The 60,483-nt window shown below is 34.7% G+C and overlaps 5 protein-coding genes across 7 annotated transcripts; 3 read left to right on the top strand and 2 right to left on the bottom strand.

The window, feature by feature from the left end:
• The first annotated feature begins 4,102 nt into the window (after window positions 1–4,102).
• Window positions 4,103–6,072, top strand: LOC127901850 (uncharacterized). Its single transcript, XM_052439868.1, has 3 exons — window positions 4,103–4,182; window positions 5,424–5,700; window positions 5,836–6,072. The coding sequence occupies exons 1-3, from the start codon at window positions 4,103–4,105 to the stop codon at window positions 6,070–6,072; spliced, it is 594 nt and encodes a 197-aa protein (XP_052295828.1).
• A 1,165-nt stretch (window positions 6,073–7,237) lies between these two features.
• On the top strand, window positions 7,238–9,014 carry LOC102630784 (uncharacterized). Its single transcript, XM_006485412.4, has one exon. It carries the CDS (start codon window positions 7,299–7,301, stop codon window positions 8,748–8,750), a length of 1,452 nt encoding a protein of 483 aa, XP_006485475.1. The 5' UTR covers window positions 7,238–7,298; the 3' UTR covers window positions 8,751–9,014.
• Window positions 9,015–9,405: 391 nt separating this feature from the next.
• LOC102630267 (nudix hydrolase 26, chloroplastic-like) lies at window positions 9,406–12,027 on the bottom strand. 2 transcript variants are annotated; one of them, XM_006485410.4, is made up of 6 exons: window positions 11,720–12,022; window positions 11,571–11,621; window positions 11,040–11,132; window positions 10,423–10,517; window positions 9,755–9,869; window positions 9,406–9,650 (listed from the first exon to the last, which is right to left on the bottom strand). In XM_006485410.4, the coding sequence occupies exons 1-6, from the start codon at window positions 11,957–11,959 to the stop codon at window positions 9,585–9,587; spliced, it is 660 nt and encodes a 219-aa protein (XP_006485473.1). In that variant the 5' UTR covers window positions 11,960–12,022; the 3' UTR covers window positions 9,406–9,584. The 2 variants fall into 2 exon arrangements, with proteins under 2 accessions (XP_006485473.1, XP_006485474.1); XM_006485411.4 differs by lacking the exon at window positions 11,040–11,132 and having other exon boundaries at window positions 11,720–12,027.
• A 5,659-nt stretch (window positions 12,028–17,686) lies between these two features.
• LOC102629970 (flavonol synthase/flavanone 3-hydroxylase) lies at window positions 17,687–20,254 on the bottom strand. The gene is made up of 2 exons (XM_006485409.4): window positions 19,399–20,254; window positions 17,687–18,126 (listed from the first exon to the last, which is right to left on the bottom strand). Exons 1-2 carry the CDS (start codon window positions 20,182–20,184, stop codon window positions 17,899–17,901), a joined length of 1,014 nt encoding a protein of 337 aa, XP_006485472.1. The 5' UTR covers window positions 20,185–20,254; the 3' UTR covers window positions 17,687–17,898.
• A 33,303-nt stretch (window positions 20,255–53,557) lies between these two features.
• LOC102628267 (uncharacterized) lies at window positions 53,558–55,336 on the top strand. Of its 2 annotated transcripts, none has more exons than XM_025101442.2 (4): window positions 53,558–53,739; window positions 53,837–53,962; window positions 54,073–54,289; window positions 55,118–55,336. In XM_025101442.2, exons 1-4 carry the CDS (start codon window positions 53,581–53,583, stop codon window positions 55,252–55,254), a joined length of 639 nt encoding a protein of 212 aa, XP_024957210.1. In that variant the 5' UTR covers window positions 53,558–53,580; the 3' UTR covers window positions 55,255–55,336. The 2 variants fall into 2 exon arrangements, with proteins under 2 accessions (XP_024957210.1, XP_006485552.2); XM_006485489.4 differs by having other exon boundaries at window positions 53,564–53,739; window positions 54,076–54,289.
• The last annotated feature ends 5,147 nt before the right edge of the window (window positions 55,337–60,483 follow it).

Below are 60,483 nucleotides of genomic sequence, written 5' to 3'. Positions count from 1 at the left end.
ACCACCTGGCCGTCGTAAAGAGCTCAAAATACCCTCAGCTGGCGAGGACGTTAACCGGCGGACTATAAGATGCGGGCGGTGTCATGAACTGGGCCATAATCGTAAGCGATGTAAGAATCTCATTACGTCGACTCGAAGTTAGTTGTATTTTGTGTGTTATTCATCTGTTAAAACTGTTATTGTTTTTGTATTTCATTGGTTAAAACTGTTATTGTTTTCTGTATTTCGTTAGTTAAAACTGTTATTGTTTTCTGTATTTCGTTAGTTAAAACTGTTATTGTTTTCTGTATTTCGTTGGTTAAAACTGTTATTGTTTTTTGTATTTTGTTGGTTAAAACTGTTATTGTTTTTTGTATTTTGTTGGTTAAAACTGTTATTGTTTTTTGTATTTTGTTGATTAAAACTGTTATTGTTTTTTGTATTTCGTTGGTTAAAATTGTTATTGTTTTTTGTATTTCGTTGGTTAAAACTATTATTGTTTTTTGTGTATTGTACACTTATATGTCATAAAACTTTAGTTTATTTTAAATATTAAAATGTGAGCATTAAAATTATATAAATTTAAGTGCGCAAATTAAAATAAAAAATCAAATTTCAACATTGAAATTACTAAATAGGTTTACAATACAATATCATCATTAAATATGTCAACCGCAATCTTCTTTCTAAAGTACTCGACATCATTAAACTCCAATCTAAGCCCGAACATTAAATACATCGTAACTATCAATACAAAAACACCGCAATCGCCAGTTCCGAGCTCTTGTTGTGACGCACTCTTAACTGCCATAACTTTCCAGGGGTCTGCACTCCGCAACTCAGGTCGGATGTTGTAGAAGCCAACATATTCCAACCGTCGAGGGAATATAACTTCAAGTGGCTTTAATTTCAACTTGTACCTTTTGTCGTCGCAAAATGTGAGTAATGAGTTATAAATCCAGACTTTGTTTTTCCGAAAGTCAACTCGTGCTAGTAGCCAATGCGCGCCGTCCAAGTTAACAGGGATGAGTAACTATTTATAAATATTGAAAAACATGTTCGTTATACATGAAATTGAAATACAACAAAGAAAAAGCGACAACTCGAATATTTTCATTATGGAGTATGTGAAATGCAATAAAATACATATCATATCGACATCCGTCATTGGTTTGGACATTGTGTGCGGTCGCCCACAAAGATAACTATTCAAGCGGTCGTCTAATACTAATGAATCGACCACACAATCCCCGTTATTTCATAACTGATTCAAGAACACCTAGTACATAGATAACCAAGAAATGCATAAATAAACAAAACTTAAAGGCAATAATTAAAAATAAATAAATAGTATTTATAAGTTTTGTCGGCACGTTACCCAAAAAAATGTGTCAGTATGTGTGACACGTTGGAGTAAAGCATTTGGATACTGCTGTTGTTTCTCGCTAATCAAGCGGAGATACTCGTGAATATGCTGTAGAGAAACAGAAATATAACGATTTAAAAGAAAAATTTTATACACAAATCCACAACACTAAAAAAACTTCAAAAATATAAATACCTCATCGTCTAGCCATCCTATCGAGTCTGTACCCAAAATTATTTGAAAGAATGATCGCGGGTGCTGGACTCTCCGGCGGACTCTAATATCACTAGTGAACCATCGATCAAACTCAGCAAACAGACTAAAGTCCTCCAATCCTCTAAGTGGATTTACATCCACACTTGTACTCATGTCAATCGCATGCTCCATGATTTGGGGTCGAGGTAAAGGCCGGACGTTCTGTCCTCGCCTGACTGGAGGAATCATGTAAGGACTGTTATAAACATACGACGGTATGTACGCGCGGCCGAACTTACTAACGCCCGGAGGCACCTCAGTGAACACCTGCACGCTCTCCCCACTAACATTCCCGTAGAAACTATACAATGACGTGGGCGTAGATAAATTTTGATTGCCCACGTCAGTATATACTCCATAGTCATCTGGGGCCTGTCCATTCGCCAAGAAGAACATATTAAACAACTATCAAATTAAAAGTTAAACGAACATACTTATTAAATTTAAATTTGCTCACCGCATACGAGCGTGCAGTGAGAGAATCCTTATTTGGACGTTTAGAAAATGTGTCGATGAAGCCAACAACGGTTTCTTTAAAATCTTTTAATTCTGACTTTATTTCATACACGTTACGATCAATCTTATCCAGTCGTCGTCGCATGTAATCATTAAACTGCTTTGTCCTCGACTATTACAAAAGAAAACAATAAAACTTAAGAATAACAGTAAAAAAATAATGATTTATAACAAAAAAATATCGTATATTATTTATAACCTCAGATTCTCGTGCGTCATCAGAGTTGTCTGTTTGCTGTTGGTGGTCATCACCAGTCACCTCATCCTCAGAAGTGTCATGATGCTGCTCTGGTATTGGGTTTGGTATGTCGTCATGATCGTCATGCTCGTCTGATTGCCTTGTAACCGACGGCATTGCGTTGATTGAGGGTTGGTGCTGTATAAAGTATTATTTAAAATTAGTAAATGAAAAGTCAAAAATTTCGATTATAAAATTTTTAGTACTTAGAGTATACCGACCTTATGAACCCAGTCTGGAATGGTTGGCAAGTAATCCTTCACAGAGAGCCAATATTTTCTGCTACTCTCATTTGAATTTGGCTCAAGACTTTGTAAAACGTCCCCCTGCCATAAATTCAATTGAAAATTTTAAGTAAGTATACATAACTTAAATTTAGTAAAGTTAAAAAAATAAGTAATACATATTACTTATAAGACGAGATTCGTCGTTGAAGAACGAATAAACCTCCGCAAAGTTGATTCTCAAAGACGCCATGGACTTCCATTGCAGAATGCGGGGAATCTTCTTCTTCATTTTGACGACCCATGTTGATGGCAACCCTCCGATTGCTTCGTAAATCCAAGCCTACAACAACCAAAGTGAAAAATCAAATAAAACAACTATAAAATATTTAATACTATAAAACTTATTAATAAACAAAAAAAATGCACCTGAACCCCGGACGTAAAGCCGTAAAGATTGTATTTTTCAATGTTATGATCTAGATTTTTCAACCGAGTCTTCTTAAATTTCTCGTCTTTCTCGAACAGTGCATTGTCAAGACTCTCGTAAATCATGTCCTACGACAATAGACCCCATGGACGCTTTCGGAAGTTATGTATATCATCAACTTGGTCAAGCTAATCGAAATTGATTTGACAGTGATTTTTTCTTCCATTTAGTACTCTGTCCGCAAAATAAAATAGTGCAATCTTTAATGCATCCATTTCCTCGAATTTCAACTTCTTAAATACTGCATCGAATTCGTTCACATTAATCTTACGATGCACACCACCAAAATACGTATTCCGTAGCCTCTGCTCCATTTCATCATTTTTTTGGTTGGTATCAACACCAAATGAAAGTCCAGTAACCAAGCACCATTCGACAATTGACAAGCGAATCAAATGCTCACCAATTTGAAACCATAACTGATCCTCATGGCTATCTTCTTCATGGGCCACTTGTCTTAGTAAAAGATTGTGCAAAATTACCCCACTAAATGGAAAACTTCGACACTCCAAGAAATGTCCAAATATATCATTTTTTAACATACTCAACTACCGCTTTGTTAATTTTTCCTCGATGGCTTTTACGACCGAAGATAACTTACACATGCTCGAAATTCGACTAGGAAAGTGATCGGCATAACGAAAATACATCTTGCCTACTTCGATATCCGGTGATTCTGATTTCGTCATGTATCTGTAATATTTATAAAATTATTACATTACATTTACAGAAAAAAAATGACTCGTTAAAAAAAAAGGCCACTCTAATTTTTGGTGCGACAGCGGGGCGTGCATGGGTGCGCGCGCCCTACCCCCCTCCCTCCCCACCCCCAAAATTAATCCACAACACTCCAAAATCGAAAAACAATACTCCCAAACACCACCAACCACCACAAACACCACCACCATCAACATTATTCTCAAACTATAACTATTATTATTCTTAAATTTCATTTTAAATTAATGAAAATAAGAAAAATGACTAACCTAGGTTTTGTTGAAGGTTGTAGATCGTAGATCGGATGCCGGTGAGAGATGGAGCCGCCGCCGACGAGGGTTGATGTTGCCGCCGATGATGGGAGTTGGATCGGTTTGGGAGAGATGAGTGAAAGGGAGTGTTAGGGGAGAGATGAGGGAGAAGGGTATTTTGGTCTCAAAGGTTGTTTTATGGCTAATGTTGATAGAAATATTTTTGGGGGGTTAAGATGAAAAAAATCAAAACTTTAATGGTTATTACTGTAAATTTCCCTAGATTTTTTAGTTAGTAACATTAACCCCCTTTGATTAACATTAGTCTGAATTTTCAATCAAAACCAACTTTATTTTAATTGAAAAATAGTCAATCCTTATGTATGGCATGGTGAAATTACCATCCCAAAAAATGAAAAAGAATATAAAATTTAACAATAGTGTTAAATTAAATTAGTCATAATCAACATATAAACTCGATGAGATGACGATAACAATTGTATTTGTTTTCACTTAATTTCATGACTTGTAAATTATTTATTGTTTTAATCTATTTCTCCATTAATATTACTACAAAAGTGCCGTGTAAAAGGTCATGGTACCTCAATGTCAAGCTATTATTGCATTTGCTAAAAAAAATATTTGGGAATGGAAAAAACGAAATTTAATTTTTATTTCAGTATTTGGATGATTTTAAACATAGAACTTATTAGACTCAAAAATTACGAAAGAAAAAGAGTTTAATTTTTAATCGATTGAATAAGGAGAGAGACTTGTGTGGGCCGTAGGAGTATGTTTACCAACTTAATATAAGGTGCACTTGGGGCAGCCGAATTGCCCTAATAAGGTAATGTGCTTGGCTAGGACTCGTTATTTTCAAGTCTAATGGGGTGGATTACATATTAAATGTTACGAGACCCATAATATTTAGAATAAAAATTTTTTAATCCGAATACGAAATTGGGTAATTTTCAAGGACCTCCCCTGAGGTTTGGCGTATTGACAATCTCATAGAAAGTATTCATGTAATTACAAGGACCTCCCCTAGCGTTAGTGTACCTTTTCGTATATTGTTCGTATATGAGGGTAAATTAGTGATTTTATAAATAAAAATCAAAGAAAAATCAAAACAAAATTCAAAGTTGCATCGATGACCCATATTTAGGTACTGATAATCAATTTATTATCTCCACTGCAAATTATCTTCAATATATTTGAGATGAATCAAAACTCCATTTTCTCTCTCATTAAACAAAACCCACAGCCATTTTCAAGCTTGAAAAGATCTGAAAAAGCTTTTATAACTATAGAATCTTTGCTACCTTCAAGTAATTTTAAGCTGAGTATGGACATGATAATATTAAAATGCAAGTCCATTTTCAAGCAGAAGCATAGGCAGGTCACGTTCAAGTCCAATGTTTGTGCAAAGAAAGAAGAGTGCCGCCATTGAAACGCAGGAACCCACTTCACCGAAAGTCACATGCATGGGCCAAGTACGGGTCAAGCAATCGTCGAAACAACAACAACCCAGAAAAAGAACCAGAGGCTCGACTAAACGGTGGTGTAAGTGGATGGGTAAAAATGATAAAAGCGGCTGCTTTTGCCGTCGTTTTAAGGGGAAAAGACTCAAGCCTAGGTCTTTAAAACCCGTTTGGTGCAAAAGGGTATTGTTCTTTCATGGTAGCTTTCGAAGAAAAAGAAAAATTATAGAAGATTCTTTGGAGAAAAATTCAAAATTTGGCAACAAAAGTGAATCTTTTGTTCGAGAAACTGAACATGACGAAGAAGAAGAATGAGAGGAAGCTGCCAAAGTTTTTGCTTCTCCTGCATCAACACCACTGAAAAATGTTTTTTTATTAACAAGATGTAGATCTGCACCGTACAGATCATCTTCATTAGCGAGTAGGGTTTGGGGTGAAGAAGAAGAAGAAGAAGAAGAAAAAGAGCAAGCAGAGGCAAAGACAGAGCAAGAAAGCGGAGGAGAAAAGAATCCCACATCGGGAAGAGAGTCCATTTGCAGAGATTCAGATCAATAACCAAATTGTTACACTCATTTAATCATTTTTGTAGCCAAGGGTATTTTAGACTTTTTGTTAGTCCACTAACAGTCAAGTTAACTGTGTACTAACGCCGGGGGAAGTCCTTGTAATTATATGAATACTTTTTATGAGACTGTCAATATGCCAAAATTAGGAGAGGTCCCTAAAAATTACCCATACAAAATTTATTGAACTTTTCAAATGACAAATTCTGTCTAAGCAGGTGTACCATGTTGAGACGGTGCACCCGTCTCATCCAACTATTTCTCTTAAACAAAAAGGATAATATGTTGATTGCATTCAGTTTTTGAAAGGTAATAAAAAATAAGAAAATTATCTACCGACCACATTTATTTTTATTTTTTAAAAAATACACATATCTTTTTGGTTGATTTCTACTAAAAGTTACATTTTCTTTTATTTTTCCATTCTGTTTGCATTCTGTTATAATTTTGCTGATGTTATAGGGTTAAATTGTCATTTCGCTTGTATAGCAAAAATCAACGTCATTTAAACGCGGTAGAAAGAGGAAAAAAAGTAAAAATATTCTAGATTATTTTGTTTAACTTATTATCAAATGTTTAAATTGGGAAGAAAAATTGAAGTAATTTAATTTTTTTTTCATTTAACTAGGGTGAAATAGTAATTTTTCATTGGGGGTAAAATAATCATTTTGTTAATATTCTGTTAACTTCTCTCACGGAGTTTAAACAGCAGTGGAAAAATGATACATTTTGTAACTTTAGGTGGAAATCAGTAAAAAAAGATATGTGTATTTTTAAAAAGAATAATGATACAGCCACAAACTCTTGTACAAACTTATTTTTTACAAATTGACGTGATATTAATTTATTGGTCGAATGAAAATATAAAATAATAAAAATAAATCATGTGGGCAAAGTGATATTTAATTCAACTAATATTATCATGCCACATCAATTTGTATAAAATAAATTTGTATAAGAGTTTGTAACTATATCATTACTCTTTTAAAAAAAAAAAAAATAGATAGTCGGTGGATAATTATCTTAAAAAATAATTAGTTTTGAAATAATATAAAATAATTAATTTTCTCCAAAAATTACTGCCTAATTTTTATATATCTCAATTTACCGTTCAAACAATAACAATGATAACTTAATGAGAACAAAAGTAAAATGATAAACATCCTCGTACAGAACGGCTACGGCAGTTTGTGGTACTCTCTATCTTGATTCATTGTCATGATTCTCCCCAAAGCCGAACAAAAACCCGATGAAAATCAATCTCCCTCCTCCTTTTCCTTTACCTCTAAGTTGAAACCATTAATATTATGTACATTATCAACTCTAATTCTCCTTATAGCAATCTCTTTCAGTTTCATCACCAAAACAACAAAACCCGCATTTTTTCAATCAAATTTAGGGTTTTTTCACCAAACCCAGAAACCAAATCCCATTTCCAAGCCACCCCCATATTGTGTTTTATGGATGGCTCCATTTCTTTCGGGTGGTGGGTATAGCTCAGAATCTTGGTCTTACATTTTAGCACTTAATGAACATGTGAAAAACCCTAGATTTAAATTGGCTATTGAGCACCATGGTGATCTACAATCTTTACAATTTTGGGAGGGTTTGCCTCACCATATGAGGAACTTGGCAGTAGAGCTTTATAACACTGAATGTAGAACAAATGAAACTGTTGTTATTTGCCATAGTGAGCCTGGTGCTTGGTACCCTCCTTTGTTTGATACCCTTCCTTGTCCACCAACACCTGGTTATGGAGATTTCATGGCTGTAATTGGTAGAACCATGTTTGAGACTGATAGGGTGAGTCCTGAACACGTAAAGAGGTGTAATCGTATGGATTTTGTTTGGGTCCCTACTGATTTTCATGTGTCTACATTTATACGAAGTGGGGTTGATCCGGCTAAAGTTGTGAAGATTGTTCAACCGGTTCATGTTGGTTTCTTTGATCCCGTCAATTGTGATCCAATAGATCTTGCTTCCATTGGAAAACCGGTTTTAGGGTTGAGTAACATGAACACGAGTTCAAAGGAGTTTGTGTTCTTGAGTGTGTTTAAATGGGAGTATAGGAAAGGCTGGGATGTGTTGTTGAAAGCATATTTGGAAGAATTTTCTAAGGCTGATGGGGTTGTTTTGTATTTGCTAACAAATCCTTATCATTCGGGTAGAGATTTTGGTAACAAGATTGTGAACTTCGTGGAGGACTCTGATTTAGAAAAACCGGATGATGGCTGGGCTCCGGTAAATGTGATTGATACTCACATCCCTCAAATTGATCTGCCACGATTGTATAAGGCGGCTGATGTTTTTGTTCTTCCGTCAAGAGGGGAAGGGTGGGGGAGGCCGCTTGTTGAAGCCATGTCAATGGGATTGCCGGTCATTGCAACGAATTGGTCTGGGCCAACGGAGTATTTGACAGAGGAGAATGGGTACCCATTGCCTGTAGGGAGAATGAGTGAAGTAACAGAAGGGCCATTTAAAGGGCATTTTTGGGCTGAACCATCTGTTGATAAGCTGCGCGCTCTGATGAGGCTAGTGATGAGCAATGTTGATGAAGCAAAGGCCAAGGGCAAGCAGGCGAGGGAAGATATGATACAAAGGTTTTCTCCTGAGACTGTTGCAGGGATTGTTACCGATCATATAAAAGATATCCTTAGCAGCAAAATTTAAAAAAATAATATACTGAAATATTATCATTTTTGGCTCTTTGCTACTGAAACTTGGATTCTTTAGCTACTAGCTTAGAAGCTCGAGTTTGTACACGACTTGTATATGGGTTGGTAGAGCTTCTTAAACCACAGTCAGCTGCCAGTCTTGAGCTGCTTACAAATGCAAACTGTTTGATATATTGACTGTAGTGTGATGATGTTACAGAACATGAATTATAGATGTATTTTACGGGAATTAATTGAAGAGATTATATCTTAATTTTAATTTTAGAGGTTGTAGAGTATGCTTATGGCATACTTCTGAATAATTGTTTTGCTGTGATATCCCGTATTCCTTCAGCATGTCTTGAACATCAAGAAACACTTCTTGCTTGTCTCTTGTAATGTACTAACAAACAGCTCACATGCCCTAAACTTCATGAGAACTCATTCAATTGATTCAAATATCAGATAAACTGTTAAGGATTTGGATTTTTCAAAAGACTGCTTCTGAATATTTTGTGCTGTAATATCTTGTGTTAATTTTTTCAAGCCTGTAAAGTTGATGACTTATGGTGAAGAACTGAAGATTGTGCAACTTGAAGCTTTGCCAAAACATTTATAGTGGCAATTCAAAAAACTGACATTCCCATCAAAATGAAAAGATGCACCAGAAGTGGCTATAATACGTTGCTAATAAGTTTATTTCTTTCATCGATCACAAGAATATCATATCATATCATTACAAGGCAGTTGATATGTATGTGATATCCAATAAAGACTTTGAAAAGTTAGTGACTCAACAAATCAATTTATCACCCAGTTTTGCAGAATCTCGGACAATTCCAACATAATATTATTGAAGATGAGGTGTGAAAACCGTAAAAACTTCTTTGTAAACAGGTTTCTTGAAATCCACAGCCTGCAAACAATTTAGGTACTCAAAAGAATTAGAAATAAGAACATCAAAATACTGAACTTATTTTATTTATGTCTGAACTAACAGAGAATAGTAGAGCTACTGACACGCTCAAGTATTTGTTCTGGTGACATCCACTTCCACTCGCCAAACTCAGGTTTCTCAGATTTATCACCAAGAAGATTGATTTCTTCCTCCTTGCCAGTGAACTTGAGGAGAAACCTGTGATTTGCATGATTGCATACAACAAATAAGTAAATAAAAACAAATGCAGCTTGGATGGTACATTGAAACTAAATAAATAGCACAATTCAACAGGGAACGGTTCCAAAATTATGTGTGGATATAGATTAGCATGCAGTAAAAGAAAATCAGAAGTATTTGTACGATATACATGTTTATACTGTCTACTACCATCCAATCCAGACTTGGGTGAAGCCGGTGCACAGGTTGAACCATGTCAAAAATTAAAAATTGTTAAAAGAGTAGACAGAGTATCAACAACCAATTTACATGAGTCAGCAGGTTCAAAGCTAGGTTAGATTTGTGAAACATTGAAGCAGTATCGAGTAACTATTTCCAATGTCTTTCCTCTCCTCTTTCTTCTTTATGCATAACAAAATAAAGTAAAAGGTGGCTGAAGGAACCATGTTCCTAGTACAAAGGTATATTACATTTGCAATTTCCTATATCTTAAATCAATCCATCCGATCCTTGCTGAGTTTCTGGCCCGCTCTGCATAAAATGCATCTAAGTGCCAAATCAAGTTACTCACCACTTCTGTGCTTGACCTTTCCAGTCACCTCCCCATTGATGTTTAAGTTTTTCCCTGACTTCTGGAGGGAAGTCATATGTCAACCAATAAGGCACCTGCATGCATATTTGAAATATTTAAATTAGCATTACACTTTCATTAGAAACTGCCATCTAACTTGAACACGAAAAACAATAAGAGCAGATGTAGATACATATTGAAATGAATCCTAAACTGATATAGATGCCACTGACATTTATCAGCCTGAAGGCATGTATAGCTTTATTCAATGAACATTTTTCTTTTTTAAAAAAATTTTATTTAAGCATTAGCATTACCGGTAGATAAATTCCCTTCATACCCATGTGAGTGAGGTTCAAATCCTAGATCTCTTGTTTCAACTGAAGAGATTTTACCAACTAAACCAGCTGGCACCCACAGATTCAATGACCCAATTTCATTCACCTCCACAAAACCTACCAAGATCTAAAACCTTTACCATCAAATTTAAGCATCAAAGAAACAATAACTGAGTTTCTCCAAAAGCCAGCACATTAAAGCCTATCAAAACATTTCTGTTTTCTTTTCTCCAAAAGGCCAGTCTGGCAGTCAAATTTATAATAAGTAAAAAGCCAAACCTCTGCAAGAACTTCCGCCGAGCTGACTCCTGTTTCTTCTTTCAATTCCCTTAAGGCAGCAACTTTGGGATCCTCATTCTCGTCAATACCGCCCTGAATAACAACTTACAAGAATCGCCATTCAATTCGTGGAAAGAAAAGTTCATATTTCAAAAGGAACACTAATACAACCGCCACCAGCTTCACTTTCAACTTCAATTACCAAAAATTCTAGCACTGTTGCTCCAAATTCTTCAAAGAATATAAAAATTGACTTTACCACTCCATAAAAAATGTGATAATTATTATCAGCGGTCATTGATTGACACATAAATGCCACGTCATTTAGGATACAAATATTGTACTACAAAATTTTTGTAACCGCAGCATCAGCAAATTACGAGAATTTAACCAAAAAAAAAATAGTTAAAAGAGATTATGAAGAGTGATCAATGACGCTTCAGCATTACTCAATACTCGTGACAATATGAGTTTTTAAATAAATTCAAAATATATAAATTGAAAAATAATAGTTACAATAATAGAAGCTACCTGTGGCATTTGCCAACTATCAGGTATATCAAGTCTCGAAGCGGCAAAAATCTGCAAAATTTTGTACGAAATTATGATTATAAATTTTTTGTCAAAATATAAAATTAAAAAAATCTTTGAAATTTGAAAGGCGATGGATAATTAAAAACCTTTTTGGAAGAATTGATGAGACAGATGCCGACATTTCTTCGGTAACCTTCTGGAGGAGCGTCCATGGAGTATGATGATGAGCAAATCCGATTCTGATGATGAACGAGTGGCAGGTTAGTAGATTTGGAGAGTTTATGAGGGTAATTTGGGGATGTGAAATTAGGCTTGCAGCGACTGAGGAGAGAAGAAAGGTGAAGCTGGGAATTAGAGGAGAAAGATCGGCTTAAACATAAAGCCATTGCCTGAAGAGGATGCCCAACATTTTTCTTTAGTTATGAATCCGCGTATCCGACCGTGCTGGCTGGCTTCTATTTAATTACCGAAATAGCCCTGCGTTTTAAGATCTAAATTTATTTTTGTAGCCATCAGTTGGGCCTACCTTTCATGAGGTTAAGCCCAATTGCGAGAAAAAACAAAATCAAGCTTTTACTTCAAGGCCGGCTTGATTCGTTATTTTAAAATAATTTTTAAAAAATTAGGATCTAATTCAATATAGTATTTTTAATTTTTAAAAATTATTTTAGTAGTTCTTTGATATAATAGTTGAATATAGTAACGATTTTAAAATTTGAAAATATTTAAGATAAAAGAAAAAAAGTATTAAATTTGATATGGATAATAGTAAATAAAAATACACTTTTAATTTCTTTTATCAAATTTTAAACTAAAAGTTAGAATAATATCCAAAAATAATTGTTGGATAAGATTTAGCCAAACACACTTTTTTTACAATTTTCTATATTCCTTGTTTTTAAAAACAAATAGCTGTATCCAAAACTTGAAAAAACGAGCCCTTAACTTCTCATTGTAAATAAATGGATTTTTCATCTATATAGATAAATTTAAATATTCGAAAGCAAATTTTGTAAAGCATTTACTGTTTGATTGTAGACCCTTGAGACATGATAAATCTGAAAATCTTGATATGGTATAAGTTCGACTTGAATATCTATATGAGTAGAAGCATGATAAAAAATTAACTTCCCAATGAGAAATGGATTCCCAATAGCAGAGATAAACCAATCCTAAGGTGCGTTTGGGGCAGCTGCGCTACCACAGTGTAGCTGCTCCACCCCTTATATTCTATGAGAAAGTATAGTTATACCAAATTCATGCTCACCAGTGAGTCGTACCAATATCAATATTTAATTTACTAATAAACACTCATGAGTATGACAATTTTAAAATTTTTAACTTTTAAGAACTTAAAATAGAGATGGTTATTAATAATAGAAATAGTTTGATACATAACCTTTTTTAAAAAAAAAATTGTATGTTTACCTTTCCAAATAAACTTTATGATAGCAGAGATAAGATATTCTTCGAGCTATAACTAATAAAATCTATTTTAGACACGTTATAAAGGTGCATCAAACGAACACCAATGGCAAGTGTAACATTAAATTTCGTACAAATTCTAAGACTCTATTATCTTTTTGAACTAACCATGTATGAAGTATCTAGAGAGAATGTTGCACTTCATACATTATAATTTAGATTGTAGACCAACCTATTCAATCCAAGATTGCTAAATGTGGCTCTGATTTGGTTCGATGGGGTGATCATCTCTCCCGTGAGTTTTGTAATCGAATTATGGGCTGTAAGAGGAGGATGGGTCTGTTACGGGGTAAGCAGGATGATGGTAGTTTGACTCAATTTACAGAAGCTCGATCCCTGTATAATGAATTGCTGCAAAGCCATGAAGTTTACTGGAAACAGAGATCGAAGATACTTTGGCTTAAGGAGGGTGATATGAACTCCAAGTATTTTCATGCTACAGCTTCGACAAGGAAGAGAGTGAATACGATTGGAAAGCTCCGAAATGGTCAAGACCTATGGTGCACTCGTCCAGAGGAAGTGAATGAGATAATTGCTGGGTATTTCAACAATATTTTCATCTTTGATAGAGGTTCCTGTCCTGAAGTTATTCAATGTGTCAACCCCAAGATATCAGCGGCTCAGAATCACTCACTTCTGGAACCTTTTACTGCTGCGGATGTCCGAGATGCCATTTTCAGTATGCATCCTGATAAATCGTCAGGACCGGATGGTATGAACCCTGCTTTTTTCCAAAAATCCTGGTCTATTGTAGGAATGATGTCTCATCTGCTTGTTTAGACTTTATTCAGAATTGTGCATTCCCCACTGGCTTAAATGACACTAGTGTTGTTTTGATTCCTAAAAAGTCCAATCATGAGTATGTCACTGATCTGAGACCAATAGCATTATGTAATGTTATATATAAAATCATAGCTAAAATGCTTGCTAATCGTCTCAAAGGGGTTTTGGGGTCTGTTATTTCGAAGTCTCAGAGTGCCTTTGTCCCAGGTCGAGCCATTACTAATAATATTCTGATCTCTACTGAGATTATGCATTACTTAAAACGAAAAAAGCAAGGTAGGGATGGGGTCGCAGCTCTAAAAATAGATATGTCTAAGGCTTATGATAGAATTGAATGGCCTTTTCTTAAATCGATCATGCTCAAGTTGGGGTTTGCTGCTGATTTTGTTAACTTGATTATATTGTGTGTCACTACTGTTACTTATAAAATTGTGAGAGAGGGAATGGAAATAGGCCCTATTGTACCTAACCGTGGTCTAAGACAAGGCGACCCTTTATCACTGTACCTATTTATTATTTGTGCAGAGGGGCTGAGTTTGCTAATACATTATTATGAGAGGGCAGGTTTTTTGCATGGGGCTCGAGTAGCTAGGGGTGCTCCTAATATCTCGCATCTCTTTTTTGCCGATGATTGCCTCTTATTTTTTAAAACTAGTGTCCAGGAAGCTCACTTAATGAAGAATATCTTGGCTATGTATGGGGCTGAGTCGGGTCAGAGAGTTAATTTTCATAAATCTGCTATCTCCTTTAGCCGCAATATGAAAGAAGAAGTTGTGCAACAAGTATGCGAGTTACTTGGGGTCCAACCAACTGCTGACTATGGTACTTATTTGGGCTTGCCTTCCTCTATCGGTCGAAGTAAATCTGCTGTTTTCCGCTACATTAAGAATAGAGTTTGGAAGCGCCTACAAGGCTGGAGTCAGAAGTTATTATCTAGAGCTGGTAAGGAGATTTTGCTCAAGACAGTGGTACAAGCCATGCCCAATTATGCCATGAGCATGTACTTGCTTCCCCTTGAGCTTTGTCGGGATATTGAGAAGATGATGAACTCCTTTTGGTGGGGTAGTAAAGGTACGAGCACTAAGGGTATCATTTGGATGAGATGGGAAAGGTTATGCAAGCCTAAGACTCATGGGGGACTCGGTTTTAAGAAATTGCATCAGTTCGACATTTCCATGCTTGGCAAACAAGGTTGGCGGTTTTTAACTAATCCGAATTCCCTTGTGGCTCGCTTATTTAAAGCTCGATATTTTCCTAACACCTCTTTTCTTGAGGCTTCTTTGGGCAGTAACCCCAGCTATGTTTGGAGGTCTATTTTGGCGGCTCAGAACGCTATCTCACTAGGTAGTCGTATTCGGATTGGAGGGGGCCATGAAACAGTGATTGGCCATGCCCCCTGGTTGTCGGACCAAGATAACGGCTTTATCACCTCTTCACTGCCCACATACCTTTCTAATGCCACAGTAGACAGCCTCATGGCGCTTAATCTTCGGCGCTGGGACTTTGATGTGGTGGCTAACATTTTCAATCAAAGAGATCGCGATCTAATCTTACAAATCCCTCTTGGCTCTCGGATTGTCGAAGATGGTTGGTATTGGTTACCAGATTCAAAGGGGCAGTACACGGTTCGAAGTTGCTACAAGATGTTGGAGAATCTGCCAAGTCCTCCTAACAGCAGTGTATGGCGAAAGCTGTGGCAACTTCCAGTTCTTGCAAAAGGTAAAAATTTTCTTTGGTGTGCTATGGTCAATGTTATCCCCACTGCTGATAACCTTGTGCAACGCCGAGTTGAGGTACACCCCTTATGCCCTATATGTAATGTAGCCACTGAAACTATATCCCACGTGTTGCTTGAGCATTCTTTTGCTAAAACTTGCTGGTTAGCATCTGCTGTTGGTTTTATTGGGAATTGTTGGAATGTTGGGGAATGGCTGGAGACTCTCTTTACTCGTTGTAGTAAAGATGATTGCAGCTTAGCTACTATGATTTGCTGGGGAATCTGGTTGAATAGAAATAACAGAGTCTGGAGGAATATCAACGGAAGGGCTAGTACTCTTTTCAATTTAGCAAGTCAGAATTTATTCCAGTGGCAGCAAGTTCGTAAGAATCCTTACTTCTCTCCTTCCTTTGTGGCAAATGATCATGGTTCGGTTTGCTGGAAACGACCCCGAGATGGATGGTTTAAGTGTAATGTCGATGCAGCCATCTCTCGACACAGAGGAACCATCAGCTTTGGGGCTATTATCCGCTCCTCACAGGGTGATTTTATTGCAGCTAAAAGTGTTTCCCTCCCTGGTACATTTGCAGCTCGTGAGGCAGAGGGAATCGGCTTGCAAGAAGCTCTCAATCGGCTCATGCATCTTCCAGATCGGCCAATTGTTGTTGAGATGGATAGCTTACAAGTGTTTAATGCTTTACATGACAGTGTTGTTTATTCTAATGGTTTTGGTGCTATAATTGCTGATTGTAGAGATTTAGCTCAATCTTTAGGAGAGTTTGTTTTCTCTTTTGTTCGTCGATCTGTGAACACCGCTACTCATACTGTTGCTAGGGTGGGGGGTTCTTTGTCTGGTCCGGGAGAATGGAGGCATGTTCCACCTCCCTGGTTGATTAATTGTCTTGGTTGATTTATAAAATTTATCTTTCTTCAAAAAAAAAAAATTATTTCTTTCTTCTTTACTATAGGTACCAGTAAACAAAAAAGGAATAAAACAGTAAACAAAAAAGGAATAAACCTTAGTACGTACCACAGTGGTATCAGAGATGATAACAGATTTTGGAGAGTTAAATGTCGGCTCTCTCATGCCTAGTCAATGACAGATTTTGGAGAAGACAAATGAGATGTTTGGGAAGCTTAATTCAAGAAATTCTCCATGAGAGGCTGTACGGGAGGAAAAAGAACATTCTGATGCCCCACCTCACTATCTAGGACAATCTGGAAACACCATGGGCAGTCTTAAAGGCAACGGACAATAGTCATATGCTCCAAAGCTAATTAAACTTGACTTCCCATGGTCCAATGGCAGCGAAAGATGCGACTAGCTGGCTGGGTCTGTAGAGTTGAGCAGTTCTTTTATCTTCATCAAGCACCAGAAGAAGAACGAATAGCTCTAGCTTCATTCCATTTGGAGGGAAATGCTTAACAACAGTTCTAGTTGATCAAACAATAAGGAGATTCTATGACTTGGCAAGAGTTCTATGAAGTTATGCATGCTAGGTATGATACCACACAATTTCAAGAGTTTTATTAGTGAACTAATCAGATTGCAGAAGCTCAAAACGGTTCCTTATAGGTGCCCATCAAAAGGCTTAGCACAGAAACGATAGTTGATAGGAGGAAGAAAAGACTATTCTTAGCGTAATGAACAATTTGGTCCTAGATATCATCGCAAAAAATTATTCATGATTCAAGCTTGTTTCAATGATTACGATGCTGACAATGTAACTCTCGAACCACCGTTGTTACCACCATATTTGAGTCCTTGAAAATTAATTCCTTACTTACAGACTTGAGGACAAGGTTGACTTAAGAGGGAAGGAGTTGTTAGGGGCACTATTTTTTCTTTCATTGTTATTTTAAATAGCAACAAGTGTTAGTGGTTGTTGTAGTTCTAGTTTATTTCAACTTGTTGCAACTCTTTTGCTACTTTTTTAGAATTTCAACGTTCTATTTTGGTTGTATATTGAAAGTCATTATTGAATAAAAATATATAGGTGTTTTGATTTATGTAATTAAGTTGGTGGAGGCCACAGGTTCCTCAATTAACCTGACAATCAATTATTTCTTATTTCTTCACAGTAGATTCCAGTAAACAAAAGAGGAATAAACCTCAATGCATACCATATTTGTCTTTTTTTAAAAAAAAAATTTATTGCTTTATTTTAAATTGAAACTTGAAGATAATAATTACCGACAACCAACAACCAACAACTAACAACCCAACAACCAACAACCAACAACTAACAACCCAACAACCAACAATCCACAATCCATCAACATAGAGTCACAATCTAGCCATGCAGAAGTGATGCATGCCAGCCTCGGTCAACTCCATAGCTAAAATAGCAGCCATTTTTTGTTAAGTTCGTCAAGTTTAAAATGAACGTAATCCTTGTACTTCTTGGCCTCGTACTTCGGTGGATTTTTTCCGTTAACAAGTTGAGGAAGGGGACCCACCACCATATCAGCAGGTGGATCTAAGAATACTGGCCAAGATATTCTCGTCTTCTCCTTGTGAGGAGTGGCTTTATGCAGCACTGCTTTGTACTTGCCATTGCTCAGAATCTGCACATCAAACGTACGTCAAAATCAATTTGCCATAACACATGCATGCTCTTACTTAGGGGACTTACGGGGTGGACACGGGTTGAGCTGGATACAGTTTGTAAAACTTCAATCTAGCTCATTATTAATTGAATTGTGAAAAACTTAATTCCATTTAATTAAATAAACGTATTCAACTCAAATCAAATCTAACTGTTAAATCATCGGGTTAGAATAGGTTGACTTAATTATATTGATTAATATTAAAAAATTATAAATTATAAATAGAAAAAAAGATAAATAAAAAAATAGTTGGCGCTTAAAATTAACCGATTCAAATAGGAAAAAGAGTACATTAATTCTCCATCATGCATTAAATGTTGTCCATTATACTTAACATATATTGATAAATAAAGATTGTATATGACGTAATATTTGAAAATTTATCAATTTACTTTCAGTAAAAATTCGAGTTTGATTATTGAATTTTGAATCTGAAGCATTTAATCATCGTCAGGTTTAACAAAGAGAAATTGAAAAGGGTTAGGTTGATAGTTGACGTTAATTTTACTATAATTTTTATTGTTCTTAGGTTAGGTTGGGTTATAAAGGTTCATTAATTTGAACCCAACCCAACCAAATTAGTAACTAGATTAAAAAAAATTGACCAAATCAACTCATCTAAATTTAGTTTGATTGAATATTAGATGATAAATTTTAGAATATATTAGAGGTACAGTGTCAGCCGTACAATAATTTGATTGAATCTATTACCGTGTTAGCCATACAATAAGTAAATGATTTTATGATATGTATACATTTATTTTGAAAAATAATCATAAAAATGGTGGTTATATTAAATTCAATTATACATATCATACATGCATTAATTAGTTGTATTCCCTTTAACATATTTTAGAATTTCTCCAATTTGATTAGATTGTGTTTACCAACCTCCACTCTTATGTTAGCTAGTAGGAAGTGGATTTGGTGCTTAGCTGAGCTTGTACTGAGCACTGAATCAATGGTCAGCAATTACCTTATGTGGGCCCTAAACAATTGCCGACCATTGATATGGTGCTCAGCTCAAGCTCAGCTAAGCACCGGATCCAGGTCCTAGCTAGTAAGCCCGATTGATTTACCAATTTTCTGCCGCCCCTTACTTAATTAGGACAGTTTTATATTAATTACAACCATGTAACAGGTGTTCACTCGTCATTTATTGACATATAGTTTCTTTCTAGGTGTAATAAATAATATAAATGAAATAGCTATATACCATACATAACTTACCTCGATTTGGTCACCGATGGTAACAATCAAGGCGTTGGGTATGTAGTTGACATCGATGGAACGGTCACCCTTAAAGGCTAGCAGACCAGGGACATCGTTAGGTACCAGAATGGTGATGGAAGAAAGATCGGTGTGTGGCACCAATCCAGGAGCAAGATCAGGACGTGGGCAAGGTGGGTAGTAATTGATCTTGAGCATGTACTCCAGCTCGTCTCCTCCCACTGCTTCTTTCAGAGCATGCCCTTCAACACCTAACCCTAACGAAAGACACCTAAACAACTTATTCACCACTCCCCTCATGCAATTTGCATACTCCTCGTTCACCTCTCTGTAAGAAGGAGGGTTCTTGGGCCAGAACCGGTAGTTTCTAGAAGCAGGAGGCCAGATCCTGTGGAAAATATGATCCACCCAAGATTTCTTTTCTTCGGCTTCTTTCTGTAACCTGGTCCCGTATCCTTCGATGTCTTTGGCATCTCTTGGGCGAGCATAAGCTTCTTTCTCCTCCTGTGGAAGCTCGAAAAATTCTCTTCCAACGCCTTGCAGCTTGTTGATAAGTTCGCTGGGAATCCCGTGGTTAATAACCTGGAAAATCCCCCATTCCTGGCTTGCTTCCGCGATGGCGCCTGTGAGTCTTTCTTGGTCGGGGTCGTTGAGATCGATTGTGGGGATCTCAGAAACGGTGCCGTTGTGGCACGTTCGGACTGCTGCCTCTGGCTCTACCTGTTCATTTGAATGGGATAAGGAACCAATATTGGCTTGGACTCCCCTCTCTACTTCCATTTTCATGAACCCACTTTCTCTCTAGGTTTAGCCTTAATGTCTGTGTATCGCAGCAAATTATTGACTTATATTTATTCCGTTGATAAACTGCTATTTTTGTTAACTTTTTAAATAATTGACAACTATTGAATAAGAATATAAAATTAATTAAATTTTATATGTATATATGACATGAAATTAAGAAAATTGAACACATATTAATTCAGCACTGGATTTAAATTTATTATGTAAATGAAAACTGACGTGACAGTGACAATTAAAATTAAACTAGAGTAGCTTTTTGAAAAAATAAAAATAAAAGCCGCTGCCAGGAATAGACATAATGATGGTCGGTAATCAATCGGGAGCTATCGATTCAAATGAATTCTGTATAAACTATTAGCAGTTAGTGTGGTGCTGAATTATTTTTGTCGGGATTGCACTAAATCCATTAGTAAATTATTGTAGTAGGTAACAGGGAGTTATCAATTAAAGGCGAAGCTTATTTTACATTAGCTGTACATTAGAGTTAAAATTTTTTAAATTTTTAGAAAAGATAATAATTATTAAAAACATTAATATAGTTTTAAGTTTTACTTTAAAGCCCAGGCTGCAGTCAGGCAATAGTACTGTTAGATCTTCAATTTTTTTAAAATTTTTTATTTATATTTATAACAAATTTAGTACTAAATTACTTAATAATTTTTTCTATTTTATTTAATTGAATCTCTAACTTATTTAATCTTATATCTATTGAGTTTTTATTCATTATATTAATGACCTTTTACTTTAATATATCATGATTTTCAATATTGAACTCTTTTATTAATTGTTTAACTTTATTAAATTTTTTACTCAGTTAATCTCTCAACTTTTTAATTTATTTTATATTTTCATCATCGAAATTATTAATTTCTAATATTTTATTTACATCTTCTATATCATTTATAGATAAATTTGGGTTTCTTAATTTATTTAATAAATATCGTGACATTCAATTTAATTTATTATTTCTCCACATTTTTGAATCATTGATCAGATCAAATGGTTAAAATCTTTTATAGAAAAATCCTCTTTGCCTATAGCAAGAATGTGATAACTTATTGGTTTCTATGCTTTATGAAATTATTAGAAGTTCTGATAATTTATTCATTGTTCTATGTTTCTAATAATTCGTTAGATTCATGGGATATTTAGCATATGTAATATCTCTCATAATTTAGGATAATAAATTTAGATTACAAAATCTATGTGACAACATTGATGGTATGTATTAGGATGGGAAAATAGATTGAATGTGTGTGTGTATGTGTGTGTTAGAAGAAAATTTAGTTTATGTCTCAAGAGAGACAAGAAATTATAAATGCTGGTTCAAAAATATATTCAAAAGTTGTAAATCTTTATGAATATAATAATCATTTAGATTTTTATAAAAATATAGTAAAAGCTTTATAAAGTTTTAAAATAGATGTAGAAGTGATGGACTACAAAACTATTTAGTTAAACAAAATTAATGAGGACTTATTTGAAAACAAGAAGTAAATATGTGATTAAAAAATGAAATTTTTATAAATTACTATTACACCCATACCTCATTTTATGTTAAAATTGTTTTCATCCATTAGCTTTAAGAAATATCAAAATCAATAATTTATTTCTATTAGATGTTTGTTAAATTCTTTGTAAGATAAGCTTTGCCTCAATTAAAATGAACTATATATACAATAAATTTTGTATTGTTAGATCTTTGAAAAAATGACTCGTGACTTTGACCATCTAGAAGGTCCAGTATATTAGGCACTTATATTAGTATTTTAACCAAAAAATTTGTGTGAAATTGTTCCACCGCATCTGATGTGGTGAGCTCGGCGCACAAATATTTCTATTTGATAAAGCAATCAGTTGCATTATAGATTTAGGGTGCGTTTGGGATTGAGGTGTTGTAGTTTAAAAGTTACAGCTGTTGTGGAAAAAAAATTGTAACTATGAACAAAATTTAATAATATATAATAAATGTAAATTTTAAATTAAAATTTTGATAAAATTATTAAAAATATAATAGATTTTTCATTATACAAGTGAAAAATCATATCAATATAGTTTCTAAGGTACAACAACTAGTGCTTACCAAACACTCTAGTGTTATAACTTTTAAGCTACAGTTACGTAACCTCAATTCCAAACACACCCTTATACGGGAGATAAATTTTACAATACATCAAAAATATCATTTATGCTATATAATAAGCAAATGATTTTATTATATGTGTATTTATTTTAAAAAACTATCATGATTATATTAAATTCAATTATATATATCACACATATATTAATTAATTAATTATACTACTTTTAATGTATTTTAAATTTTTTTATAAATAAATATTCCATTTTAAAAAGTTGCAAATTTTTTTATTGAAAGTAATGAATCCCATTTGAAAAAACACATTGCGTAACGTGAAGAACTTGCTTTATAGTGTGAACCGGAGGCGTGGGGAACAAAAGTCCCCTAGGGGCACAATGATTTGCTAAGTAAATCAACCATTTTTTCTCCACCGATATTAAAGCAACGCCTGGGGACATAGAATGACTTGCTCAATCATATTTTAAAACGTGAAAAGTAGTCGGGGTGCGTTCGGTGGCAAGACAAGTGCACGGGACTGGACTATTTTATGTTTGGATCATTTTGGGATTGCTATTAAAAGAACGTGGCTTCCGTTCCATGTGGGACTCACCATTTAATCTTAAAAAACTTATCCCATAGAGACCATGAGATAAGTAGTTTAAGATAGCTTTAAATTTTTATTAGTTTAATAAGGGAAAATGATATTTATATCCCTAAAGTTTAGAGAAAAATTTTGTACATGGTAACTAAAAAAATTAATTTTAAATTTTTTGAATAAATACAAATATAATTTAAATAGTATAATTTGTTAAATAGTATAATTTGTTTAGTAGACTAATCATTTTAGAATATTTCTAATATATAAAAAATAATTTTTAAAAAATAATTATTATATTTATTTTAATAATATATTGTATTTAATATAAAAATTTAAATAAATCTTTGGATTAAATAGATTTTACAGTTAATAAAATATATCTCATGTATTAATAATAATAAAATTATTTTAAATAATATTAAAACAAATTTAAAATTATTATATATTTATTTTAATATTATGTTTCTATATATTAAAATTTAGTTTAATATAATATAAGATTATATAGTATTAAAATATTTGTTAAATGTTGAAATTATTTTAAAATTTATATATTGTTACATTTATTTTAATATTATATTTTTATTTATTATAAAATATTGGAGTCAATTTTTTGAGTTAATAAAACCAAAGGGTATTATTTTAAAAAGAGGTATTGGTGTCCCTTATTGAAAACTTAGGGTCTACAATCTATATGACCATTTCTTCAAACATTATGGTGTAGGTGTCCTTTTCCCTTTTAATAATAGCAATAATGATAATAATATAATTAAGAATTATATTTTATAATAGTATAGTTAAAGTAAGAAATATTTTTACAAGTAAATAGTAAATTCTAATAATTATTTATAAAAATAATAAACTAATAAAAATTATAAAATTATAAAATTATAATTCATTACAAAAATACTTCCTATAAAAAAATTACTTAAAATATTACATTTTTAAAATAATAAAATAGATTAGTTTTCTTATTGTTATAATAATAAAATTTATAATATAGTCCAATCCTATGCCACACTAAAAAAAATACTAAATATAATATTATTACATTTTATTATATCTTATCCCATCTCATTTCATTCAATCCGATCCAATCCTATTATCTCGTCTACTTAACTTGTCCTATACTGTGCTAAATGCATTAGTAAATTATTGTAGTAGGCAACTGCCTGGGATTCATCAAAATTATAGTGAATTTTATAAAAATAGACACAAATTTTTAGCATTTAATTTTGAAAAAATGACTCATGACTCTGATTCTCTGAACTTCTGGAAGACCTCGGAAGGTTTGGCCCTCAATATTGGGCGCACTGTAGAGCAATGACATGCACCCGCCAATAATTGTAGCTCAATTTTTCGTGGGGATGAGTATCATATCTACTACATAACAGCTAGTTCACAATTAATTGGTTCAATCTATGTTAATTCGAGACACTACTCAATAGCAAATTTGTTTTGACAGATGGATTTATCATATTCTAAGCTACATTTCAGAAGTACTTAAAATTTAAAATTTGTAATGATAAAAAGAAGAAGAAGGAATAACAGGTAATAAACTAAGAAGAAAGAGATGCTAAGTTGGATTATCTCCAACTTTTATGGCTCTCAACTTTTAGAGCTTTTTTTTTTTTTTGAAAAGGAAAGTAATGCTTTCATTGCTTCAACTTTGTGAATACATCCAAAATGGCCTGAGGAATTTCATTGGCCCATACAACTGGCTCTTTAAAGTCTATGGCAAATTTCGCCAGACAGTGAGCTTCTAAATTACAAGTTCTGGGGGTATGCTCAATCCTGACAAAATCAAAAAGTCTACACATGCTTTGAATCTCTGAGATCACCTAGAAAATTTCGGTCCTACTTCCTAACTTCTTGTTGACTAAATTAGTCACTTCCAGGCAATCTGTTTCTACAATCACTGACTGCAATTGTGCTTCTGTTGCAACTTGGACCCCCCAACCCACAGCTTCAGCTTCTGAGTATCTTACTTCTCCTCTGAATGGTACAGTTTTGACAGCAGCCAACACTATTTTGCCATCAGACCCTCTGACCACAGCTCCCAGCCCGGCTGTTTGCGATCCAACATGTATGGCAGCATCAACATTTATCTTATAGGTTCCAGATGGAGGAGGTTCCCATTGCTTTTTACATTTCTTCGGCCTTGACTTGAGGGCATTATCTCCAGCCTTTCTCACTCTCTGAAAAGCTCCTACCACAGCTTCTGCTTTGGCTGCAGATACTAGATGGTTCACCTTTTTGCCTTCGAAAATCTTCTTGTTCCTAGCATTCCATGCAACCCACCAGTAAACTACTACCAGCTCCATCTGAGATTTGGTCAAATTCTTGTATAAACCCTTGCATTGAACTCAACACATCTTGATTTTCTCCGCCATGGAGCTCTACTGCAAAAGGGGCTTGCCTCCAAATTTTCTGGGAGTTTTTACCATATAACAGTGAGTGAGTTATGGTTTCCACCTCTTTATTGCATAATCTGCAAATTGGGGTTGACAGGACCTTTTTTCTCCACAAGTTTTCAGCTGTGGGGAGAAGATTTCTAGCAGCCCTCCAGAGAAAGATTTTAATTTTCTCCGGAATGTTTAGTGTCCACAGATCCTTCCAGCATTTAAAAGCATTACCAGAATAACTTGGAGTGTCAGGGTATTTTATTTGAAGGGCAATTTGATAGCCACTTTTCACTGAATATTGCCCTTTTTTATCAAAGTGCCACAACACTTCATCCTCTTTGTTTTCTTTTGGCAATGGAATTTTAATGATTGCCTCTGCATCCTCTTTCATGAAGCTTTGCCGGATCAGACCTTCCTCCCAATTATTCCTAGCATCAATCATTGCAACCACTCTAGTATCCTTGTTTAGATTAGATGGGAAAATTGGTTTAAAGGTTGCTGGCCGTGGAATCCAATTATCTTTAAAAATTTGCACTCTATCTCCATTTCCAATTCTCCATCTACTTCCTTTCTGCATGATTTGTCTCCCCCATAATATGCTCCGCCATATAAATGAAGGGTTGCAGCCAGCCTTGGCGTGAAGAGATTTAGAATGCTTGTAGTATCTTGCTTGCATGACTTTCGCTACAAGTGAGTTAGGATATTGCAGCAGCCTCCATCCTTGTTTAGCAACCAAGGCTTGATTAAAGCAAGTAAAATCTCTAAAGCCCAAACCCCCTCTGCTTTTTGCAATGCTCAACCTCTCCCATCGCATCCAGTGAATTCCCCGTTTGTCTTCTTTAGAGCCCCACCAGAACCTTGCCACTGTCCTTTGGATATCATCGCACAAACCAATTGGAATCCTAAACACACTCATGGCATAAGCTGGAATAGCTTGTGCCACTGCCTTAATAAGCACTTCTTTGCCTCCACTAGAGAAAAACCTATGCTGCCACTTTAAGATTTTGCTTACTACCCGGAGCTTCACTTCGCGGAAAAAATTAGTTTTTCTCCTCCCCACCATCGATGGAAGACCAAGATACTTCTCATGTCTAGACACCACTTTGAGCTGAAAGATATCTTTGATAGTTGTAACTTGTCTTTCCGGGATCTTTTCGCTAAAAAACATGGAGGACTTATCATAGTTGAACATTTGTCCTGAGGCTGAGGCATAACATTCAAAAAGAGCTTTAAGATGCTTGCAACTTTCAACTGATACCTTTGCGAAGATCAGACTGTCATCCGCAAATAGTAAATGAGAAATGGTTACTTCCTTGCTAAACTTTAAGCCTTGGATTAGCTTTCTTTTTTCTGCCTGCAATAATAAATTGGAGAAGGCTTCTGCACACAAAATGAATAAATAGGGGGAGAGGGGGCAGCCTTGTCGCAGCCCTCTTTGAGGTTGAATTAATCCCTTGGCGGTGCCATTGATAAGCACAGAAAAAGATGCAGTAGTTATGCAATTTAGAGTTAATTCTATCCACTTATCAGTGAATCCCAATCTCTTCATTGTAGCCTTCAAAAAGCCCCATTCAATTCTGTCATATGCCTTACTTATGTCTAATTTCAAAGCTACTTTGCCATTTTTCTTGCCTTTGCTAAGCCTGATTTTATGGAGGCATTCATATCCAATTATAATGTTGTCTGTGATAAGCCGATTGGGTATAAATGCACTCTGTGTGGGGGCAATGATTTGATCAAGCATTGGTTTTAGCCTATTAGCAATTGCCTTAGTGACAATTCTGTAGATTACGTTGCAAAGGCTAATAGGTCTATAATCTGTGACTTTCCTAGGCTTAGCTATCTTAGGAATTAAGGCAATATAAGTATGATTCAAAGGGGCTATGGTACCTTGGTCATTGAGAATGTGGAGACATGTTGAAAGCACCCCTTCTTTTACAGATTGCCAATGCTTTTGGTAAAAAACAGCCGATAGTCCATCCGGGCCTGGGGCTTTTGTTGGACACATCTGCGCTAAAGCTTCCAAAATGTCTTCGGCTGTGAAAGGTTCTGCTAGCCTGTCATTCATCTCTTCTGTCACCTTCGGCTTCATTCCTTCAAGGGCAGCATCCATCTGAGCTTTGGTGGGATTTGTAGATGAGAACAAATCTTGAAAGTACTCGCAAAACTCCTTGTCAACCTCATTCTACGCTTCAATCCATTTCCCTTGATTATTCTCTATCCCCCAAATCTTATTCTTCATTTTTCTGGATGCTGCTTTGGAATGGAAGAATTTGGTGTTTTTGTCCCCCTCTCTAATCCAGTCGACTCTCGATCTCTGCTTCCAATACATCTCCTCGTCGATGAGATGGTTGTCTATCTTTTGTTCTGCTCTCCTAAGCTCCTCCCCACCTTCGTAATGCTTATAATTCTGTTTTATTTCCTTTAGATGCTTCATCAGCTTCTCCATTTCTTTTTGCCTACCCCCAAATTCCTTCTTGCTCCATATCTTTAAGGCTGCCAGAGAGTTTTTACTTGTTTTATGAAAGTTCAGAACTAGATTCCCAGAATTCCATTCTTGGTAAGTAGCCCATTCTTGCCTCACTATATCCTCACACGCATCATAAGCACTCCACATGTCTTCGTAATGCTTTCTCGGAAAAGTTCTTCTAGCATACCTCGGCATCACACTTCTCTCTTGAACTTCCATCACAATTGGGGAGTGATCCGAGGTCCAAGTAATTAAATTATTTGCTGCTAAATCAACGAAACTCTTGCCCCATCCTTTGCTGTAGAAGAATCTATCTAGCCTTTCTTTGATGAGGTGGGGACCAAATCTTCTATTCGACCAAGTAAATGGGTAGCCCCTGCAACCAGCATCCACCAAATTACAATCTTCTATTGCTTTTCTAAAATCAGCTACCATACTTACATTCTTGTTTTTGCCCCCCGTTTTTTCGTTAATGTGTAAGATTTCATTGAAATCTCCAAAGCAAAGCCAAGGATAAGAGAGCAGCCCTGCCAATCTCCGAAGCAGCTCCCATGTATGCTTTTTTTGCTTCATCTCAGGGTGTCCATAAACTCCCGTGCACCTCCATTTCTTGCCACTTCCATTTTGAACTACCGCATCTATATGATGGTTACTATAAGAGGTGATTTCTACTTGAACTTCAGCATCCCAAAACATAGCTACTCCTCCACTCATTCCATCCCGTCCGACCCCAAAACCATTTTCAAAGTTTAGATTTCTGCACTCTTTATTTATTGCCCAGACCTTAATTTTGTTTCACGTAAAAATAAAATTTGGGGTCTATGCAATTGGAGGATTTTCTTTAGTTCTAGGCGCGTCCGGGGATTCCCCAAACCCCGGACGTTCCAACTTAAAACTTTCATGGCTGTTGGCGGGGCTGGCCACCAGCCTCCGCCAATATCTCCTCCTGCATTTCCCCTGCAGCCTGTATTGTTGCCTCCTCTGTCGCTTTTCCATTTAGCTTAAGCTCAGATTGAGGAAGGCTACCTTGTAAATTCCAGATCAACCTTTTTATTGGGCTCACTACTTTTATTTTCTTTTTTTCGGGGCTTTTGTAACCAATGTCACCACCCTTTCTTTTGTTTCCAGTTGGCTCATTTGGACTCCCCACCTTAGCTTTCGGGGTTCTTGCCTATATCTTCCATTTTTTTTCTTTAATCTTTCTTTTGCTTTGACTGGTCCCGCTACCCTTTTCTTTGCCTTCAAAATGGTTCTGACTAAATTCTTACTTTTGTTGACTCCGGCCCATTAAGCCCATCTTGTCTAGTTCCCCTTCATTTTGGTTTTCCCTCTCTTTTTCACTTTCAATTCCCGCTCTTGTGCCCCTGTTTCGAGGAAATATTTCTGCCCCAGCTGTAGCAGTCTGCTCCATGCTGTCAATTTTCTGTTGTTGCAGTTCCCCCTCTCTCTGCATTAATGAGTTCTCACCTATTTCTGCCACGTTGCTTAATACCATTGGACTGGTTTCTTCATTTGGCTCAACCCGGTTCGACTCTGATCCGTTTTCCTCATCCGGGTCTTGTTGCAGGTTGTGTTGGCTGACCTTGTGTGTTTGATTGAAGAAATGTATATTGGCCTGATTGTGAGCTTGATTCCAATTTTCTCTACCTTTGGTTTTGTTTTGCCTCGCTCTTTCTGCAGGGGTGATTGCCTTCATCCAGCTACCGAAAGCAAGCTTTTCTTTTGGTTGACCCTTATACTTCAAGCATTCTCTGTATTAGTGCCCTAGCATCCCACAACAAAAGCAAAAGTCCGACAATTTTTCATATAACACTGCTATTGGAATCTTCATTTCTCCTTCTGGTTGTAAGAATATGATCTTCTTTAACGGAGTAGTTATGTCTATAGAAATTCGAACTCTAGCAAAGGCTTTGATGCATTCTCCATCTTCGTCCGTATCCACCTCCTCCACCATGCCAACCTTCTCGCCCAGCTTGTGAATGGCTTCCTTGTGCATGCATATTATAGGCACATTATGAAATTGTACCCAGAATGAAATATGAGTGAACACCTGCTTGTGGATATCTCCTATTCCCCTTGGCTCCGTCAAAACTATCAACGCTCTATCGAAATGCCACGGGCCTCCCATTAACACCCTTTTCTTGTCTTCTTCTGCATCGAATTTGAATAAGAACACGTTGCTTCCCATGCTCTCTATTTTCACCTCTTTAATGGACCTCCACACTTGCCTTATGGCTGATTTGAGCCCCTCCAGATTTACTCCTCGTGTTAGAAGTATTTTGCCCACTAAACAGTTTGCCGTAATCTTTACTCCTTTAGCTTTCATTTGACCCATTACTGCTACCGTATCCTCTTCTTCTTCTTTTAACGTTATAGCCTGACATTTCCGAATAAGTTCTTCTGTATTCATATTGACTAATTCCCAATCCTCACTATTAATAAATATCTTACCAACCACACTTTGAGAAGAAAGCTTAACTAATTAAACCTTCTGATCCCCCAAGGTGTGGGTGCCATAAAGAGTCATAAAGACTCATATAGCTTCCATTCCTGGTTTCTCTTTCAGAGAGAGAGAGAACCCGTTGGGAGGAAGAAAAAAGTTCTGAAATGTGGCTGCCGATTGCTTACTTTTAGAGCTAACTAATAATAGCTGTATGGAATTTAGACGTTCCCCAAAAGGTACGAATATTTATTTGGCTAGCTTTATTGAATATACTGTTTGTGGTCTAAGAGAATTGTTAATGACTATAGTGGTCCTCAAAGGGTGTCCGAATTAAGCAAATTAACTTAAGCTTGAAGACCCATATATTAAAAAAAAAAAAAAGAACTCTTAAGTTCCTTAGTCTCGTCAAATAAGAAATTAAATGTGATTTATGGCATCTCTGAGTATGCTAGATTTGTGCTTACAATATTTTCTGTCTTGCATTTGTTTAAATATTATGCTTTTGTGGGTATATGAGGGAGCTCGTAATAGATTTTTATATAGAGGAGCTAAATCACATGTGGTTGCAAGCAGGGCATAATTAATTTCAATCTTTTATAGGTACACTCTGCTGCAAATTATTTGTGTCTACCACTGTTGTGGAGTCTGTTCACAAGTGGGATTTTCCTCAGATGAAGGATGTGGTGCGGGGGTTATGGTGATAAGATTCACAATAGTGTTAGACAAGTAAGGGCTGTTGATGTTGATCGGGTTGTTTTCTTTTTCTTTTTAGGTCCTTGGCGATATGCATATTGTCAAGGTTGAGGCATTTTGCTTTGGTTTAAGGTTCGCTAGTAAGATTAACTTGTCTCTATCGGTGGTGGACGAGTCGGATTCATTATGGGTATTACAATTCATTTCAGGTAAATACCATGCATGTGGTTATTTTCCATTATTTCAATTGTGCAATGGTTGATCACATTGCAACATACCTTTAAAATTCAACATATACTGGGGAATTGCAATCAAGATAAAAATGTATCAACTAAAATTACTTTTTTAAGTGTTAAAATTTATTAGTTTGTTTAGAGATAAAATAAGAGTTTTAAAATAAATTCAAAATATAAATTGAAACCTAATACTTACGATACAAGTTACATGTGCTATTTGCCAACTATCAGGTATGTCAAGTCCTGAAGCGACTTCCTTAGTATATTAAAGTGGCGTACTATGAATTTTATGTTGAAATACAGTTGGAAAACTTGTCTCCCCAATATGGTAACAAGTTTTAGAGAAGAATATAAATTGAGAAAAAATGACTTTAACCAATTTTCATCGAGTGAGATAATTACAATTTATATAGTTTACATGATTACATAGGAAGGGAAAAGAAATAAGTCACATAGTGCTAGCTTCCTAAAGTACACAACTATCCAAGAATAGAATATTTACAATAAAAAATAGAAAATATACAATCACGCAATAGTTGACTATAGAGATTCCTTCATATGCCCCTCAAGATGGTGTCCCTTGGAAGGACGCCAATCTTGACTTAAAGGGTATATAGTCATTGATGAGAAAGCAGCTTAGTAAATGCATTGGCTAACTGATCAGCAGAGGACACGTGAGAGACTAGAATGTCACCGTTCTTTACTTTTCCCCATACAAAGTGAAAATCTATGGTAATATATTTCATGTGAGAGTGAAAGATTAAGTTTACACAAAGATATGTAGCCCAATATTGTCACAATAAATAGTGGGTATACCAACAAGCGCATAGATCAACTGATATGAGGTTGTTCTACCTTAATCAAGGTTCTCGATTCGAGACTTGGGAATGCCGTTGCGTTATATACTTGTTGGGAGAGTTTTGCCGCCCTAATTGTCCTACTCGGCTTGAATCTAGATTAGTTGGGGCCCAATGTGGTCTTCGGATACCAGATGGTTTAATACACAAAAAAAAAATTAGTGGGTATGGTAGGCAAGTGAATTATGAGTTCATCTAACAATGATTGGAGCCATATAATTTCAGCAGTGATAGAAGCAACTGCTTGGTACTTAGCTTCGATAGAAGACCTAGCAATAGTATGTTGTTTCTTCAAACTCCAGAGATGGCATTGTGACAAAGAAACATGACGTGAGCACTTGTGGATGTTCGGTTGTTAGTGTCATTGGCCTAATTTGCATTAAAAAAAAAAGCCATGAAGTAATAAAAGGGAATGGCGACATAGGAACAAACATGATGACGATGTTGAACACGTGGATGTTGATGTGTCTTGTAAATATGTTTCCAGTATTTGGTCTAACATTTCATTAAGTAAAAATTGCTTCGTTCTGCCAGCTGCCAACTGCTTAGATTGCTTCTCACCTCTTCATCTTTGATGGAAAGATGAGATAAATAAAATGGTGAGAATGGTGTTGTGCAAATTTTAATGTATTCGCAAGCGCACAAATCTATTGTAGTATAGACTAATAGTGACGAGTGTCGATCCCACGAGGAGGTGGATTTTAATTATGTGTAGAATTAGTTTTGTAAATGGGTGGTTAGATTTGTGATGGAAATTATTTAAATTATCCTAAAATTGGAATTGAGATGGCGATAATAAATTGAAGAGAATTCTATTGAGATGACGTACTTGGGTATCTGGATCCGTATCAACATGCATCATGGGCTAAATAATCCGTATTAATGCCAATTAAATCATGAGGGGGGAATCCACACCTCATGAACCACGCTCTAATCAATATGGTGCTAAGGGCTTATCGTGCCAAATAATAATAACCTTGTACTAGAGGGCCGGTGAAACCAAGGCGGTACTAGACAAGATTAGTATTATTTGTCGACGAGAAGTCAAAATATCCACAAAAACTAGAGGGGAAGAGAAAATAAATTTACCAAATTAAAACCATGACACATGTTGAGACTTCACCTTCAACCCAAGCTTGAAAGAAAATTAGCCACTCATAATTGAACTTGGGGTAAAATGGAAATTTATTAAAATACGAAGAAAATACAAGATGGAGAGAGAATTACAGAAAACAGAGTCCAAAAATGGATTCAGAGGTATCAAATTAGAGGGGAGAGGCCCCCTTTTTATAGATACATAGAGTAAATCATGGCCATCGGATTAAAAACAGTTTGGACGCTCAGGATTGCGCCACGTCATCAGTCAACAGTACGCGGTTTGACCACGCGGATGAACAGTAACACGGTTTGACCTGGATGAATAGTAATGCGGTTTGACCCGGATGAACAGTAACGCAGTTTGGTTTAAAATAATCTTGTGTGATGCATGTACCGTACGCGAGATCTTTCGTCCACTGATATGCTGCCATGTCACCATCAATAGTACATAAGAATTTTAGCCCAACAAGATCGTGACACCTCATCAGTCAATGTCATATCATCGGTCAATGCCACGTCATCGTTCGTCTATGTGAACAGTGTCGTGAACAGTAACGTATACAGTACCGTACATGTGATCAGTGCTATTTTTCCTTTTATGCTCCTCCTAAGGTTTTTGACCGTCCTGAGTTCAAAAGTGATGTCCGTTTTGTCATCTGATCTCTCGTTTATTGTGAAATGACTATGATGCCCCTAAAATACATAAAATACTTAATTAAAATAAAACAAACGAAATTAAATCAAAAGAAGGTTAAATTCATAAAAGTAAATGTGTTAGTAAGACTTGAAATGTAAAATGACGGTTTTCTCCTTTATAAATATGCATTTTCTAACACTCAACAAATGGTATGTAGTCCCTGGGGCGTGTAATCTCAAATTTATGCTACACCATTGCTAGTGATTACAAAGTACTCAGAAGCATCAAAATATCTTAATAGTTGGAGGTTCGATTCTAAACTTTCACTCTTGATTTTTGTGGACATATTATGTTGTACTTGCATACAAAAATCACATTTAAGTTCTCTTATAGTTGGTATTAGAGTATGTTATACCTTTGTCTTGATGTGTTCTGTACTTTGTATATATGCAAAAATCCTTGAAAATCCTTTTTGTAAACTTAAAGTCATATTTACATGTTATTGTGATAACAAATGTTAGAAATCATTAGGAAATGAATTTCTAATAGTTTTGTAGTTGAAAAATGAATTAAATGGACCTAGCTGAAGGTCAAAGATGATATTGAACGACATGTTGTTTGATGGATATAAGATAAACGATACGTGATATCATTCATTGTTTTAAAACAACTATTCAGTTATAGAATAACGATATGTCGTCTCCATTTGTTAACTAGACTACATGTCGTTTGTTTTGGGAATATATAGATGACTTGTAGTTTGATTGTCATATATGATGACATGTCATCCGTTTGTTAACATAATGGCTTCGTGTTCATTTTTTTATGAACAACATCCTTAATTATGCAAAATTATATATTAAGTATTTTTGGACCACATATAATATAATGGCATTAATTGTATTAAACAAAATTAATATAATGTTCATTATCGTACATGAATTTATGTTATATTTGTATGTTTAATTAGGATAAATTATCAGACTATTTTCTTAATGTATCTACAGGAATTAAGAAGTGGAATACAATTTGATAGTATTATCATAAAGATATATGTGAATTTACTTGAATTAGAACTTTACCCTACATGTAAGTTTAATGTCACTTGATTCATCTTTTGTAACACGATTTGCATTGGTAAAACATGATATTTCTATATTAGCCTAAATTTGTAATATAAGCACGTGTTTTAATTTTATGCAGTTGTACAACCTACAAATTTTTTCTAAAATTAAATGTGATATTCTCAAGTTGAAAAGTGATAACTATAAGTATAGAATGAGAGAATTCTTTTTCACTTAGAGCAGATAGACATTGGTTATGTTATTTGGAAAGACGAACCACCTATTGATGATAACGACACTGAAGCTAATATTGTTTTTTATGACAAGCAGAAGCGATCTAATTGCCTTAATGTGATGTTCACAAAGGCTAAAATTTCTGCTGCTATTTGTGGTTCAGTCAATCAAAATAATGATGTCCGGACATTATTGAAGGCTATTAATGATCAATTTGCAACTTCATATGAGACATTAACCAGTACCCTAATAATGAAGTTTTCATCTATGAAGCTCACCAATGTCAGAGGTATGCGTGAGCACATCATGCAGATGGAGGACATTACAACTTAGATGAAACATCTTGAGGTTGATATGTTTGAAACTTTTCTTGTGCACTATATAGTGAATACTCTTCCACAACAATATGGACCTTTTTAAAAATTTCTTATAACACACATAAGGATAAATGGTCAATTAATGAACTAATGATCATGTGTGTTCAAAAGGAAGAGAGACCGATAATGAAAGTTGCTGAAGGTGCATATACGGTAACAAAGGAAAGAACAAACCCCAAGCTAAGAAAAAAAAGGAAAGGTAAAATACCTCCCCAAGAAGAAATAAAAAAAGAATCCAAGTGCTTTTTTTGCAAGAAAAAAGGACACAAGAAGAATGATTGCCCTAAATTTAAAAAACAGCTTGAGAAGAAAGGCAATTCAATCTCTTTCATTTATTATGAATCTGATATGGTTGTTAATCATGATACGTGGCAGGTTGACTATAATTCTATAATCCATGTAACGAACACCTTACAGGGTTTGCAAAACCTAAAGAAGCCACTGAGAAGTGAGCAATACATCTTTTCTAGAAGCAAAAATGCATTCACACGCTGCGGCAATCAAAACATGCAGCTTGATTTTGAGCCATGGTTTTGTTTTAGTTTTAAAAAAGGCATTTTATATTCCAAGTTTATAGAGAAACTGGGTTTCAATTTCAAGACTTGTACCACTCGATTTTCCTTTAACATTTCAAATAAGTTTTGTAATTTTTATTGTAAATATAATCTTATTGGTAATAGTACAATGTCTGATGATCTTTTTCGCCTTATTTTGCAAAACAATATTTTCTCACACTTTAATGCATGTTCATCTAGCATTAAATGATGTCTTGTGAATGAAAAAAACTTGATCATATCTCCACAGAACTAATTAAAAGATTAGTAAATGATGGAGTACTCAGTACTTTGGATTTTACTGATTTTGATGCATGTGTGGACTGCATAAAAGGAAAGCACACCAACAAGATAAAGAAAAGTGCCAAGAGGAGTTCAAAAATATTAGAAATCATACATTCAGATAATTATAATCCAAACATGAACCCATATAGTCAGAATTGCTTAATCTCTTTTATAGATGATTACTCGCGGTATATGTATCTCTACTTAATAATAAAAACAAAGCATTAGATGCTTTTAGGGTATTTAAAGCAGAATTAGAGAAAAAGGCCAAAAACAAATTAAGATTGTGAGAATAGATAGAGGCAGGAAATACTATGGTAGGTACACTGAGGATGGGCAAGCGTATGGTTCATTCGCGAAATTTCTTCAACAACATGGGATAATTGCCCAATACCCTCTGTTTGGTTCTCCAATCCAGAATGGTATAGTAGAAAAACAAAACCGAACATTTTTTGACATGGTATGCAATATACCTAGTAGCTCTTGTCTTCCTAAATCTTGGTGGACCGGAGGTCTCAAGACGGCTGTATATATATTAAACCAAGTTCCAACCAAGGCGGTTCTTAAAACACCATTTGAACTAAGGAAAGATTATAAACAAAATTTACGAAATATATGTGTTTGGGGATGCCCCTTTGAAGTGAGGTTTACAATCCACAAGAAAAGAAGCTAGACCCAAAGACCATTAGTGGGTATTTTGTTAAACATGCTGAAAGGTCTAAAGGATACAAGATTTTGTTAACATGAATATGTTAATAATATTGATTTTGATGATAACAAACTTTAAATGGTTTTTGATTAAAATGTTGGAACTATCCCTTAATAAATGAAAGCCTTATAATCATTTCAATCATTCTCTTAAAAAAATGGACTTTCAAATTAAAAATGATTCTCTGCAAAATCTGATTTAAAATATGATTATGGAAATAAACGGTAAACTGTTTTCCTTTAAACGGTTAACCGATTAATACCAGAGAGCAACATATTACCTAAGCTCTAACCGTTTATGAAAAACGGAAAACACAAAAGATAGGAAGGCTACTGGAACTTAACGGTGAACCGTTTATTTAAACGGTTAACCGATAACATCCAGAATTGAAGGTTGTCCTCCTCTGGCACTGATTAACAAAACCGGATAAGGCTAAATTATTTCGCAGGTTACTGGAAACAAACGGTGAACCGTTTATTACAAACGGTCAACCGATAATATCTAGAGAATTCACTTCATGCAAATCCTTAACTGTTTACTTTAAACGGATAACTGATATTTATCTTACAGGTCTCTGAAATTTAACGGCGAAAGGATAACCCTTAACGGCACACCATTTATTTGAAGTTTGGCCCAACGGTAACTTTTGACTAACCTAAACGGTTAACCGTTAATGGTTAACGATGAACTGTTTTCGGACCGACAGTTTGTAACGGCTAGTTTTTTAGCTCCATATATAAATAAGCTCATTCAAATTCAAATAAGTGATTGTAAGTGTTGGGATACACTTAGGATAAAGAGATTGGGATAATCTCTTGTTGTAAAGGTTATTGACACCTTGGAAGTCAAGTGTAAGCATTTGAAGCCTTGGAGGCTTGCTTAGTGGAATCCTCAAGCCCGGAAAGCTTGGAGACGTGGACGTAGGCGAGGTTGGCCGAACCAGGTAAAAACCTCTGTGTTTGAAATTCTCTTCCCTTATCTTTTTATATTGTGATCAACTTAACTGTTATTACTTTGAACTTGGATTATATCTGCTTTAAGTTTTTCTTCATAAATTGAATAATTTTTTAGAATCCCAATTCACCCCCCTCTTAGGTTGCATACATGTATTTCAGATTTACTGTCCATCTCATAGTACTAGGATTGTAGAATCGAGAAATGCAAAATTTCTTGAAATCGACTTGACTAGTGGGAGTGATTAATTTCAAAATATTATTTCTGAGAAAGATAATTTAGATGCTCAACCTTCCACCTCAAGTGATAGATTGATTGGTATTCACAATACCCCTTAAGTTAAAACAGGTGTTGTGCAACTAATTGTTGAAGTTCCATAAGTTATTGATTATAATCCAATAGATCAAGTTGTTGAGGAATTACTTAAAGGTTGCTCAACAACATTCACCTTAGGAGAACGTTAGTTTAACATTAAGAAGATCTACTATAATAAAGAAACCATCAATTTCTGGTGATTATATAGTGTATTTGCAAGAGTTTGACTATAATAGTGGAGCAAAAAATGATCCCGAATTTGTTTTACAAGCCATGAGTTTTGAAGAATCAAATTTATGGTACAATACTATGAAAGAAGAGATGAATTCTATCATATGTCATCCAACGAAGTCTAGGATCTTGTTGAGTTCTCTAATGGTGTAAAAGTCATAGGATGTAAATAGGTCTTTAAGACAAAGAAAGATTTACTAGGCAACATTGAAATATATAAACCAAGACTTGTTGCTAAAGGATTCACTTAAAAGAAAGGAATCAATTACGAGGAGACTTTTTTGCCTGTATTGAAGAAATAATATTTTCGCATTATTATGGCATTAGTTGCTAATTTTGATTTGGAACTACATCAAATGGATGTGAAAATAGCTTTCCTTAATAGAGATTTAAAGGAGGAGGTTTATATGAAACAACCAGAAATATTCTCTTCTATTAATAGTGAGCATTTGGTATGTAAGCTTAAGAAATTCATATATAGATTGAAACAACTTCCTGTTAATGGTATTTAAATTTTCATGACGTTTTCTCTTCATTTGGATTTGTGTAGAACTTTACCGATCAATGTATATACCAGAAGGTTAGTGGAAGTAAGATTTGTTTTCTTATTTTATCTGTGGATGATATTCTACTTGCAACTAATAATAAGGGGTTGCTTTGTGAGGTGAAACAATTTCTCTCTAATAATTTTGATATGAAAGATATGAGTAATGCATCTTATGTTATAAGCATTAAGATCTATAGAAACAAATTTCAGGGAACTTTAAGTCTGCCTCAGAAAACTTATATCATTAAAGTCTTAGAGAGATTTAGATGAAAAATTGTTTGCCAATTATAGCTCCATTGTGAAGGGTGATATGTTTAATTTGTACCAATGCCCAGAAAATGATTTTAAAAGGGAACAAATGAAAAATATTCTATACACATCTGTTGTTGGAAGCTTAATGTATGCTCAAGTCTTTACAACACTTGATATTACATTTGCTGTTAGAATCAGAGTAATCCAAGTTTAGACTATTAGAAACCTGCAAAGAAAGCAATAAGGTACTTTCAAGGGACCAATGATTACATACTTATGTATAGACAGACAGATAATATGAAAGTTATTTGCAACTTCAATTTAAACTTTGCGGGCTGTATTGATTCATGGAAATCAACATCAAGATATATTTTTATGCTTGTCTACGGGGCTGTATCTTAGAGAAGTACATAGCAGTCTTTGACTGTTGCTTCCACTATGAAGGATGAGTTCATTTTTTGTTTTGAGACTACCTCACATGGTGTATGGTTGAAGAGTTTCAGGCCTAGGCTTAGAATTATAAATTCAATCTTAGAATTATAAATTCAATATCTATGCTATTGAGAATATATTGTGACAGTTCAATTGCAGTTTTTATGGCTAAAAATAACAAAAGTGGAATTCGAAATAAACACATTGACATTAAATATTTGACCATTAGGGAACGTATTAAAGAAAAAAAGTGGTCATTGAACACGTTAACATTGAATTGATAATTGCCGACCCTTTAACAAAAAGCATGCTATGACAGAAGTTTAAAGATCATATAGACCAAATAGGACTTGGTTCCATCGTGTAATTTTCATTGTAAATACAATGTAATATAAATGAAACTCTTATTTTAACTTATTGTGATACTTTCTTCCCATTTTTGTGCACATTTGTTTGTTTTGAGAAAAAAATCATTTTTTGTTGGATCAAGAATAAACATAGGGTTTATTCATTAAGTTAAGTTATCATATGTTGCTAGTATTTAAGAAAAATAATGCACTGTAATACATAGAAGATAATACTCATTCTTAGAAGACCAATCACCATGATTCATGTATTCTATTCTTTAAGTCTAAAGAATGATATATATAAATATAATATCAATTGAAATGTCTCGACGAAGTGGGAGAATGTTGAACGCGTGGATGTTGATGTGACTTGTAAATATGTTTCTAACATCTGGTATAACATTTCATTAAGCAAAATTTTCCATGTTCTGCCAGTTAATAGTTGCTTAGATTACTTTTCACCTCTTCGTATTTGACAGAAAGATGAGATAAATAAAATAGTGAGAATGGTATTTGGTCCCTAAGGCCTGTAATCTCAACCTTATATTACACCATCACCAATGATTACAGGGTAGTCAGAAGCATAAAAATATCTGTAGAACATCTCAATGGCTGAAGGTTCGATTCTAAACTTTCGCTTTTGATTTTTATAGGCATATTATGTTGTACTTACATACGAGAATCATATTTATGTTTTCTTACAGACATACCACAAAGGTCTCACAGTAGTCGTTTTACAATAGCCCAGTGTTCGGTGGTTGGGATATGAATAAATTTGGGTTACTTATTGACAACAATGGAAACATCAGGGTAGGTAAATATAAATATTGGAAGCCACCAATAATGGATCGATATACACTAGATTCGGTAATGAGAAACCATTATGAAGACTCCGCACATAATTGGGAGACATGGGCATATGGACAGTGTTGGTATGCAGCATATCAGCCTTTGCCAATAGATCATGTAGATATTTATGCTATGAGAGGAGAACACCTGAGTTGGGTGGAATTATTTCAATGCTAAGAAAGTATGAAAGCATGCCAAGGATTTTAATTGAAAATTTAGCAGCAATTTATTGTGTGAATTAACTAAGAAGATGATTGCTTCTACTTGTGAGAATTAAATCATCTACATACACTACTACATTGTTAGATGCATGTGCTTATAAATAAATAAAGAGGTATCTTACAGAGAATTGACAAACCCACTAGATAATAGGAATTGTTATAGTTAATGATACAAAGCATGTGGAGCTTGTTTAAGACTATATAGAACATTCTTAAGATGAGACACATGTGTGGGATTGCTCTTATCAACAAAATTGGAGGGTTGACTCATATAGACATCCTCAAGTAAGTGCCTATGAAGAAATGCATTATTGACATCTAATTGTTTGAGAGACCAGCCGTTAGATAGTACAAGACTAAGGATAAGATGGACAATTGTTGGCTTGATGATAAGACTAAATTTCTCATGACAATCAATGTCGAGTCGTTGGTTAGAAACTTTCACAAGGGACGAGGTTGGTTAGAACCTTTCACAAGGGATGAGCCATGTAGTGTTCTGTGGATCTATTTAGGTTATGTTTAATAGGAAACACCACTTATAGCCCACTGAATTTCGAGAGGAGTTAGAAGGAACAAGTGTTCAAGTTTCATTACAAAGAATTACATTAAACTCATTTGACATATTTGCTTATCATTTAAGATATTGAAGGTTCTTCGGAGACAGAGGTTGGTTTAAATGGGGAGGCTGGTGTATGGACAAAAGTAGGGCTTAGTTTTGCAAGTGGTTTATGGATGTAGTTCTTTTCTTTAGTTTGCATTAGATGATTGTTGTTGGTTGTTTGTAATGGTAAATAAGATGTAGGAGGTGGGTTGTTTAATACTGAAGAATAAGGTATAGAAGGTGATGAAGGAGGGTAGATGGAGGATGAAACATACAAGTTGTGGGAGAGATGATGCTCACGAGCGAAGGTGTCATTATCAATGGTAAAGATGTAGCTTGAGCTGGAATAGAGTGTAAGGAACATAAGGAAGAGGTGAGTGAGTGGGGTTGAGATACTACCAGAGTTTGATTATTGAATTTATGCAATGCCAAAGGGAGATTTTGTAGGTAGTGAAAATTTGGGAGGTGAGAATTTATGGAAAGTGATTGATGTGATGCAAACGATTGATTTTCATGAGCAGTTGATTTAGAAATTAGCAAAAGTAGAGAGGATTGGATCCATTCTTGGAAAGTTTGATTTGTTAGGCGTGAAAGATGGAGAAATTGTTGAGAAAATGGAAAATGGACTCGAAAAATGTAATGTGACAGGGGATAAATATTCACTTTTTTTTTTAGATTGGATCATAACATTGATATGCTCTTTGGGTGGAGGAATAACTAAGGAAGACACATGGGTGAGATGGATGAGCAAACTTGTGAGATCTATATAGTCGTAGCCACGGATAACAAAGGCAACCAAAGACTTTTAATTTAAAGTAATCTAGTGGATGGCCAAATAATTTTTCAAATGAAGTTTTCATTGAGAAATCAGTTTTTAGCATATGGTTAATAAGGTATGTAGCGATAGTAAATGCATGTAGTCATAAGGTGACAAGCATGTAGGCATAATGATATAAAGTGAGTTCAGTTTCAACTATTTGGTGGTGATGACGTTCAGAAAGGCCATTGTTTTCTTCGTTATATGGTGGTATGATAAGATATGATGCTGTTGATGCTGAAATTCGGTTGAGTCGGTTAGCGACTTAATACCAGACTTCTGTACCATCATTAAATTTATTTGTTAGGGAAGCGACTTACAATCACTAACAGATCACTCGTAAACACCTGAAATCACAAAGAACGGTAAGAGGAGCTAGAAATTTTTCCTGTGTGAACCCTCCGACGTCTAAATCAGTTATCATGTTTACAAGAAAAATAAAATATGCAATTTATAGTTGTTATGAATAAATCAAAATTGAGAAAGAAAGTTTCAATCTCCTCCTACTTTGGATTTTTTTGAGACTTTTATAAGAACTAGGAATTATCACACCATCTTTAATACATGATTGTTATTGAATTAATGCATCACTTTGATCATGAGTTAATGTGCCTGTTATTGTGTAGTTATTAAGCTGCAGTTATAATGTCCGGGCGTGTGTAGACGTTATGGCTTAATTTCTAGGAGGAGCTTGACGGTTTTTGGTTGGTTAAGGTTTTGGTCTGCTCATAGTATTCTGGTTGAGGTATCTGCTCATATCCTCAAGAATTACCACCTGGTGCTCATAACCTCAAGGATACTACCTGGTCGAGGTTTTCTGCTCATGGTCATCAAGATCACAACCTGGTCGAGGTGTTCTGCTCATGGTCATCAAGATTACCACCTGGTTGAGGTGGTCTACACCTGGTCATCAAAATTACCACATGGTCGACATGGTCTGCTCAAGGTCACCAGAATGTTTTCCTAGTAGTAACCTATCAACCATTTGCTGATATTTTATTTGAAGGAGATCATAGTCATCATATTTTATTCCCCAAACACCAGTCCCCCAATTTCTAGAGTTTAGAGTGGAATGAATCAAGATTGGAACCTTTAAAGTTTATAATTTTTTACAAACTTAAAACTTTAAACAACTTATTTTGCTTCTTCTGTTGACCACACTATAGGTGAGCAAGTGTCGCCAGTTTAATGTTTTATGCTTTATCTAGAGCAAGTTTCAAGACTTTTAACCTTTAACTGACTTAAGTAATTTTAAGTTACATTTATTATTTTAAGGTCTTATGTCTTACCTGGAATAGGCTTTAACGCTTCTAACCTTGTACTGACTTAAGCAAATTTAAACAACTCTTGTCAATTTAAGGTTTTATGCCTTACCTTTAACAGGTTTTAAGGCTTTTTATATTTTACTAATTTGAGCAAATTTAAACTAGAAAAGAAGAATAATGAATGTAATTTTTTAATTGTATTTATGTTATTCAAAAGATGTGCTCGTCACCTGTAACAACCCGCCCCAAACTTCACAGGCAAATCTAATGTCCTCAACTCATGCTCTTCTCGTCACTCACCATGAATAAATCCTAATTTATGAGAACTCCTGGCATCCTTGAGTAACAAATGCGTATTGATATCATCAGTCGAAATGCCCATGCTGGTCACCGGTGACCGAAAGTCAACCGACGGTGATGGAAAGCTTGAGTTATACACTTCTGGCTGAGCTGAGTCCAGTGGCAGTGGTGGTGAGTTCTAACGCGCAATGGTGGTGCTGGATTGAGCTCCCAAAATCATGAATCCTTCAACGGCTGATCAACAACAAATCGGCTCCTTCGGTGGCTGTGGTTAGTTGAAAATGTAAATGAGAAGGTGAAGAACAAAATCCAAGTGGCAATGTGGCCCAACTCCAGGGAAAACGCATCGAATCGGGGCGGCAATTCCGTAGATTTTCACTGCTTAAATATGTGGCTTTCCGGACACTTTATGACGACGAGGATGGCAAGGAAATGACCGGCGTAGCATGAGCTTTTGATCGATACCAAACTTGACGGGTGGGGTGGCCAGAATTGCGTGATCCCTCCGAGTTACGTTTGCGGGTTAGGTTGACCCGGTTCGGTTTCTTCTCTTCCCACTTTCTCTAATTGTGGTCTTACTATAGGTAGTGTAACTTTTCTTACCGTTCCCACAGGCGATGCCAAACGTTGATGCTGAAATTCGATTTAGTCGGTTAGCGACTTAATAGCAAACTTCTGCACTATCATTATATTTATTTATTGGGGAAGTGGCTTACGATCACTAATAGATCACTCGTAAACACTTGAAACCACAAAGAATGGTAAGAGGCGTTGTAAGTTTTTCCAGCGTGAACCCTCCGACACCCAAGTCAGTTATCGGATTTACAGGAAACATAAAATATGCAATTTCTAATTGTTATGAATAAGTAATCTTAAGTGACTGGAATAGAAAAAACCAAAACTGAGAAAGAAAGTTTTAATCTCCCCTTGATTTGGATTTTTAGGACTTTTATAAGCACTTGGAATTATTGCACCATCTTTAATGTGTTGTTGTTATTGGATTGATTGCACCGCTTTGATCATGAGTTAATGTGCATGTTACTGTGTAGTTATTAAGCTGCAGTTATAACGTCCGGGAGTGTGGAGACGTTATGGCTGAATTTATGGGAGGAGCTTGACAATTTTTAGTTGGTTGAGGTTTTTGGAGCAATCGACTTGGTTCTGGTTTGCTCATGGTATTCTGGATTAGGTATCTGCTCATAACCTCAAGAATTACCACCTGGTGCTCATAGCCTTAAGGATTACCATCTGGTGCTCATAGCATCAAGGATTACCACCTGGTCGAGGTGGTCTACACCTGGTCATCAAAATTACCACATGGTTGATGTAGTTTGCTCAAGGTCACCAGAATTTTCTCCTAGTAACCTATCAACCATTTGCTCATTTTTTATTTGGAGGAGATCATTGTCACCCTATTTTATTCCCCAAACACTAATCCCCTAGTTTCTAGTGTTGAGAGTGGAATGAATCAAAACTGAAAACTTTAAAGTTTATAATTTTTTACAAACTTAAAACTTTAAGCAACTTATTTTGCTTCCTCTGTTGACCACACCATAGGTGAGCAAGTGTCGCTTGTTTAATGTTTAATGCCTTATTTAGAGCAAGTTTCAAGACTTTTAACCTTTAATTGACTTAAGTAATTTTAAGTTACATTTATTAGTTTAAGGTCTTATGCCTTACCTGGAATAAGTTTTAACTCTTTTAACCTTATACTGACTTAAGCAACTTTAAACAACTGTTGTCAATTTAAGGTTTTATGCCTTACCTTCAGCAGGTTTTAAGGATTTTAATCTTTTACTAATTTGAGCAATTTTAAACTAGAAAAGAAGAATAATGAATGGGTTTTTTTAATTGTATTTGTGTCATTCAAAAGATGTGCTCATCACCTGTAATGACCCGCCCCGAACTCTATAGGAGAATCTAATGTCCTCAATTCATGTTTCTCTCGTCACTCATCATGAATCAATCTTAATTTATGAGAACTCCTAGCATCCTCGAGTAACAAATGCGTATCGATATCATTAGTCGAAATGCCTTTGCCGGTCAATGGTAACCGAAAGTCAACTAACGGTGACAGAAAGCTCAGGTTATACACTTCTAGCTGAGCTGAGTCCAGTGGTGGTGGTGGTGAGCTCTAATGCGCGGTGACGGGGCCGGATTGAGCTCCTAAAACCATGAATCCTTAAACAGCAGATCAACGACAAATCAGCTCCTCTAGTGGCGGTGGTTAATCGAAAATGGCAAAGGGGAAGGTGAGGAACAAAACCCAAGTGGCGGTGTGGCCCAACTTTGGTGAAAACACACCGAATCGAGGCGGCAATTCTGCAGCTTTTCATGGCTTAGATTTGTGGCTTTCCGGACGCTTTCCAGTGATAAGGACGACAGGGAAATGACTGGCGTAGCACAAGCTTTTGATCAATACCAAACTTGACCTGTGGGGTGGCCGGAATTACGAGATCCGACCGAGTCACCTTTGTGGGTTGAGTTGACCCAGTTCAGTTTCTTTTCTCCCCCGTCTCTCCAATTGTGGTCTTACTATAGGTAGTGTGACTTTTCGTACTGTTCCACAGACGACGCCAAATGTTGATGTTGAAATTCGGTTGAGTCGGTTAGCGACTTAATACCAGACTTCTACACCATCTTTAAATTTATTTTTTGGGGAAGTGGCTTACAATCACTAACAGATCACTTGTAAACACTTGAAATCACAAAGAACGGTAAGAGGCGCTGGAAGTTTTCCGACGTGAACCCTTCGACACCCAAGTCAGTTATCGGGTTTACAAGAAAAGTAAAATATGCAATTTCTAGTTGTTATGAATAAATAATCTTGAGTGATTGGAATAGAAAAAATCAAAATTGAGAAAGAAAGTTTCAACCTCCCCTTGCTTTGGATTTTTTAGGACTTTTATAAGCACCTGGAATTATTGCACCATCTTTAATACGTGGCTGTTATTGGATTGAATGCACCACTTTGATCACGAGTAAATGTGCTTGTTATTGTATAGTTATTAAGTTGCAGTTACAATGTCCGGGCGTGTGTAGACGTTATGGCTGAATTTCTGGGAGGAGCTTGACAGTTTTTGGTTGGTTGAGGTTTTTGGAACAATCGACCTGGTTTTGGTCTGCTCATGGTATTTTGGTTGAGGTATCTGCTTATAGCCTTAAGCATTATCACCTGGTGCTCATAGCCTCAGAGATTACCACATGGTTGAGGTGTTCTGCTTATCGTCATCAAGATTACCAACTGTTCGAAATGTTCTGCTCACGGTCATCAAGATTATCATCTAGTCGAGGTGGTCAACACCAAGTCATCAAAATTACCACCTAGTCTAGGTGGTTTGCTCAAGGTCACCAGAATTTTCTCCTAATAGCCTATCAACCATTTGCTCATTTTTTATCTAGAGGAGATCATGGTCACCCTATTTTATTCCCCAAACAGATGCCATTAGTAGCAAGAAAGTATTTTAAAGAGATGTATTCTTATCCATTATCCATGTAAAATATAATAATAGAATGGTTAAAGTATTTTTCTACTAATGCTTTAAAGCGAATAAAAATGTCATGGACATCAGATTTTTGTTTAAAATTGTAAAGCCAAATATAGCAAGTGAAATGGTCAAAAAATATAACATAATATTTATATCCACCATGAGAAATAACTGGACATGTGCACACATCAGAATATAATAATTCAAGAGGATGAGAACTTGTAAGTGAGGAATATGCATGAAAGTGATAACTTATGAGTCTTATTGTAGTGACAAGAATTACAAGGAATCAAAAGCACTTGACGATGGTCATAGCAGTAAAGCTTCATTCGAAACTAAATGTGACGCAAACCATTAGAAGCCGAATAACCAAAGTGATAACTGTTGGGAAAATATGCTCTTTAAAAGCATATGTGTTTATTTAATTGTAATAAACAATTTTTCTGATTAATAAAATAAATGAGGTATTTTATTCAAATATCTTAATTGCATTAATATTTGTATTAAAGTCCATTTAATCATATTATATGTATTTATGTGATCACCATGTGGATTCACAGAAGACATAAATACAAGTTATCTTATGATTAAATAAATTTAGTTCGCAATTGATAAATAAAGTTGGGCACTTTATTTAGGTATAGACTGTAATAAATTCATTGAATGATTTGTCTTAATCATGTATGAATTTATTGATGTAGTGCGACTACATTGAACAGGATCACATATGAGATTTAATTAACTTTGTAATAACTGTCAGATTTATTAAATCTCATAGGCATTGATTTTACTGTAATTTTAATCTTGAGTTAATTATGATTTCATGATTGTAATTGTTATTCCATTTGAGTTACCAATGGGCACGACACATACTTGTGGTTAAGATTACCCGGTATCTTGGTGGGAGCAATTATGAGTATTGGAGTTATGGATTAACAATATAGAATTTGTACAACACATCTCTTGATGGGTTTTCGGCACTTGATCATAGAATTCTCTGGCCAGAGTGTGTCAACATATTTAGTATGTTGAAAATGATCATTAGAGAAAACCAGTAAGTATCAAGGAATAAGATGTTATTAAATTGATTGGACAATTGAGATATCAATTTAATTAACGATGTGGTACAAAGGATTGTGCAGTAAAAAAATCAATGTGGCTTGGGACGAATTATTATTCGAGCATACAATTATGGAAGTCAGTTCCAATCTTTTAGTGGAGTAGATTTGGAATTAAATAATTGGGCTAGTTTAATTACATGCCTAATTATTGTAGCCACTATTGTATGTTCCCAAATGATCCCCGGGTTAGCTCATTTAATTGACTGCACCATTACTGGACTAATAAGCAAGATAATTAGCTATTTGGGTCAAAAGCTTAAATATATCATTTAGTAGGAGGCTTCATTTAATTAGCTTATGTGTAAGAGGCCTTATGTTATTTTACATGGTGGGTCCCCTATTAAATGAAAGGTAACGTGAGTTTTATTTTGGGCATTTGGAGCCTAGGGGTTTCACTAAAAGGAGATATATAAGGCTTATTTTCTCAAAAGAAAAAAAAAGCCACTTTATAGAAATCGGAGAATAAGATTTTTCTCTCTATTGTTGAGAGAAAAATTTTCTCGTGCTAGTTGCTTTGGTAGTGATAAAGGCGCCCACACGTCAAGTACAGATCGAACCTGAGTCATAACCTGGAAGATCATTGGTGACAGTTCGTGATCTAACAAGCGTGGTAGTGACGGATCGTGATCTAACAGGAGTGGTGGTGACGGATCGTGATCTAGGAGCCCAAATCACTTCAGCGGAAAAAGCCAACTCAGTTTTTCAAAGTACGATTTCTATATTACAAATTCTTATATATTATATGAGAGCGGTCCTTAAAAGGTTTTATAAAAATTTAAAAACCTGATTTTTCCCCAACAATAACGCCATTGATCAATGGGAAGTTTGATTGAAGAAAATACACTACAGTCTTGGTTTTGGATGATGTATGCGACCATTCAAAAATAGTATTTTTAATTGTTCCTTATAGGAGTGGTGCCTTCGTGCGAAGATCCTTCGTATAAAAAGAAGGTGGTAAGAATTAATAGACACATTATTATTGGAACAAAATTAAGAAACAAAAATTAAATTCTTTTTATAAATGGAACACGTAAAACATTATTTAAATCAAAGTATTAAAAAGAATATGGTAGGATGGTAGAACCAGTGTTGAGTAATAGGTAGGTCAGTGCCATCTCCAATGTGCACGTTCTCAAGGACAGCTGTTCAGATTGTAAAGACAAATTATGAAGATCTAATGCAACATAATGAGATGCACAGAGTCTAAAAGTCATTCAGTGGCAAAAAGTGCAAGAAGAGCAGCCATGTAAGCTTAATTGGCAACAATACAGGCTTGAGGTTGAGTATTAAGAGACCAAGGGATGTGTGTGAAAGTTGGCAGTATTTCGCAGAGTGACATTGTTGGCGATAGAGTTGACACTAGCCAAGATAGGGACGAGATTGAGTAGGTGAAAGCGGAAAGGGTGACAGTGAGGGTGTGTTTCGAAAGAAGAATGGACGATTGTGTGAAAAGAAAGGTGGAAGATTTGGTGTATAAAATGGACGAGTTTGGGTTTGGTTTTTAAGTGGATATTAAAATGATTTTTTATTCTGGATTAGATGTTAAGGAAATTAGCTTTCTTTCATGCTTCGTACGTAAGATGTGCTTCAAAATTGATGATTTTTTCATCTAGTTCGTCAACGGTGCAATAGGACTGTCATGGATACAGATGGCTGAGCAGAGTTTTTTGTAATCATCAAGGCCACCCAAGATTTTTAATATGAGATCCTTATTGTCAAAGCATTAAACATAGCAAGTTCATCAACAGTGATTTTGACATATTATAGGTAGTCAGTAATTGTCTGTGCGCCACTGTGAAGGAGACGAAGATCCTCTTTTAGTTGTGTGAGTGGTCCTCGCGACGATTTCGCATGAGTATTGGCTAGAATGGTCCATGCTTCTTGTGATGTTTTTGTAGAGGCAATAAAAGGAACAAGATTGAGAGAAATAGACTCGGCAATGGCTATCTAAGAATGAATTGATCTTGTCGGATCCAAAGGGAATATTCTAGATTAGGTGTTTTTTCATTTTCGGTGGTGATAGTTGGAGAGGGACAAGGTCTGGACCCATCAATGAATTCCACAAGATCATATCCTATAAGTACGACATGAAATTGAAATCGTAATGATGTGCAATTGGAGGATGTAAGTTTGATGAAGATTTGAGTGGTTGTGTTGATTGAAATAAGAGAGGAATTATTGTCAAAAGGGTTGATAATGGTTGGAGAGGTTTGGTTGGAAGAGGAAGCTAATGAACTATAAGTGTATGGGTTTATAAAGGATTGGCCATTTTGAAAGATAGAAGATTGAACTCGTGAAAGTGTTATGGAGGCTCTAAAAGCATAATAGGTTTTGGAGAAGAATATAGAATTGAGAAAAAAATGACTTTAACCAATTTTATTGAACGAAATAATTACAATTTATATAGTTTACATGATTATATAGGAAGGGAAAAAAATAAGTCATCTATTACTAACTTTCTAAAGTACAGTAACTATCCAAAAATAAAATATTAAAACCAAAAATAGATAATATATAATCAAGCAATAGTTGACTATAGAGATTCCTTAATATGTGGTGGGTGAGGTATTATATGGCAAGACAAATCTAAGTGTAGCTTTCATAAGGTAGATCCTGAGGAGAAGAGAGGGAGTTCATACTATAAGAAGCCTGTTAAGAGTTAGAAGGCAGTGATAAAAGACGAAGAGAAAATTACTACTTTGGCTCAAATCTCCCTAGATCAAGCAATAATTACAAAAAATAAGGAAAGGATAGGAATATGGTGGCAATGGAAGTAGTTAATGGTATAGCTGATGAGGTAGCGCCCTCTAATCAAGTTATGTCGAGTTTAACCGAAGATGGTAATGAGATCATTTCACAATCAAGAACCTCTATTAGATAAGGCTGATGGTATGTGTCCTGGTGCTGCAAAGAATATAATTCTTTGCATCAGCCCCCAAAAATGAGTGCTGTGATCAAACTCAAATCTCTCATAATGAGACAGAAGCTCTATATAACGAAAATGGAACTAATGAGATAGACTATTCAGATTTTCCCACTATCAAAAGTCCTTATGTTAGGTGAACGTGACAAGGACAACTAGTTTCGTAATAAGTTACAAAAGGAGCTTGAACTAATAACTTATGATCAAGTCAAAACTCAGAATAGCACTTGAAGCAAATCTTTATGATGGAGATGTTGAAGAAGAATTTCATTTCCAACCTGACATTACTAAGGTTCCGCATATAAAACTTAAAAAAAGAGTTAAAATGGTAAGTTTGTTCCCTCTAAAAGATATGGTAAACATATGCTTAATCCATGATCAAGATTAAAAGTTGGTTCACACGAAAAGTGGTATTTGATGGATTTGCTGACTTGATCAAGGTTATGTCATAATTGATTAGTCGATTTTTCTTGTTTTTAGTTTAATTTTGAGGATAAGGCTCATCATATCTCCCTATCTAGATGTAATCTTGTATTTTTTTCATAAATAAAAATTTCCTCGGTTTGTTTAGGTTTAAAAAAAAAAGTCTTGAAATGGCAAAAATCAGTAATTTTTTTGAATAAATTTATAATTTAAACATAAAAATAATTCAATGATCATTGGGATATATAAGAGACAAATATTATTTAAACTTTTTAGACGAATTTATGAGATGGATGTTGACATTTATTCGATGATTAATCTTCTGGAGGAGCATCCATTGATGATAGTGATAAGTAGATTGGTTCTGATGATGAACAACAGCAATAGGTTAGTATATTTGGTGAGTTTATGACGAAGCGGTGAATAATAGAACTAGACAGATCGTCTTAAACTTAAAACCATTTGCTTGAACATGCCAATATATATATATATATATATGGGTATGAATCTTATGGTGCTTTTACTTGTGGGATTGAGAAATCGAAATTTAAAATCGAAATAATTAATATCGTTTATATGTTAAAAGTGAGGGGAGGGGGAATGATAATGAAATATGTGGGACTCACATTTTTTTTGAATTAAGAAATGAAAACTTAATTCTCATAAGGAAGTGAGTTGTCAACAAATTAAAAAAAAAAGTATAAATATTTATATTTAGGAATTTATTAAAATGTTCTAAATAAATTTTGTGATACTAGAGATAAGATATTTGAACCGTAACGAACCAAACCTATTTATAAATATTTGTAACCAATTGTTATAAATTTCTAGTTAGATGATTTAATAAAGCTTTAAATAAATTTTGTCAAAGAATCTAGAGAGGTCCATAAAGAAACACTTACACGGGACAAATGCACCAAATCATCCACACAACTGAAATAATAATTTGACACATATCCATTTGTTTGAGGGTAAAAGATATTTGAGACACGTGGCATTTTTTGAACGGCCCTACTAATACCGAATTTCTCTTCCAAAGTTCTTATTTTAGTAACCCATAATAATTAAAAGAAAAAATTACAAGAGTTGTATACATCTACATAAAAGGAATTTAATCATCATATAAGCCACGTATCATAAAGTGAAGCAAATGAACATCAAATGGCAAGTTTATCGCATTTAATTTTTTATTCGAACATTTTCAAGACTATATTTTCCATGTATCTAGATGGAATGTAGTACTTGATGCATTTTAATGTGGACCAGTTACATTGGATTAAAATCAATTTAAATTTAGACTTATTTTTACAAAATAAAATAAAAAAAATTAATTCAGAAAAATAGAAGAAAAAATAAATTAGTTGGTGGACCCCTTCTGTCCATCGAATCAAAATATTTACATGCAAGTAACGGTTACGGCTGCAGTTGCTAAAATAAATAATCACTTTTTCATAAAGACTGTCCACGTAGCAGCAGAAGCAAAAGTATTTGCCAACTTTTTATTTATTTATTTATTTATTTTTCACGTTTTCATTTTTTAAAAGGAATTTTGATGGTGACATTTACAAACAAAATGGCTGCTACTGATTTTTTTCCTCCAAATCCAGAGGACGGTGAGCTCTGGCTTCCTTCTTTTATCATTCACGAAATCAGTACTACAAACGCCGCCGTTTTGCCTTCTCATCAGCCCGCAGCCACAACCACCTTTGAGGTTATTTATTTATTTATTTTTATTTTTCACTTTTCCGCTTCTATTATTTTTTTTCCTTTTTTCAATTATTTTAATTATTATTTTTTATTTTCTGCAGATTTGCTTCGGTTCTTTTGGTGCAAAGCCAATTACTGCTACCACAAACAGTGGCCGTGCAGCTAATAACGATAATAAACATAAACTAGCTCCTGCTCCAATCACACCAACTACAACTACGCCACAGGTACACTAAAAATGTATTAATGATTTAATTCAGTGTTATTTTTAAAATAAATAAAATAATTAAATTATGTAAAGAAATTAATTTAAATTTTATCATTATGCATGCGTCAGCAGGGTGTTGTTGAAAGAAAAAAAAGGACGGATTTGGGTGAGAAATATGGAGGAACGGGAGTGTTTCTTCCGCGTTTAACGGATATTGTGGCCGGTGCTGGTGCTGGTGGTGGCCGTCGTGGTGGGGATGGTGCTAAAAAAACGGAAGAAACAAGTAGAGGAACAGGAGTTTTTCTTAATCACCAAGTTTCAGTTACTTTTCAGAAGAAGGACAACAGTAAGTGTTATTTTGCATGTTTAGTGATAATGAGTTGTAATTTTTCTTTTCAATATTTATCTATTTATTCCTACTTTTGTTGTTTTGCTGTGGTCACATTTTCCGTCGAACTTGTTTTCTTGTTTTGTTATTTTTCTAGGGTTTGACATTAATATATGTTTGTCGCATGCATATTTAATGCATTAAAAACATTTTGCTCTTTTTTAAGAATAGAAAAAAAGAGTATTAAAGTCATTGATCCCAATGATGGGTTGGTAGAAATCTCTAAATCATGATTAAAATTTAAGATCTAAGTCGTTCAAAATGGGATTTAGGACAAAATTTTATTTCGATTTTACTATTTGGGTTTAGATCCCGAATGTTTGGAATTTTCCAATCGACTTCTTAAATTTTTAAAATCTGGGTTTCTAAAAATATATGCAAGTCGATTTAATTAATCACATACAATTGATATTTGGTTATATATGTATGACAACTCGTTTTAATATATATATATATATATATAGAGAGAGAGAGAGAGAGAGAGAGAGAGAGAACATGTTAGTCATAATAGTATGACGTGTCGATTATATCCATACGACATGTTGTTTGTGATAGAAATTGCAGCATATGATAGAAAACTCATGTCATCTAGGATAATTTAAAATCGACAAATCCCAATATGTTCCGTTCTGTTGCCAACCTTAGGTGGTGAGGATATTATTTCGAGTTCACATGTGATCTAATTATAAAATATCTTCTTTTCAGAATTTATCTAATTTATGAAAGTTTGATTGATTTTGATTATTTGTATATATTCTTTTAATTAGAATTGAATATTTTTGGTAGGTGGCAAAGAGGAGAAAACTTTGGGAAGTAATAATAAGATGAAATGCTGCGCCATCAACAAAGAGGACATTTTTGGAAAGCAAGAAAATTCTCAACATCCATCTGGGATATGTTTGCCCAACGATTGGATTTATTGAACTCTCAAAGTACATGTGAGCATCATGTTCCTAAATAAAATTTCCGTTAGGAGGATAAAATAAAATAAAATCATTTTGACTATCTCTTTTGCATGCATTATGCTACATCGATGAATACATAATCATGATGAATTTTATTTAAAAAAATCAAATTCGGATGACATCTCGAAAGCAATGTCAATATTTTTGCCCCCACCCAAAAAAAAGCGACATTTCTAACTTCTTTTTATTCGGCAATTTAAATTAAAACCAGTTAAATAAAGTTACCGAAAATTAGTAAATAAAAATAAAACACAGGATCTTTTTACATTGCTCGAAAATATTTTCCAACATACGGAAGGTCACGTCCATAATTTAATATTAGACTACAGCCTATTAAATTTATTAAAATATAAGACTCACTCTTATTTATTGATGCCACTTTACTGAACTCCAACTTAATAACATCGCTCAAAGAGCACCAGTCGACTTGATGTTTGACGACTCTTTGATATTTCTTAAACATAGTGTTCCAAACATGGAACCTTATTAGTACAGCACAGAATTGAAAACAGCAACCAACAAAAATACAGCTGAACAATAAGATAAACCACGAAGATCTCAGTGTAATCCTCCGCCAAGTCGGAGATGCGTGGTCTGAGTCATAGGCGGCAACATTCACGAAGTAGAAGGCCTAGTGTCTGCTGGAGTCTTTTCCCACTAGCACTTTATTAGCTATTTTTCTGTAAATTTGCTTGATGCATCAGTTTCTGTTTTCTTGCACGTAAGTTATGGTCATGAGATTAGGAAGAGTTGCTAGAAATTATTTGTACTTAAATTCCTTCTACAAATAAAGAGAGGCATGAGAAAATTTCTCAAACATTGTGGTTTGACTAAGACCTATATAACACTATAAGAAAAATAGTATCTGACAACAGGCAAAACTTGTTGTGGAAGGGATTTCACAACGAGCACCTGAGTATTGTGGTCCTTGCTGAGCGAAAAGTAGGTGACTTTTAACTATGCGCAACTCACGTTGTTGAAAAAGATATGAATGTTGTTAAATATCTTATTATAACTTGCAGTGATTGTGGTTAAAAATGTCATGTGCATCCAAACTTTCGACTACAAGCTTGTGAATATTGTCCTAAATTATATAGCAGCAAGCAACTAACTGTCATTATTAATTCCAATTTTTATTTACAATAAACAACATATTTTGCATGTTGCCAAAAAACAAAAACCATATTATTATTGTTGTTGTTATTATTATTATCATGATGACGACGACTACAATTGTTATTATTATTACTACTAATATACTACAATCAACCACCATATGTAAAATGGATGTGAACTACTTCTAATATTTGGCTTATTATAATAAGTTTTCATAAACTTAGTAGTAACCATACATCATAGCTAAAAGTCACACAAATATTTTAGCATTCATACAAATCCTGTTGGTACAAATTTTGTCCCAACTTACTGTATGGTAATTCCAACCGAGGATGGCCTCGTTAGGATTAAGGTTCCTTTTTGTTGGATCTGATGATGATGAGTTTATCCTTTGAGTTAATCTTAATGGGCCTTTAAATATTCTCTTCTGAATCAACTTCCTTAGGAGATGAGAACATCCTTGTCCAATGATACTCTACAAGCACAAGAAGAGGATCAGAGAGCCCGCTTTACTAGCGTAAACCTTCCAACGTTCAAGTTAGTCACCAGATTTTTAGAAATATAAATTTAAAAGAAGAAAAACTAGAGAGAGAAAGTCAGCATTTCTCTTCTTGAGTCCATTTTTTCTTATTTTTAGTGAAAGTGAAGGGCATATTTGTAGGCAAATTTGATTGACTTGAATCCTAATTAACTTGATGACAAGTGTCATTATTCTTGTGACATCTGCCAATACTTGTCTTCTTATTTCTATGTTGATTGACACATGGATGTGCAAGCTTGTCTACTAATTAAAGGATGAAACATTTTATCCTTAGGTTGGTTTTACTGAGACTTTAAGACCATAGGAACCTTAGAACCCAGGAGGTTTAACCTAGGTGACTTATCTTAAGATAGGAACCTTGGACCTTTGGACCTTTTGAGCCTTATTGCCTTACCACCTAGGAGGATTGTCTTTGGTGGTTTGTCTTAAGAAAGGAGCCTAGGACTTTGGTACCTTTTGGACTTTGAAACCTTGCTACCTAGGTGGTTTGTCTTAGGATATGAACTTATGACTTCAGCACTTTTTGGGATTTAAAACCTTACCACCAAGGTGGTTTATCCTAGGTAGTCTCTCTACCTCTTTATAGGCTTTATAAAGACTAAATTTATTTGGGCCCTAACTAGGCCTATCCTATTTTGGTCCAACAAATCCTATTACGCAACAAATTAAAAAAAAACACACAATATAGCAATTAATCCATAGAAATTTCCATCTAGCAAGAAAACCAAAAAAGCAAAAATTGAAACACATTAGTGTCAGTTGCAATTCCATAAACATCAACTTTAAAAAACCATTTTTAAAAAAAAGTTGAAATACTAGTTATGCAACTCAAGAAGGGGGTGAATTGAGTTTCTAAAATTTGTGCAGTGTTTGAGTAAAAATTAATGCCAATATAAAATAAATACAAAACAATAACTAATAAATAGAACAATCAAAATATAAAAAGAGAAGGGAAGAGAGAATCAAACACAAAGATTCCACTAACCAAGCCTCTAAGGCCTCTAGAACTTTTATAAATGGCTTCACAGGTATTAATCAACTTTGACAACAAGAGATTGTCCTAAATCTCTTAACCCCAGTGCTTCTCACACTTACAATCACTACTTTGATTTTAAAATAAAGATTACAAAGAGTTTTCCTCACACAATATAAATGTTTACAAATGAAAGCTCAAAGTGTGATTTAATAAAACAATGTCAAGTTTAAAATTCAAGAGAAATTGAATACTCAATAGCAAGCTCAATGATGATTGTAGAATCCCGTTAAAATTTGAATTTGATTGAGCATTTTTATAGTTGGAGTTGAAAACTAGTCGTTACTGACTTTCAGCACATAATTAGATGGCCATTAACTACTGTCGGATCGTCATTTTGACTTGAGCAAGTGAACGTTATACCATAATTTCAAGTTGTTGGATTACTATTTTCTAGATATCAGATTACCGTTATTGTCCAGTGACCTACAAGAAGTTGCCAGCCTACCGTTTTTCTGATAAACGGGTTGCCATTAGCATCAAGAAACTAAATTCTAGTTCTATGTGATGTCAGTTAGCCTTTTACTCATTAATGATTAGCCAATTTCATCTAGAATTGATGAAATCTTACCTCTAGATAATCGGTTGGCCATTTGTTGAGTTAACATGAATTCATTTGTTACCAGAAAGTTATTCTTCAAACTTAATTTGTTTTAAAACATTTTTATACGACTTAAGTATTTTGATCTGATTAAAGATTTCTTCAAACTTAATTTGTTTTAAAACGTTTTTGTTATCATCAAAATCATCATTATAGAAACATACATGTTAACAAAAGCTTTTTCAACTTAGCAACTCTAGCAAAAACTTCTTTAAGGCATATATACACTTCAACAAAAGCATCTTTAACACCTACAAGAAGGTGAACTTAATCAATTTTCATTTGCTGCATTTGGAATACAATTATAAATAAGTAACCAAAGAGAATATTTGTATGCCTACATACCTTCTCTTAAACAATTTGATGTAACTTTTTGGCCAAGCAAGAGTACTTCCCAAAGCCTCAACTATTATATGAGCTTCATCTGACACCTTATACAAGGCACTTCATCTTTACCATCGGATGCTGATTCCACCCTAATGTTCCAACAATCTCTTCTAAGAGGCATGTAGTGAACTTTTGCCTTAGGGTTTGTTGAAATAATCTTTCCTTGGCCACAATTTCATTAACATTATTTGAATACCAATTCAATAAATAACATTTTGCATTTTCATAGTGATTATTTTCTTGCAATGTACCGCTTTCTTGTTATGATTATAAACAACAAGAATATGGGTTTACAATTTATAGGAGTAAGAAACAAAATCTAGTTAAGCCAGCCAAGAAATAAAATCTAGTAAAGCTAGTACTTTTTTTTCTTTTCAATGAAACATTCTTAATAAGTATAACAAAAAGATTAAAAAAATTTTACCTGACGGGTACAAGCTTGAGAACTTATACTATGATAAAAAAAACTTTGCATGGATTCTATATATGGTTAAAAGTAACTCTTAGTCTGATGATGGATTTTCGAATAACTATGTGCATGTACGCATTATCATATAGTCATTTAATTGTTAGCTTTGTTTTAAGAACACAACTAGCAAATGCTTAATAGGCATTCTTCTAGATTAATGTTGCAGTTGGTTTTAAAGTTCTTTCACTTTTCTGTTAGATTGAATATGTGCTTTTAATTGAGTGGGAGTGGCTTCAAACCCCTATCCTCAAACTTGCCCATGCTTTTCAAGTCCAAATACGTTGTATTACCTTTTGAATGGTGACATTCCTAAAAGTAGGCAAAATAACTCTTTTACCTTTTTAAGATAGCAAACAAGTAGTCTATAGATTTTGTCACAAAATTGCAGCAGTTATTTCAAGTTTATATCAAACCACCTTGACCTTCTTTGATTCTGAAAAATCCATTGTTTTAAAGAATCGTTCAACATCAGACAATCAATCAAGAAACTCTTCAATGCCTTTTTGTAGTTGGCACAATGCGGAAGCGATACTAAATCCCATTCTAAAGTATGTTCTTTAAAACTCAAAAAGAAAAACTCTCAAAGAGAATAAACGTCGAATTAACGACAAAGATAAACCAAAAAAGAATAATTTCAAATATTATTATGAAAGGTTAAAAGTGTTACAATAAACTATGAATAACATGTCTATATATACTTGTAGTTAACTTAATCATAATCCTTCTCAAATAAGAGAGATAATCTAATTAAGTTAGAATTACAAATATGATTCAAATAAGCTTAACACAACAAAGTAAATCCTAATAAAATACTAAATGTTAAATTGAATCAAATACTATAATTTCTAATATATTTAATCCTATGTATTTCCTTCTTATTCTCTTCGAAAAAACTCATCCTCGAGTTTTTCTACAAACAAAAGACAATCTAAAGGATAAAACTTGTAGTGAAGGAGTAATTGATCTTGTAATGCAAACGTGTAGCAACTTGCATTAACTTTTCTTGAAACTCAAAAGTACCAAAACTTCAATGTCTTCTT

The sequence above is a fragment of the Citrus sinensis genome, chromosome 4, assembly GCF_022201045.2.
Source record: "Citrus sinensis cultivar Valencia sweet orange chromosome 4, DVS_A1.0, whole genome shotgun sequence".
NCBI classification, from domain to species: Eukaryota; Viridiplantae; Streptophyta; class Magnoliopsida; order Sapindales; family Rutaceae; genus Citrus; species Citrus sinensis.
Note: the sequence above shows the minus strand (reverse complement) of the source record. Positions and strands in the feature narration are given on the sequence as shown.

Bases quoted from the DNA above. Each gene is read 5' to 3' on its own strand.
- LOC127901850 (XM_052439868.1), top strand. From the start codon at position 4,103: ATGGAGCCGCCGCCGACGAGGGTTGATGTTGCCGCCGATGATGGGAGT. The intron at 4,183-5,423 runs GTGTTAGGGGAG...ATTTTCAAGCAG, and splicing joins GGAGAGATGAGTGAAAGGGA to AAGCATAGGCAGGTCACGTT. The intron at 5,701-5,835 runs GTATTGTTCTTT...GAAGAATGAGAG, and splicing joins AACCCGTTTGGTGCAAAAGG to GAAGCTGCCAAAGTTTTTGC.
- LOC102630784 (XM_006485412.4), top strand. From the start codon at position 7,299: ATGATTCTCCCCAAAGCCGAACAAAAACCCGATGAAAATCAATCTCCC.
- LOC102630267 (XM_006485410.4), bottom strand. From the start codon at position 11,959: ATGGCTTTATGTTTAAGCCGATCTTTCTCCTCTAATTCCCAGCTTCAC. The intron at 9,870-10,422 runs GTGAGTAACTTG...TGCAAATCACAG, and splicing joins AAAGGTCAAGCACAGAAGTG to GTTTCTCCTCAAGTTCACTG. The intron at 9,651-9,754 runs GTCAGTAGCTCT...AATTGTTTGCAG, and splicing joins CAGAACAAATACTTGAGCGT to GCTGTGGATTTCAAGAAACC.
- LOC102629970 (XM_006485409.4), bottom strand. From the start codon at position 20,184: ATGAAAATGGAAGTAGAGAGGGGAGTCCAAGCCAATATTGGTTCCTTA. The intron at 18,127-19,398 runs GTAAGTTATGTA...TTTGATGTGCAG, and splicing joins CCATCGGTGACCAAATCGAG to ATTCTGAGCAATGGCAAGTA.
- LOC102628267 (XM_025101442.2), top strand. From the start codon at position 53,581: ATGGTGACATTTACAAACAAAATGGCTGCTACTGATTTTTTTCCTCCA. The intron at 53,963-54,072 runs GTACACTAAAAA...TGCATGCGTCAG, and splicing joins CAACTACAACTACGCCACAG to CAGGGTGTTGTTGAAAGAAA. The intron at 54,290-55,117 runs GTAAGTGTTATT...TATTTTTGGTAG, and splicing joins TTTTCAGAAGAAGGACAACA to GTGGCAAAGAGGAGAAAACT.